The 63476-nt window shown below is 43.3% G+C and overlaps 1 protein-coding gene across 1 annotated transcript; it reads left to right on the plus strand.

The window, feature by feature from the left end:
• Positions 1 to 8241: 8241 nt before the first annotated feature.
• Positions 8242 to 55936, plus strand: DCBLD1 (discoidin, CUB and LCCL domain containing 1; the record flags this gene model as incomplete). Its single annotated transcript, XM_081997428.1, has 15 exons — positions 8242 to 8588; positions 23983 to 24195; positions 35078 to 35215; positions 36377 to 36428; positions 37165 to 37237; positions 38974 to 39107; positions 44017 to 44057; positions 45345 to 45560; positions 46289 to 46419; positions 48277 to 48424; positions 48514 to 48630; positions 50128 to 50218; positions 51233 to 51282; positions 52840 to 52959; positions 55419 to 55936. Exons 1-15 carry the CDS (start codon positions 8345 to 8347, stop codon positions 55934 to 55936), a joined length of 2286 nt encoding a protein of 761 aa, XP_081853554.1. The 5' UTR covers positions 8242 to 8344.
• Positions 55937 to 63476: the final 7540 nt, after the last annotated feature.

Consider the following 63476-nt stretch of genomic DNA (forward strand, 5'->3'; position numbering starts at 1 on the left):
CGGCCCTGGCCCTAATGTCTGCCATCGGTGCAGACAATCAGCCTGCGGGAGGTGAATTCCTGGGCTGAATCCACATAGGCAGTCAGCCCAACCCCGGCACCCTGCACCAAAAACACCACCATGCTCAAGGGAAAGGGGGCAAATCGCATCCGATTTTAGTGGACAAATGTCATAGCGGATATAGAGCAAACAATTAAAATATAGGCTGAGTTTAAGTCTAGGAGGCAGACCTAACTAGGTCTCAATTATATATGTCACATTTTGAAAAAGGCCTTAAGGACCATTTGTGAACCCTGAGGCCAAGAACAACCACCAGTATGCCATGTCTAGCATAACTAAAAATACAGTATCTTTAATGAAAAGAAGTAGACAGAAGGATGCCAAAAGTTCTTACTGTGGGAAGGAATATTTTAGAAATGATACTGTCCACATAAACCTAAGTTTAAGTGATAAAAAGTCCCACTTATTGATCATTCATTACATTATGAGGAATGAATGTTTAAAACTTGAGTGTTCACCAACCTACTACGTCTGCTTTCTGTTATCCAGTTATCTTTGACAAGGAACCTAAGGTAGCATCTAAATTTTTTTATTTCATGCACAAGCACAATAATATATTGAATATTGTAATTAAAATATGAGAAAATATTCAAACTCAAGCTCATATTTTTTTGAAATTATTTTTAAAAGGCACAAAGGTCTTTACAAAGACAGATGACATTTGATGAGTTTTTTACATTTAATAAATAGCCTGACCTTAAAAGCAATTGACAGTGAACCCTTAAACTATATATACAGTTGTAATCCACAGCTGTGACAGTTATGAATTACAAGAATTTGACCTTGTAATTCATTGTGGTAATGCCCCGATGCTATGTGGAAAAGTTGCACAAGAAGCTTTTTCTCTGCACATAATGATTATTACAGATTTATGAGCCATGCTTCCACTGTGCATAACTGGCTTACTTCTGTGGAGCTCCCAAGGAGTGCAGACTTCCATAGAGCCTGAAGGGAGGGGGGAGGGAGCACAGTCCCATACATCACTAATTACTAAATTAATAAGCATGATTCCCATCCCTCTCTCTTCAAAGAAATCAACTGAAGGGAAAGAAGTCCATCTCTGGACTTAATTTTCAACCCCTGAGGCTTTCTTCCTGAGCTCTTATCACACCCTGCAAGAAAACTGCAACATGGCATGAACACTCGAAATTAGGAAGAAGGGCTAGATCTGGTGTAAACTGGATGATTTTGGTTAAATCAGGCAGTCACTCAGCTCACACTTGTATTTGCTTTCAGCTCTCTTAAGCTCTTACTCATGTAGCCAGGGGTATAGTGATCAATAAAACAGTATGTACACTGCCCTCTCCAGTATATGTAAGTGCCACACTCATTATACTAGAAATGGGTAAACCTTGCTTACCTGCATTCACTTTCCATTACTCCACACTTTTTTTTTTGAAGAATATAACTAGACTGATTGCTGTCTTTATTAAAAAGATATGTGATTCAAACATAATTGGTTATTCCTGGAAGTGACCATGGGATTGCTTCATATTTTGCACAAGTAATTTCTTAGCTCCTACTTGGATGCAGCCTCATAAACATGAGTAAATGATTAAGACTACTGCTTTCTCATGGAAAAAATGCAGAGTATGCAAATTCAGCTACGAACTCCCCCTCAAAAAACAAACAAACAAACAAACAAGAAACATTCTACATTACCTATGTATTAAGGGGAAAAAGTTATTTTTTTAAAATGTATGAGGGCTAATACCTTACAGAAACAGGAAAACTCTTTAAAACACCTATAAAAAGCAATGAGAGCTTTGTCACTGACAATTGATCAAGGATGTTGATACGTTATAAAATAGTAGGCTCTGTTTTGACAAAGAGTGTCATGAATCTCTAGATCATAGTATTTTTCAAGGCAACTGTAAAACAATATGTTTAAATGAAAAGGAACATTCTGCCCTGTATTTCTTGACAGAATTTAAGACGGCAGCATGGCACGCCTGGTTGATTGTCTCCAAAATCCAGATGATGAGCAACTTTATTTCATTTGGCTTGAAAATAAGGAAAATGTTGACCTAAGACTACCAAGCAGCTGTGAGAAACTGCAGAATATGTGGCAGTGGGACAAATGATTAGTCTTCAGCTTGATCTCATAATTACATCATAATAGGTGACATGACTGGATAGGTTACAGTAATTAAAGTGATGAAAAGTGCACATTCATCCCCTACGTGGCTCTCATTAGAGTTACGCCCAATTGCTGCCGTTGTAGTGAGTGAGGCTGCATACCCTCTTAGCATCCAATTATCCCATAGGCATCCCCTGCCAGTCTGGTAAGGGCCCTGCTGCCATTCCCACCCAGACAAGACCTATAGTTCTCTGCTGCTGAAAATAAAAGGCAAAAGTCTTGAAGCCTGTTGCAGTTTGATTTTCTCTCCCAGAGATTATTACCCAAATTTATTGCTGGCAATTTCTTCTTCCATGTTCTTAAGGTCTAAGAATATTTATGGTCTCTGCCCCCTGGGGATTTTTGCTAGCAGTGTAATTGCATAATGCCAGTATTACGGTTCCAACTCATCCATACGGGTGTGGGCAGCGACCTGTGCCAGTGTAAGTTGAACTGTTTCTTCTAGCTGATGTTTTTTTCTGTCTGATTTTTGCCTTATGTTTCCCTTAAAGTAATGGAGCATTCAGTCATGATACCCTCTTAGTTACTTGGTCAGAACTACTTGAAAAGAGGAAATGTTATTTTGCTAACTAACTCCTTCACTCCTGTGCATTTTCACACCTGGAGAGGGTTGCTTTCGCTGAGCAAGAATGCAGGTTGCTAATGTGAGCCGCACCAGAAGCAAGGCTGGCTCTGACAAGGAGAGCCCAATCCTGCAGTCTGCTACAAATGGAGATGACCTTTTTTGCAGCAGTAGTTAGGTGAATGTCCAGAAGCCTAGAGCAGTCCTGGAAGTCAGTCCATCTGCAAGCTGGTTTAATGGCGCACAGACCTTAACAGAGGGTGGTGCTGTACAGGCTGAAATGTCTTCGCTGCTCTGTTGGCATGGCCTTAGCCTTCCAACAATACAAACACAGCACAGTATACTGTGTCCGTTAAATACTCTCTATACATATACAGAATAATTCCAGTGTATGTCAAGGAACTTGCTAGACTGTCTAAGCCATGCCACATCCTTGCAGCAACACTGACTTTGCTGTAGCCTCACCATTTTTAACAAGGAGGGCTCCTCACATATCATATACAAATGTTGAATCTAGACACATCTCGGGCTTTTACTTTATATGTTTCATTTTCTGATTTTTTTAGACAACCACCACATACACTTCTGGAAGAACACAGTACCTGAATACACAAAGATCAGCCACCAGAGCATTTTTTCTCAGCTTTTGCGTGTAAATCCATTATACTGTTTGCTTTGCACCAATGAAAATGCAAAACCTGGCCCATGTACAAAGACTGTTAAAAGGCCTCTCAATCTGCAAGCTATCCTTCTGCTAAATCACGAGATTAACATACCTCTCAATGTCTGGAATTGTTCTTGCACTCTGTGATTTGTGACCTCAGGTCCTCTCCACTTCATTGTGCATTACGATACCTCCCTCTTCTTCTACACAGTCAGCAAGCAAAGTGCTTACTTCTGAAGAACAGGAACTTTCCTGTTAGCTGCACAAAACCAAGGCTGCTCCAATAAGATAAAACTTAAACCTCTTCAGATAAATTAGGGTTTTGACTTTTTTTTTCCCCCCCTGCTAGAACAAACGTATGAAACATGATGCTTTTGAAAGAAAGTATGTATACAGTGTCAAGCTTGCAAGATAAGCTTAGGTAAACTCTTCAATGTGTTTTTCCTTCCTTCTCTGCCCCTTTCCCCAGAGAAACTACCGGCTTAACATCACACAAGGCATGCAAGGACTCATTAGATGTTTTAGGTCTGCTTAGAAGCAGCTCTTTCAGTGTGTTATATACAAGTATGTAACAGTATATAATAAGTATAGGTAAGAAGGTAAATCTATGAAGCTGTAGACTGTACAAGTCTGTAAGTGAAACCTGGGCATGTCCCCGCCATACTGACCAACCACCTTATAAAGTGTTCTGAGCTGATTTTGTCCCAAAGTCCTGTCTCGCTGTTCATTCTGAGGTCAGACATCAGTGGAGTAAAACCATAATTTCTCATTTGCAGGTGGCTACACAGTAAAGGTACCCATAGAATGAATACTGGATGAGATACATTATCTAGTTCTAGGTGAGTCAAGGTGACTCAGTTAATACCATTTGCATTAAACACACAAAATACTCCTAACTCATATGCTTGGAAAACTAACTGTAAAGGAAGGGCATGTGCTCATGCTAAAGAGTAGCCTGCCTATGTCCTTGGGTGAATCCTGTCTCTTCCAAATTAAGCCAGTGTTAGTGACCAAAATCAGCTGCATTAAGCTGTTAGAAGTGGTCCGCCAGGGAGTTTTCACGTCATGAAGCTCCCATTGTGTGACATACCCACAAGTTATTAGTCAGGCTTGATGTATGCCTTCTTTCTGAATTCATCTTTTGCTTTGACTTAAAGCCTTTACCTTTAAAACTGTATTTCTTTAAAAGCTGAAGCTGGTTTTAATTATCTTCCTTACAAAGGGAAATTTGGAAAAGTACACATGAACCAATGTAGCAATATGACAGGGGTTACACAAGTCCTTGGATCACAGCTTTGAGAGCTATAGACTACTTCATTCATCTTAATGATTATTTAATCTTGGTAGCTGGCAGTAAGTTCCTTGCCTACAGCATATTGAAAACTGACAGGGAGAGGGCATGATAAAGTAATATGAATTTAATAGCAAAATAAATAATAGAGAAGCTACTGCACTGATTGCGTTATTCATTATCCTACTGAAGTCAATAGGAAACACATGCTTCCAACACCTTCTGGAAGAGGTGAAGTTTCCACCTGAACATTATAGAATTTTGCAAGGGAAAACACGTGGCCTTGTACAAGTAACCAGCTCCTGCTGGGCCCAAGGCAGTGAGAAGATTGAAAAGGCAACCTTCCTGTACAGTAAACTCCTTCACCAATCTCAAAAGGAAAACAAATACCACTCCCAGATATTTTACAGCCCCAGTCTCAAGGGCATAAATTACCGTTTTCCTACAAATCACTGGAATAAAAAGAACTGTGAAGGGAATTATTCTCTATCTATCTGTCCCAGAGGGCATTGACAAACCTCCAACGCCCAGGACAAGGAGAAAGCTTCTTTTCATGGTGTCTTCCAACCCGCTTTCCTCTTTCTCATGAGCCTCCTGAAGGTGTGTGTGACAGGCAAAAATTGTTTTGTCCTTCCAAGGCTGCTAACTTGCCTGTACCAACTACCAACACCCAAGTTCTACTGAGAGCTCAGCACTAGCAACATTATCTGCAAGCACCTTGGCAGAGGTTTTCGCATATGAAATGGCCCAGGACCACCAGACCCAGTTTATTGCAGCATTGTCTCCATAAGGTTGACTTGCAGGACTTTGCTGCCAGTATTTATCATGACCCTCAGCAATGCAACTAAAGCCTGGCCCTATTACTAAAGAATATATTCTAGATCTCAGTTGATGGAATGCAAATCAGTATAATTCCCAGTACCAATGCCTGCATGACTGACTGGTTTTGATTACCCACTGAAACTGACACAAAACAATATGTGCTATTATGTTGTTATGTTGCTTTCAATAACTGCAACTCTTTCAAAAGTGATATATGTTCTGCAACATCTATATTGTCCTACTTATTGCCTCTCTCCTGTGTTTTCATTAGGTGGGGGTCTCATTTGCAGGTTTTAAATCAGTATTTAATACTGGAGAAGCTATTTTCTACGACCACAATATTTTTACCCATTCTGTGTTCTTTTTAAATTCAGTCTTGAGGCTGTTGCACAGATTGACTTTCTTGCCCCTTCCCCTCCATAATCACCCTCATTTGTATGGATTTGTTCCTGACAATCCTGAGACAAATACAGTAACAGGCCATTTTTATTCATGTGGACATACTCCTCTTTAAAAGTCTCTCAGCCTTCACATTCTCGAAGTGAGTGACCCACCACAACCTCCTTCAGCCAGAAGGATCATAGAATCATAGAATAGTTTGTCTTGGAAGGGACTTCTAAAGGTCATCTAGTCCAAGCCCCCTGCAATGAGCAGGGACATATTCAACTAGATCAGGTTGCTCAGAGCCCCATCCAATCTGACCTGGAATGTCTCCAGGGATGGGGCATCTACCACCTCTCTGGGCAACATGTGCCAGTGGTTCACCACCCTCATTGTGAAAAATTTCTTCCTTAGATCTAGTCTAAATCTACCCTCTTTCAGCTTAAAACCATTACCTCTTGTCCTGTTGCTACCAGTCCTGCTAAAAAGTCTGTCTGCGTCTTTCCTATAGGCCCCCTTGAAGTACTGAGAGGCTGCAGTAAGGTCTCCCTGGAGCCTTGTCTTCTGCAGGCTGAACAACCCCAACTCTTTCAGCTTGTCCTTTACTGGAGAGGTGTTCCATCCCTCTGATCATTTTCATGGCCCTCCTCTGGACGCGCTCCAACAGGTCCATGTCTGGCATTTGCTGATGAGGTGCAGCAAGGATTAGCCTGACTGCCAAATTGCTACAGTAATGAATACTCTGCCTTACACCACATCTAACATTTTAGTCTGTATTTCAAACTGTCCTTTGCAAAGAAAGGGTAAGATTGAATGCTAAAAACCTGTGTTAAATACATATATCAAGAATGTAATATACCAGTAACATGGTAAAAAATATGCCTGATCACATACGGTGCCTGAAAAGTTAAAAACCAGACATTAACGCTTACAAAACAGGAGCTCAATTAGACTAAAGGTTTACTAAACTTGACTTTTTCTAAAATACTATAAAATCTATCGATTATCTCTAGGACATGCCAGCTAGTTACATACTTCAGTTTATCATAGCGGCTCAGTGTTTCTGACCTGCCAGCGGTGTGAACCTACCCTCCTCGCAGCAACCCATCCCCAAAAAGGCTGTGCAGAGTCAGAAAGGCTACTTTGAATTCTTCAGTGTACTTTCAGAAGGGGAAGCACTGGGGCAGTCTCCTGCGGCTGCTGTCACTACCACGCACCTGCATCCCTCCCTGTGCCACAGGTCTTCTCCAGGGCTGGGCAGCTCAGGCCATCCTGCCCGGACAGAGAGCTGCCCGCAGCATCCTTTAAAAAGTCCATAATCAATTCAGCCCAGAACTTTTAACACGCAAAAGCTCGGACACGTTGAGGTGCATTTTGCGTCCCTGCCTGGAGATACTGTCCCAGCAGCAGGTTACAGGAGCAGGAAGCCCCAGTATGACCCCCAGCTCTGCTGCAGGGGCCAGCTGAGTGCCTACTGGCCCCACTCATGTTCGCTCCTGCACAGGCACCCCACAGTGTCCCTGCACCCCCCACCGCGCCCCTTCCCGCTGTGGCTGCAGGAGCGTGCCTGGGAATAAGCCTGCAGACAGCAACATGATCCTCTCCGCTTAAAAACGTGTATGTACATACATGTGTGTATATATATACAGATGTATATGGATATATCACAGAATCACAGAATAATTAAGGTCGGAAAAGACCTTTAAGATCATCAAGTCCAACCATCAAACCAACACCACCAAGCCCTCTAAACCATGTCCCCAAGTGCCATGTCTACACATTTTTTGAACACCTCTAGAGATGTTGACTCCACCACCTCCCTGGGCAGCCTGTTCCAATGCTTGACCACTCTCTCAGGAAAGAAATTTTTCCTAATATCCAGTCTAAACCTCCCCTGATGCAACTTGAGGCCATTTCCTCTCGTCCTATAGCTGGTTACTTGGGAGAAGAGGCCAACACCCACCTCACCACAACCCCCCCTCAGGCAGCTGTAGAGAGCGACAAGGTCTCCCCTCAGCCTCCTCCAGACTAAATCACCCCAGTTCCCTGGCTTGCCAACTTCGAGGGCTCGCAGGCGGGGAGGGTTTGGGGTAACCTGCGGGCCCGCAGCGCAGCGGGGAGCCCCCCAACCGTGGGCAGCCCCCCGGCCCTGGTGCAGCACCCCCACAGCAGCGGCGGGTGGGAGAAGCGGTACCGGGGGAGCGGCGGGGCCGAGCCGGCCCCTCGGTCGGCGGCAGGAGGGGAGGAGACGCCCCGCGCCGCAGCCCAATGGAAACGGTGGCGCTTCCCCGTCCCCCGCTTCCTTTCTCCACCCCCGGCCGCGGGCTGGGGAGGCGGGAGGCGGTGGCGCGGCAGCCCGGCCGCCGCGGCCCCGCACGGCCCCTTCGCCGCCCCCGCAGAAACACCTGCGGGAGGGAGGGAGGGATGCCGGGCGGCGGCCGCCCCTTTCCGCCGGAGCCGCCCCGGCGAGGAGGAGGTGAAGGCGGGGAGGAGAAAGAAGAAGAAGAAGAGAAAGGAGCAGGAGGGAAGTGGGGAAGTTGTGCCTGGCCCGCCCCGCCGAGAGCCGGAGCCATGGGCCCGGCCCAGGGGGCGCGGGCCGCCCCCTCGCTGCTGCTCTCGCTGCTGCTCGGAGCCTCGGCCCCGCTCTGGCTGCGGGCCGAGACGCTGGGTGAGTGCGGGAACGGCCGAGGGGGAGCGGGTCCCCACCGGGGGCGAGCGGTGGGGTGCCGGGGAGGGGTCGCGCCGCGCCGCCCTTGCCGCCGTGGCCCCGGGGCCGTGTATAGCTGTACATAGCTGTATATAGCTGACCTGGGTAATCCTTGCCGGGCTTATCCCCGCGTCTGAGTAGCTGCGAGATTAAACTGGTAACCGGCCTTACGGCAAACATATACTATGGCTTTCTTAATCTTCCGTTAACTAGAACTTTTTAATTTTAAAAATATTTTTTTTAAGTCAGATAAGTGGGGAAAACTCTCCGGCGAGTCGCAGGCGGGCGGCAGTGAGCGGCCCCGGCGGGGCGCACGGCCTCGGCCGCGCCTCTCCAGCCCGGGCGGGAGCCCCGGGCGCGGCGGTCGGCGCTCAGCTCCTAGCAGCCCCCACCCCGGCTCCGACCGGGGCCGGCAGCCCCCGCCCGGCCGCGGGGATGGGCTGGTCTGCTCTGCTGCCTGCTTGAGGAAAGGATGTGCCCTTTAGTCGCGCCGGACCGAGGCTTTCTAGGCATCTGGAAGGGGACCTTGCTAGCCCTGTTGTCATGCGGCGGCTTGCTGAGGTTAGGGCCCGGGTGCTCTCCTCTTTCCCCCGCGTTTTTATGGGGCTAATGGTGAAGCTTCCTGCGTCACTTGCAAGTACGGCTGGCGGCTCCTGCCGAGGAGTTGCACCTTTCTGGCTGTGGCATTGCACGGCCTGTTGCATCCGTCTTAGGAGAGTTCACTGACAGCTCCTGGTAAAGTAGCTAACACTGGCAACTAGGCGCGGTAATGAGTTTGACAACGCATTCGGAAAAATTAGTAGTCCCCGTATTAACGTTCCAACTTGGCTGCAAATTCCAGAACCCAGTGCTGTGCATTAGCATTGCATTCAGGCAGTGGTACAAAGTACTCTGCTTGGCTGATTTATACCTGTTTTTCCCCATAACTTCCTATTAAAGGAGATTCCTGATACAGATCCCCACAGAAGGGAGAATTTGGATGACTTGTGTCGCCTTTCCGCTTGTCAGCGTCATGCCAGCTTTGCTGTTCTGTCCTCAACATGTTTCCCCGTTTAGAGACTCTAACTTGATATGCTCCAGGAAGCATACATGCAGCAAAGAAAATATTTTCTCAATCTCCCCTTTTCATCAGTATTTTGGTGATGGGTTTTTTGTTTGTTTCTTTCCTCTTTCAGCAATGTTTGTCTCGCTTGTGATAACATCAAGGAGAAAGTAATTTGGAGAGTCAGTTAGTAAGTTTGCTGGGATTTCTGGGGGTTTTAGTGCATACACTAAGCAGTAAGTATGAATCCTATTCCTTGTCTGTATTCCCAAATTAATTGGTAAAAGCATTTTTGTTGTTTCCATGTTAAAAATGTTTCTATTATCAAACTAGCAGCTTGGAAACACAAGTAATATTTTTGCCTGATTCTCTTTGGACCAAACTTAAATTTATGAGATAGTCTGCCCAGTGTCTAGAAGGCAGGAGAGATTTTTTGACCCCTGTCTTTCCTTTCTCCTCAGGGGGCAGTTGCTCTATTTGTTTGCTTATTGGTATTACCCTATAAATTAGGGTCTAAGTGTTCTAAAGGCGTACCAGTAGGGAAAGGAGATAAGGGTAAGTGGGTACAAACTTCCTGTTTGTAGGAAGCTTCTTGACTTGAGTTAAAAGTTGTAATGGAGCATGAGAAGTGCCAGAGTGAATCAGGCTCGAGTTTCAGCTAATTCTGTATCTTGTCACCACTGGTGTCTCTCACCAGCTGGTTCAAAGAAATATGTGCTGGTTTAAATACATTGATTTAAAAATACTCATTTTTCAAAATAAAGTAATACATTTTTCTGGCTTCTCATGAGCTGGCTGTACAACCTGCTTTTTTTCATGACCAGCTTACCTTCCCCTTCAGTTTTTCCTAAGGGATGCTGTAGAACAAGGATGAAGCTGGCTGTTACAGCTTTGGTTCTCTTAAAGAACTTCTCTTAAATTTAACTTCTAAATTCAGGAAAGTCCCCTTTTTTCACCAGGCTTGGTTACTTTGTAGAACAGCTCGTATCTGAGTGTGACTGTATAGAGAGCCAGGTGTCGGCTCTCTTCCTGCTCTTGAAAATGTTAAATGTCTATGGTGTCCAAGGGCATCTACAAAACATGGAATTTTGTTGTTCATAGAATGATGACAGAAAAGGCTGAGCATTTAGGGAACTGATTTTAATTAAGACATATTTATAAGCTTAGTAGGTCTCACCTGGGGACAAATATCTCACCTATCATTGTGCATGAGTAATAAATAACTTTGGGATATATAATAAAAGGTTCTTCTTTTCCCCTTTATTCTGCTATATGCTGATCTTAACTTCTCTTGTGGTTTCGGCTGCCAGTGCTTTGCTGACAGGCACAAAATATACCTTGTTCTCTGCCTGCCAACCTCACACAGCTGTGCCTGCGCTGGTATCTCTTTACAAAATCTCCTTCCAGTGGTTTGAACCCAAGGCAGAAGGAGAGAAAAGCTGAACATATTATCTTGGCCTTTCACCATTCTCTGATTTTTCCTTCTGGTCCCATTGAGCAAGATCTGGAACCACCATAACTGTGGGTGGCAGATACCTAAATCAGAGTTGAGTTCTGAGTCATCTTCTATTACATTTCTGGCTAGTAGGACTTAAAACTGACCTGAGGGTTGGCTGCTTGTAGGAAGGCATGAGAGAAAGGGGGATTTTACTCTATTAAGAACAAGATTTAAGCCACTGCTTTTGCTGTAAGTCATTTATTTTCACGTTGTGTTTTAGTGCTGCGCTTTACTCGAACTTTGCCTGCCCTATTCCTGTCTCTAACAGTTGTGCCCAGTTGGAAGGGCTGATGGGCAGTTGACTTTGAAGCATTTTGAGGCGAGGCTGTTATTTAATGTGACAACAGCATATGCAGTAATTATGAGAGACTAAGCCTGTTCTCAGGGGCTTGTACAGAACCCGTACTGAGGAATATTGGTGTGATCATGTTAATCCACTTTGCATGCCCATGTCCAGCGGTCTGAAATGCAGATAGAGATGAGTCTTTCTTGTACCCAGCCCCCTCCAGTTTCTGAATATAAGTGATTGGTAAATTTTCAGCTTGTTTGCATTTTGTCTTTATGCCTGCTTCCTTCCTGGGCTCCCTCTGTCTTGCCTTGTGAGTGCTGACTAGAATCTCTGAAGAGGGAGGCAACAGTTTTCCGGTTGCAGTTCATAAGCAATGCCTGTACACACCACATGAAAACTGCAATGTTTTCAGTCACACAGACTTTGCTATAAATATCTCTAAGTCCTTTATATGTACTTCTCTTTAGGTTATCAGGGGACGTATTTCAAACAAAATCAGAGACAGCAAGGCCACTGGGAGTCTCACTGACAAAGGAGGGAGAAAAAGATGCCTTGGGAAAGTTGTTACCTGCATGTAACATGCATGGCTGATGAATCATATTTCATGCAAATTACTTGTTGATTTGCATGTGCAAAAATACATTCACTTATATTTATCAAAACTGTGCCCTCTTTAATCCATTGGAGTTACATATGTAGCACAATATTAAAAAATAGTTTGAAAAACACCGACTTTGAGGATGCTTATGCTACTGTATAGAGATGCTCCAAAGCCATTTCAGGTACCAGACGTGGTATAGTTTTGAAAGCCCACCTGAGCTAACACACTGTGCCAAGAAGTGTGATCCTGAGTGGTGGTGGGCACTGAAGTCCTCAGCAGAGACATCACTGTAGTTTGGGGCTGGCTGTATCATATCAGATGCTCTCCTGTGGTGTGTACTTATCAACACATGGATTTGCACCATCTGCTAAGAATAAAACAAGCCAGACAAAATCAAAATAAAAATCCTTCTGACTGGATTCAGTGGAATGGCGTTGGATCCCAACTATCTGCAATAAAAAAAAAATGTTAATAGCAGTGCCTAAGAATGAGCACACAACTTCCCCAAAAGGTTTAATTAGCCTTACAACTGGGAGTAGGAAACTTCAAACGGGGTCAAACTAATAGTGATGCTTCAATAAAAAAGGATAGTGGTTTGACTAGTTTTAAGAGTATACAGATATCTTCATTTTTGCTTTCAGAATAAACTATGAACTATCTAATTAAACTGATTTTTGTCTGAAAATTGTGAGTGCCACATTTTTGAGGTTGGCTGGATGCTTGCACATAGAGAGGCTGCCAGTAGTTATGGTTAGGATTGTTGATCCTGTATAATTAAGCCTGGTAGCCGAGAGTGTTACAAGGAGGACACATTTTGGCCTTTCATTCCCTCTCTCCCTGTCTCTTCTTGCGCTGGAGCCAGGACTTGCCTCTCAGGAGTTTCCTTCCAAGACCTGAGGGCTTAGTGTAGTGATGGTGGGACTTTCTCATTCTCCCCAAGCAGGATTTCCAGTCCCAGAGCGATTGTACTGGTTATTTCGGTTCCCCTGATGGGACAGGGTTGCTGTCTCGTGGCAGCAGCTCTGTGCTGCTCCTCCGTGTAGGCAGAGGGAAGGACAAGTGCGCCCAGGCTGTGCTGCCTTTGCCAAAGGGCTTCAGTAAAGGTGTTTTCATGCGCCATGAAGAGGGACAAATGGGGAAAGCAGAGCAGGGCAAGGCTAGAAGCCCAGACCCAAGGCTTCCTGCAAGACCAGGATCTTAATTTTGATATTTAGTATCACACAGTTAAGCTCAGGCTGCTACTGTAATTACAATAATCTTCATCAGGCATTTTGTGAAGCTCTAAAATGTTGTTTCTTCCCTCAGCTGCTGCAGAAAACCTCGTTTCCATCACAGTTTTAATCTGTGATGTTCAAGTTTCTGGCACTTGCACCACAAATTGTTCAATCATGTTGGATTTCAGTCTAATGCTTTGACATTAAAGTTGAAGTCATGTTGATGTCATCTTCCAGATGTTCATGTCTACTGGATAAAAATTGTGTTTATTTCAAGTTACAAAAACACATGGGGAATTCTGGATGCGATCCCTCGTGCTATACAAAGGCCCGTGTGTCCTGCTAGAAATCAAACAAAACTTTTCTTCATGATGTAGTAGGAGAGACTTCAAAACACTGGAAAGATAGGTGGATTTCTTTCCCCATCCGAACAGAATGGCTTTGTTACGTGCCTGAGCCTTGTTGTTGCAGCTGTGGTAACTGCGTAGAATGGAGACATGCGGCTTCTGCCTGAAGCTACTTGTGTTTTGCTCTGGTGCCACACCAGTTCTGTGTTGGTGGGTTGCTTTGACTTAGTAGTCAGCTACGCTTCATTTGTAAAATGAGCTCATTTTAAAAAAAAGGTCCATTTTGTCCTCCAGGTATGGAAAAAAACCCAACATTTTGATCTGTAAAATAAATTCAAGGATTCTGGCTTTGTCAGTGAGGTCCATGGCTAATGCTGGAGCTGTTGCCCTCCCTGTTGTCTCCGCTTCTCCCCGAGACCAAGGGTTTGTATCATCCCATGTTTCTTGTGTCAGCATGGTATGAGGGAATTGAAGTTGAAATTCCTGGCAGCCACAGAGCTGAAGGCTTTAAAACAGAGTTTCAATGGGTAAGCTGTAATATGAAGTATTGTGCAACATGCAGTGAGTACTTGAGTGGTCGTAAGTAGTGGTAATTTTCAAACCCAGGAAGGGTTGAAATCAGCACTTGCTGATCTGTGCATATTTTGTCACAGATAGAAGAGGTGTAGTTAAACCTGTGGTCCTTAAAATAGGTATCTGAGATCATACTGATTTTCAACAAGTGCTAATACTTGTGTTTTGAAAATGAATCTGCTAATTTTTTTAGACGAAATTCAGTCCCTGTGAATTTCTCACCTTTCTCTAGGTGGAAAGCAAAATAATATTGTACCAAAATAAATCTCGCAGTTACACTGAGATATTCACTCAAGATGAGTGAAAACTTGTTCAGACCTTTCTGCTGTACCCTCTTTCAAAACTTGAGAATATGACTGTTTGATACTTCTGCTAATCAAAAAATCCAGTCAAATAAAATTATGGCGTTTCAGTACAAGTGGTGTACATTCTCTTCTGTGCTATTTTTCACATCCATTTGCAAATATCTTTTATGCAGTCTGATATTAACATGTCACATAAACACAGAAACGATGCTGTAGATCACATACAGTGCCACAACCAACACTATAGTACTTAAGTAATGGTGTGGCTACTTTCTTTATTTTTTTTTTTAATTTCAGATATATTTCACAGCAACTATATGTAACCACAATGAACCAGAGAGATCACAAAATTTCCTGGTTTATGGAGCCTCTCAGCATACCATTCTGGCTAATACCTTGATGACTGGTATCAGGCAGGCTGGTCACGTGAGAATACTGGAGGGGAAAAAAAAAAAGTTATTTCTTGCTTTTTGGTGCTCTAGGTCAGAAACCTGATGTAGCTCTTTGGCTGTATCTTCATCTCAGCTCAGTTAATTTTTGCTTCCATTTCTACTTAAGTTGTAAGGAACCAGTCGTTGTTAGATTGCAATAACCATGGAGGAAATAGCTAGTTTCCTAGAAGTTGGGTTGACTGAGTCAAAAGGCAAAACAGAAAATTATGTCTTTCTAATAAATGGCAATTATTGTTTCCATCACAAACCAGTTATTTTTCTTTTGAGATATGTGTTAATTTATACCTTGAGGATAATGGGGGGGTTGCATAATTTGCTTTGAGAAAAAGGTGGCATGCTTTCTGTTGTCCTTTCTTACTAACAAATCACGTATTCCACCTAGGCATACGGGCAAGAAAGGTGAATGTGTGATTTTTCAAGTAAGCTGGGACAGATTTGATTTCAAGAAAAAACACCACCCTTCATCATTGATAACTGTCAGTCTTGCTTGACTTGTATCACACTAACAAGGGAATTGCATATTAAAAAAGGGGGGGGGGGTGGCAGCTTCATCCTATCATGTTCAGCCATTTCCTCTTACCCAAATTAAAGCTGTCTTGAATTCTTGCCTTCCCACCTGCTACTGTAACTGGAACAGCTCTGCTTCAGCCTCTTCTTACCCTGGTGCCTCTGAATTTCCTGTCCCTGTGGGTTTGTCAGTCCTTAGCACTGCTGTGAATATTCCTATTCCTGTGCAACCCAATATTCGCATCTGGCCCTGAGCTTGCAGCATATGTTTCCCACACAGTCCAAATTTGGTGCAATATAACTGTAAGTTAATCTCCAGTAAAGCATAGTGAAGAGAAAAACCGGGGGGGGGGGGGACCAGATGGAGAAAGTAGAGCAAACAATTTGCATATATACGATATGTCTCTCAGTGAAGATTAGCGTTTCCTATTTTGCCTGAAAAGCCCTTAATAAAAATCCGACTGCTTGTTTGCCCCAGATCAGCAGCATCGGAGGAGATGCCCTAATGGCACAACGTCCCCCCAGCACGAGGTGGGAGGGGGCTCCATCTCCCTGCTGCATTGCTGGGATGCTGTGGGCAGAGGGACAGGGAATAAACCTCTGTGGGATATTTGTTCCCCATAGCCTTTTTAGCACTGAAGCTTCACAAGGGTCCTGGCTCCATTCTCATATCTGTTTCCAAAAAACACACAGACCAATAAAATGTTGAGGTGGTCGATCACAGCAATCTCCATAAAAGAAAAGCATTGACAAATTTTAAATGCAGCTATGCAGAAAATAAGTAAATAAATTAAAAATTACAAATCTCTTTTGTTGCAGCAGTTAAAAAGGCATGGAAGTTTTCTCACACCCACAAGCTTGAGAGTGCTGTATTTGGAGTGCTGAAAAGCAAATTCCAGTGCTGAAACTCACTTCTTTGGAGGACTACATTTGGGTATGCTGTCTAAGTCCTGGAAGCAGTGACTAAAACATATTTATTTTTGACATGTACTCTGGTACTGTCTGTCTTTCACAGATTGTGATGGAACCAGATAGTGATCCTGAAAAGCAAAGGCAAACCTCGTTTGCTACTATTTGTGTATTTAATAGAAGCAAAGCAAGAAAACTGTATGATGCTATTTACATTTTTGTGTAAACCTTGTCCCTTACGTATTGCAGGATCTTGTTCTTTACAGAATGCAGCAACTGCTTAATCCTGTGTCTTCATAAATAATTCATAGGGAAAGGACTACCAGGCTGTAGCTGCCTTTCTCTTCTTTTCACACTGTGATTTCTACGGTAATCTGAATTGTCTTGTCACTGAGGTCTCTTGCGCCAATGTAGCTTCATCCTGACCCAAGTCCCTAAGATGTATATGCAGACAAGATGGTTGCTCTCCAGAAAGTTATTCTATTAAGCAGGAAAATTAACCAATTCTTTATGGATACAGTGAAACTGGAAGAGTTTTGGTGCGTGAGTTTCTTGTTCACATTTGTGTTAGTTTAAGTAAGATTTACTCCACTGCTTGTTAAGGTTGCAAGCCTGAATACTGAGTGTGAAGTTCCCTCTTCAGTGGAACATGGCTTCCTGTTGATGGAAGAAGTTGCTTATAAAGAGATTACTGTTTTCTTTTTAGCAGCTGAATAAATAAAAGCTCAGATCTCTCTAGGTTTTTGTCTTTGCAAACTTCTGCAAAGGTGAGGAGGTTCTGTGGTAGTAAAGGCTGCCCAGGCTGGTTGTGGCAATCCAGCAAAGTCACTGCTATGTAGGTCAACACAGTATGGCTACTGGCATATGACTGTGCTTGCAACTGCTAAAAAACCTCTTTAACTTTGAAAAATAGTAGCACGGATGTAAGGCACTTTGCTAGATAAGACGTTTAGCATGGTTGTCGGGGATTTTTTTCTATGCTTGATGATGGCGATAAAACTGGTTACTAAAACAGCTTTCTTATATGTTTGAGGCAGAGCACCTCCTGAGGCTGGCTGCGGGGACACCCGGAGGCAAGCCAGCCCCCAGCCGCAGCCCGATCGGCTGGGGGGGGGCAATCGCAGCTGGGTGCGTGGTGGGAATTTGTGATTTATGGAACCACTGTGGAACCAATTGGAGATCATTTGCTGCTTTCTCATTCCTACTTTGAGGGACATTACAGTAAATAATGTCTGTGAAGAGGAGGGAAAAACGCGCTGTGGTTTGTTTGACCTCCTTCTCCTTTTGCATCCCTTTGAAGTTGGTAAGTCAATAATTTGAGCAACGATATCAGCACTCCACAATGTTCCTTTGTTTCTTCTGCTGCTCTGCCTTCCCTTCCTGCTCTCGGCCCTTCTCCCAGCCACTGCTTGGTTAGCTTGGGCAGCAAAATGGGTGTCCCGAGGAACTGCTGCAGCACAGGAGTTAAAATGTTTCCTGGGAACCTAAGGGAGTCATACAAATTAAAATGCAATTCAAAGAAAAAGTTTACATGCTATTCATTTCTCCTTTTGCAGTAGGGCATACTGCAAAGTGGGAGACTTCTTGTCTTGAAAAGATATTAATACTAATTTAAAGGCTATGGAAGATTGCAGTCACTGTTTTTTCAGATGATTATAGACTTGCCTTAATTTTCAGTTGTTTCTTTTTTATTTGAAAATAGCTCTTGCTGCATCCACAAAATATTGTGAAGAATGTAAAGCTGGACTTCTGAAAAAAACCTGCTGTCGATTTATATACTTCTTTAGAGGCAGGGCTCAGCCAGCTGCTCAGCCGGCGTGAATGACATCTGCCCTGAAATTGGTGGCTTGCAAAATCCCCAAATGTGTGGTCACCCTCCCACCGCCCCCTGTGACGCCTGTGGCTGTGGGACCCAGCGCTGCCGGGGAGGAGGATTGGGGGTACTGGCATGCCCAGCGATGCCTCAGGCCTGTGATGTTGCCCTTCATTTTTGTTACCTGCTTGAGCACAGAGGTCTGATAGCTTCATCGTTCTCTGGAGAAGCAATGGATTTAGGTCCCGGTCGCATGGTAGTCTCTCTCTTCCATTATAATGGCGCAGTAAAGAGCTGATGGTCTTGATGCAGGTTTGGCAGTGGAGAGGTTAGAGATGAAGCGCTTAACTCTGGATTTTACTCCGCCGCCTCTGGAAGCAGTGGAGGTACAAACCTGTTCGTGCTCGCAGCGTGCACGGTTCTGTTAGTGACAAGAGGTCAGAGCAGGTGTATGGAAACCTGAAGTGTCGTCAGACCACGCCAGTGGATGTGGATGGCATCTGGTGGAAAAACTTGTTTTTTCCCATGTCTTTCCTCCTATCTCACATGAGCAGGGAGGGCACAGGTTTGACTAGAAAGAATTGATTTCTTTTTTAGATACTTATCTGTTCTTATGCATAACTCAAATCTTCTTTCAAACATGGGTGCAGAACTCCTTCTTGACTCAGTCACTGTTGTATCTTGTAATAAGCTGGCGTTATTACTTCAGGGAAAGCAACATGGAAGACGAGGAATCTCATTTCTCCTCGTGGGGCTTCTCATCAGAGCTCACAAAGCTGTACCCTCAACTCAGTGACGTTTTCTTCACTTTGGCTGTGTCCATTTGCAGCTGTGGCTCTTCAGAAAATGCCGATTTTTGGCTGAATCAAAAATTTAGGTATACAAAATCAATTTTCTGCTCTCTCCTCTCAAGGGAAGGAAGAGAGGAGGGAAGGAAGGAGAGGCCAGCAGTCCCCCACCAGTTCTGTGCCCTGGCCTCCACACAGGGTAGGAGCACCACACCTTGCCCTGAGCACCACCAAGCAGGCGGGCGTGCAAAAGGATGTCAAACTGGGAGTGAAAAGGCAGAGAGGGAAACAAGGTTGCTTTGGGGGTCCTTGTCCCGGTGAGACGAGATTGGCAGCCCAGGGGCAGCAGGTAGTGGGAGTCAGTAGCCAGAGAGGCTGAGGGGGCAATGCTGGTGGCCGATGGAGCTCGTGCAGTGGGGTGGAAGAGGGCAGGGAGCTGCTGGCGTGCGCGTGAGCACGCCTAGGTATAACACGAATTTAGCACTGGAGCGAGTCCAAGTCCTCCGTTATTAATTGCTCAGTAAGGGTGAATCAGAAGGATGAAAAAGGCAGCTGTTTGCTGCCAGGATATTGTAGCAATGCTTCTGAAAATGTGCTTTGGTATTGGGCTATGTAACTGTTCTGTAGTGGGGGGTATAAACATGTTCGAGGGAAAGGTGCGGCACGTGGAAACCCTTTACAGCAGTTACTTGAAAACCCGTAGCCTCTTCCCTAGCTGTGAGGGGGACATGCTGGGTGCTTGGGCGAAGGCGCTGCGCGCGTCCGCTCGCGCACACGAGCGAGGGCCGGAAGAGCCCGGGGCGCGCAGGCCTGAGAGGCCGGGGCTCGGCTTGTGCGCTGACTGGGCTTGGGAGGAGAGCGCCAGCACAGCCGGGTGATTTTGGGTGGCCAGAGGGTACCTCAAGGAACCAGCATCATTTTCAGAGATCTCCCAACTCCACTGCTTTTAGGGACCATCACCATTTTGCTAAAGCCACAGTCCCTGTCAGGGGCTGTGTCTGGGGCAGCTCGTGGCGTGGGGCCAGAGCTTTGTTCTTGGACATCAATTTCATCACCTACATCCTTCCCGGGCAGCTGCAGTCGTGGAGAGGGCCCTCCTGCCCACGAGCCAGCAGCCGCGGTCAGACTCAGACCCAGCCCAGGCGCAGCTGCCTGGAGATACTCCTCCACCTTGTCCCGTGCACATCTGTCATGCATGTGTCTGAGGATGGGAGGTTGTGCTACCCTCCATCCACCTGGTACATCCTCTCACCGTCTCCACAGGGACGTGCACTGGCATCTTCTGGTGGGGTCCCAGGTTTGATTTTACATGGATGCGTTGCCCTCGGTGAGCGCCGTGCAAGAGAGGGCGAGGTGCAAGCGGTGTGCCTCGCTGCTGCGGCAGAAGGTGCTGGCCGTGGCTCTCACTTCTTGGGGAGTTATTTCCATCGTCTGCCACAGGAGACTATTTTTATCTGTGGTAAACAGCCTTAATGCCAGTGCTGTGTGATCTTTGGTACAACGTGAGCGTAGGCCAACGGGCAGGCGCCCGTGATCCAGAGACCGCAATCTTGATCTTGATTCAAATGCCCGTGGGTACTCGGTTTACAAAGCATGTTTGATGTGCTTTTAGTAACTCCTGGTGCTGAGGAGAGATTTTTATTAAATCTAAGCATGTTTAGACTTTCTGGCTGCCGAATACCTTGTGCTTAAATATTTTGCTTTGCTCCCATCCAGTAAGAAGTGATGAAACCTGGATGTCTGAGGCAAGGCTGACAGCTTCTTGCCAAATGGGGTGAGAAAAAGCCGTTCTCGCAAGTAATGCTAAGTGAAAATTTAGTGTTAGCAAGAAATCCTGCATTGAACTGACCGGTTGAACACACACGTTTCCAGCCAGAAGAGCTGTGCCTATAGAAAAGAGTGCGACATCAGGTATTTAAAACATAGTTTTAATAAGGAGAAGCAGCTGTGTTTTAAACTCAATGCATCTGAGGTTCCGTCAATACATTTCTACTAAAAATCAAATTTTCATGTGGAAAATAATGATAAGAACAAAAGTAATGGTAGTATTGTTCACATTTTTCATTTGAAAATGAGAACAGGGATATGTTTTTAACTCCTTACAATTTTCCTCCATTTCTGAGCCTTTGGTATATAGTGGGGGTTATATTTATAAGTGTTTTACTACTTTTAGTCATTAAATCTCTCTTTGAATAAATTACCGCATCCTGAGTTTTACTCTGCATTCTCTCTCTACCTTCAGACTCTGCCCCTTGGGTGCATTTCCCAGCAAATTTCAGTATACGATTTTTCTTTGCTCTTGTAATCTTGCTGAGAAACTCAAAATTTAGAGCTGCAGTCAGGCTTCTCTGTAAGCGATAGTTACTAGGACTTGGTCTGACTTTTTGGATGTCGCTTTGGTGTGGCGAATGAGCTGTTGTTGTAACCTTTTCCCTTGAGGCAGGCAGAACAGAGGCAGCAAGGGACGCTACAGGTACAGGACGATGCTGCACTTGCCGCTCATCAGCTGGAGACTTTGAATGACCATGCTCCACCAGTGAAAAAAGTCAGAAAATAGCATTTATGCTCTCTTAGCTCAAAAGATGTTCTTGTGTTAATACGTTTCAATGCTGACTCAAAGGCAGATTTTAAAATAAGGAGATTCCCTGGGAACAAGACCTCATATAACCTCGGCGGAGGAGGATGGCAGGCTGCGGTCTCTGGTGTACAGTTTTGCCTGTAAACTTTCTGCAGAAATATAATGCTCGCTGATCTGCACAGTTGTCAGGGTCTTACCATGATAGTGATGTCTTTTCAAAACAGGAGAGTTTTTTGCATCACAAAGGATCCTTGGGATTTTACTGAGGTGAGACAGGCCAGAAAGTGGCTCAGCGAGATGAAGGCTATGCAGACTCTAGACTTCTGATTTTAAAGAGTTCGTGCCCATGGCATTTTGTGGTCATCGTGTAATTTTTCCCTTTGGTTTCCCTTTCACCAGTACGGATAAAGTTGCAAACCAAGCTCCAACTGTAGTCACTTTGTTTGCTTTGGCCGGCCTGATGAAAATACAGTTAGAAACACGCAGCCTAAATTAAAGGTCACGGGCAGTTCTTTTTCACTACACAGCAGTCAGCTACACAGGTGGCAAGGTTGTCCTGTGGCCTGCTGGAAGTGATCTGGTTTTATACTGCCTGGACCTCCCTGGACCCCTCTCTGGGTTCAGAAAATTGCCAGCACATGTACGGTGTTGCTCCTTATATTTTTGTTTCTGCTGCAGAAAGTTTCCTTTAAAAAAATGATTTGATCAAGAGGCCAGTTTGCCTTCCATCTTGACCATTTTCCTATGCATTCTGAAATAAATAGAGCTTGGATAAAAAACTTGAACAACAGATGTGTTTTAAAGTGTATGAACAAGGAGATCTGAAAAAACTTATTTAAAATGTTTTATGGTGATACAGTTTTGGATCTATGTCTCTTATTCATCTCTATTCCAAGCATGAACCTGCTATGAAATTAAATAGCAGGCAACAAAGCTAGTAATAATGATAAAGCTTCAAAACAAATGCTGTTGCTTATGAAAAAGCAGTTGAGTGAGTTGGATGAAATGGCAGTGTAATTATACAGTAGCAAGTCAAAGTTTGGTAGCTTGGAGCTTATCTTTGCACAGCATGCCACTTTTCCCCCCCAACCCGTGCTATGGCACGTTTCTTTATTAACGCTTCATTTCTAGGTCTTCACCTTTAAATAATCTTTATCAAATTTTATGTTTGTTCCTCCTAGTGATTATGAAAGGAAATTCAGAAAGTAATTAACAGATCAAATCAAGTTTAACCAAAATATCCCCAAAAGTAAAATTCTGGGTAGTTAAAGTGAACGTTGTGAATACCCAACTCTGCAGGATTCTTTATTTTATTAACACTTCTAGGACTAGTTTCCATTTTGCAGTGATAAAGGGATAAAAGTATACAAGACTCATACGTGAGGAGTACCTATGCCCTAACTGACCTAAAACTAAGGACTGCCTATTATATGTACATATATATGGTACTAGTTCCACTATTACAATAGTTCCCATTATTTGGAAGATTCAGCAGAATTAAATCACTTAAGCTTTTATACAGAAATTCTAATTTACAAGTATACTTTTAACTAGTTCACTAAAAATTGCTTCCTTTAGCAGTCAAGGTCTCTTATCTGATACCTGCTTCCTTCCCCTCTGTGGATGCTTCCTGTTTTCCATGTCAGTCCCCACATCCCCCCATGTATTTCCATCTGCCTTTTCCTGTTGTCATACGTTCTGCTGCAGCTGCTCCTCAGATGCCGTCCACCAAGGAGAGGCTCCAAAGCTGAGCTGGCTCCTGCACAGGGCCATGAAAAAACACTTTGTGGGTGCCCACCCTCACTCCTTGAGCAAGGAGGCAGCAGCACTTACATCTCTGGGCATGCTACCATGAAGTAGCCTGCATATCGTCAACGATGCATGTCCCACTTCTGAAGCGTCTTTGCCTTGTTCCCTGTGCTCTTTGTATTGTGGAGGTGGCACAAGAAAACCGACAGGAAAGTAAGAGGAGTCAGGTCCGTGATAGAGTGTAGTTAAATCATGTCTGTGCTTTCATGTATGATTCAGTTACCTTTTCCCTGGTGGTTCTTTCTATGGAAATAAAATGTGGAATGATAATTGGGAGAAAAGTACTGAAGGAAGGATCCTACCTATTACACGTGGAATTGCACCTTCAGGGTTTCAGTAGGATTTGGCTGTAAAACAGAAAGCCAGAGAGACTCTGTACAGTACAGACTGTCAAACCCATCTGAGTTTGTGAGTGTTTCCAACCCTACTTTCTACTGCTTTACAAGAGAAATATGACTGTATTTTAGTTACCTATGTTCCAAAAGCATAACTGAGGTGGAGTACTACAAAATACTTTTTTAAAAGCTGGAAGTGCATGTGAGACATGATCATGTGGCTGGTATTTTCTTAGGCATTTTTTTTATTGAGGAATAAGTTTTGTTTCTCTTCCTTGTTTCTTCTCTGCCGCAGGGGAAGGATGTGGGCACACAGTGATGTATCAAGACAGCGGGACCCTGGCATCCAAGAACTATCCTGGCACGTACCCAAATTACACTCTTTGCGAAAAGAAAATCCAAGTGCCTCTGGGAAAACGCCTGATCTTAAAAATTGGAGACCTGGATATCGAATCTCAGAAATGCGAATCCAGCTACCTTACCATCCAGAGCTCTTCAACATTGCACGGTACGTGACAGATAAGGCAACGGCTGATGCACAAACTGGTGCAAGTGTGAGTGAAAGCCAGCTCAGCACAATGCCAGACATGTTAGCCTGCGTCCTTTCCTCCTCCTTTTCATATCTAAGTGTGTCGCTCTCGGTATGGGAGGCCATTGCTCCTCAAACTGTGTGTCGTTCTTCCGGGGCTGGGACCGCCGCCATGCTATGCTGCGAAGGGGCCGCCGGGGCCACGGGGGCTTGTGCCCGGCTCTGGCGCAGCCGCCGCGAGGGCTCTGCCCTCAGCCCCACAGAGCTGTACTGTCACAGCTGCAGCACAGCGAGCGCGTGGCTCCGCATCAGCCCTGTACCCTTCCCGGGTAGGTGAAGAACTGGCTTGTCGACCAGACAGAAATGAGATGAGAAATTGGAATCGATAACCTTGCATGTCTCCATTTCCTAGGTAGTTCAGGCCTGGGAGAAGAGATAACCTTTATTATTGCTGGCTTTTAGTCACTGATAACCTTTGCTAACGTACAGGCTTTAATACTTGCAGATATTAAATGCGTGCAGCCAGTCTGCACTCGTGCAAGAGATTTTGCACAGGAAGATAAGTGAGTAAATGTGCTATAGCTGTGCACTTAAGACAATCATAAGGACAACAGGATCCTCCTCAGGGACAACCTGAGGCCTTCCTCAAATTGGTTTTCCCAACCTGTCGCTGCTGAAACTTTGATCTTTTCTAGAAGAGTCAACCGGCTTTTCAAGTCAGTGCACCCTTTTTCAGAAGTCAGTTTTAAATCCAGGCAGAGGCACAGGTCTTGCAGGGACTTCCACAATGCAGAAATAAACATGGGAATCACCAGTTCGTAGAATTTTGCCTGCTGGGAGAGGGCTGTAGCCCTTCAGTCAGCTGAGGCTGAATGTGCCATACAGGATTTTACAGGCAGAATGGATTCAATGGGAAAAGACAATGAGCTACACAGAGCCTCTGCAGGTTTTCCAGGTCATCCAGCTCATTGCTTGGCTCAGTGAAGTGTGTGGTTCTCCTAAGCTCAGGACTCATAAGATGTCTCAGTAGTAAGGAGGGATGATTGCTTTTCATTCATGAGCATGATAGGCCTATCACTCTTCTGGTAAGAGAAGGTCAAGTGAGGTATTAAAGACTTGCTTGCAAACAAAGGTAAAGGTAGTTATTGTTCTGATGAGGGAGGTATTACATTTTGAAACAGCCTTCACCAAGAGTGGGCAGTGACCTGTTGGTATCTAAGCCTTGCACAGAGGTTGATTTGTGGCACAAGGAACGTTTCTGTTTGTGTGCTGGGTTTTTTTTATGGTGTTTATCTCATTTCAGAACTCTAAGTAATGAGTTGTGTTGAGCTGAAGCAGTCTGTACTTGGCGATAAGAGGTGGTTAGTATTTCACTATCATACCTTTGAATAATTTCTATTGATGCTATGTTGACCTTTCTAATCAAAAACTTTTCTAGGAAACAACGATAGATCAATATATAGTTTTCTGAAGTGAAAAGTGAAACTTGGATGTTGATTGAAATTTTGGTTCCTTACACATCAGCCTGAAGACATCTTCACATAGTTCAGTCCTGCAGTTACTCAACCTGTAAACACAGAATACCTGTGTGTTATGCAATCAAATCCATATAATTAATTTCTTTAAACTATTCCCACACCCATTTTCAGACCTGATTGGTAATATATGATGCATGTGGACTATAATTTGCATTCTCAGTAATGAACTGCACAATTAGCAGATTTTGCTTATATCTGATTAAACAAGTTTTGTAGCTTAGGCATACATACTTTCCCACTAGCGTACCTACAGAGTCTGTGCTCTAAACTCAGTTAAGTCCATGCAGAACAGCAGTGTGGAAATCATGCTACATGCATAAATTCACGGTATCGCTTGTGTTTTAAAAGACACAGGGATACATAGATGAGATTAGAATTTATCTAAGTCAGTTGTTTCAATAGTTTTCCTATAGCTCTGGGTTTTAACATGCATTTATGTATGCAAAAGCAGCTCTGTGAGTAAGCACTGCTAAGTCCATTCAGTCTGTTAAGTGTCCTTTTAGGTGGTTCTTTCTGAGCCCAGCTCTCCTCTTCACAACCCTCCTTCATGAACATCTACAGGCAGGTCAACATCTTGCGTTTGGCCAAGAAGATACTGACCTTTGCCATTGAAATTCTTTCATAGGATTATGGAGACTTGAAAAGATTTTGCAGGCATTGAAAACATCTGAGTAATTAAAACCTAATCTTTGCATATTTTCTATATTTGACCTGGGTTTAAAAAGGAGAACCTAAAATGCTAAGTATGTAAGCTGGCACTATGAATGTTACTCATGTTTCAAATTAGCCAAGCAGCCTTTGCTCTTTTTATTTAAGAGGTTTGCAATTGTAAGACAATAAGGTCCAAAGGGAAATATGTTTTAAATACCATGCTGATCTCTTCAACTGTACAGAAAACAAGAGAGTGAATGTCATTATGCATACAAATGTCTTTGAGGAGTGTTTCTGAAGCTTAGAAAATTGGTCAGAGGCAAAACCTAGATTATGTGCATTAATATAAAATCAGAGTAAACAAGTCTTCAGGTGACAAAGTACTGTTTTCCTTTCCTTATCCCACATGTTGTCTTTATATATAACTGTGATTCATTCATTGTTATAACGTTCTGCTGGGATTCATGCAGTACAGCAAGGAGTAACTCAATTCATGTTTGGGTATTTATGTTCCATACAGTAAACGGAAACTGTTACATACAAATGAATGGATTAATTTGATTTATGTTAGCCATAACATTGATTTCTTCACATTTGTAAATTGGTAACTACAGATTAGGCCACTTGCATGCAAGTTTTATTTAAGTTTAGGACATTCCTCAAATTTTGTGGATTGACACAAGTGCTATGAATCCACTTCCTTCCTAGAGAAGCATGTAGCGTTGTTGCGTATGCCAGTCTACTGAAGCATCCCTCTTCAGCTGGGACACAAATGTGGCACTACAGTTCTTCTCAGCTTTGGACCTGTGAAGGCAGCAACTGCATTTAGATTTCTCCAATATTGCCATCAAAAGATGGTCATTAAATAATCTTAATGAAGCTCTAAAGCTGGAGATAGAAAGTAGCTGAACGCTGTATCTATTTTCTTCAGTGTTCACTGGAGCAAAGACAGAGTAGCAAGTCTTTTTCTTTCAAACTCTTGCTTTGTATCCAGACATAGATGTGAAAACATTAATCATCAATCAGCAAAGGTAGTCTAACACCAGTTTTGGTGAAACTGAGTCAGCTTCAGATATTAACAAACCTTTAAATATTAACACAGCTTTGCACGTGTTGTCTCTAGGAGAAATAAATAGATGATAATGTTCCCTTTCAAAGGAATAGCTTTGCACTGGATGAAAATATGGGGAGGTTTGTCCCATAAATGGCATCTAGAAAAAAATTAATATGAAGCGTGATCTCACAGTGTAGACAAGGTGCTTTACTGAAATGCTTTTCTTCTTGAGTTAATTGCATTATCTGAGCATATTAAAAATACTGAGCTCTGAATAAGAGCTTATGATTTTTTAATTAGTTAAAGGGATATATGAAAACAAGATTAACCATGTGGTCCCTGTAGTTTTCAAGAACACGACTCGCACTGCCTATGAAGGTGTAACATATGTTTGAAAAGTTCAAAAGGAACTGTTCTTAGTCAGCTTTTTCATGTCTCTATCAGATTTCTGTGCCTCTTCTGACCCTTTTTTCCCTTCTCTTTCCCCAGCTAATGGCTTAGTCTTTAGGCTTTTTTCCCTTAATTTTGTGAGATGATCATCAGTCTTGACTGGAGAGATAGATTAAAGAGGAGATAAGTGCCTACTTTCTTCTCCATTCACCTGCAGTCAGTAGGAGGCTGATGTGTTCCTCTGGGGCGGATGTCAGATCTGCTGAGTGACTAGTAATAATCTGGAGACTTAGTGCAGTTAACTCATTCTTGCATAATTTACAGCCAGTAACTAGTGTGAAATAGATAGAGAAATTGCCAAAAATGCTTTCTCCTCGCAGCACGCAGTCACTAAGGGTTGTTACACAAATTGAGCGTTTACTGATGTGTGTGTGTGTGTCTGATGGCTGCTGAGAGTGAGTGTGCACGTGTATGGATGCATGTGTGTGTGTGCAGGAGAACTAAGCGCCTTCGGATGCCTCCTACCTGTCATTAGGACTTGAGAGGATTCATCAAACCAGTCTTTCCTTATTGTGTACTGTAAAAAATACCTTGCTTGAATAAAGGGTGTGTTCAGGTTTCTTTTTCGCCCCTCAAAGGAAACTTGTTATTACAGTATTGTTTCTGGTATTTCAGGAAATCCAGTAAAATGCCCAGACAAGTTTTTGCTGAAGATCGAGTCGAGCAGTTTCTTAACAGTCAGAGCTCTTCTAACAGTTGCGTTTCGCCTGAGTGGTTGCAGTATCCTGAGGTTTCAGCTTTGGAAAGATTTATGCAACAAAGAATGTCTGCTTTTCTTTTATCAAATTAACTCTTTTTTTCCTTTCAGCTGCATACAGTGTATTTTGTGTTTTTCTGTGGTTTTTGTTCAACAGCTACAGCTCTTTACTAACAATTCCTAACTGTTGCTGTGCTTCTGTCTTTTGGCTTGGCTAAAACCATGGGCATGTTTGGAGTGGGGGATCTCACCTGAGGTCAAGCAGGCAGACCTACAGCTGGTGCAGGTGGCCCAGACCCTCCCCTTTAAAAATTGTAATTACTTCTCCAGCCTGACTCTACTTGGATGCCCTCTTCTTTCCTTTATCGCAGTCTTTGGCAACCCTTTGGAAAAGCTAACTGAAATTTATACTTGTTTTTTCTAAAACAAGAAATGCTTACTACTCAGTCTGAACCTTCAGACTGTGTTGCACAGGGTTAAATGTTGAAGAACTGGGCTGTCTCATCCTGACTAACAAATGCGACTACTCTGTCAACTCATATCTACCGAGTATTAAACACCACCTTCTCCACGTCCTGCAAAGAAGGGCACAGAGCAGCATTTTTTGCCTTCTGGTGCATCCTTGCAGGGTAATGCTGGTTATCCCTGAGAGTGCGTGGCAGGGTTGGAGTGAAGAAGAGGCCTCTCTTTTCCTCTCTCCACCTTGATAGTGGGAGAGGAAGAGTTACTGCTTATGAAAGTGAAGCATTTGTGTGAACGTGGGATGGAGATGAATTTCAAGAATGCAGATGTTTTCATACAACAGATCCTTGCTGTTTTTGTGAGTTGTTTGTGAAAGACTTGCACTCTGGCTGAGTTTTTAGCTCTGAAGTGAAGGAAGCAATCCATGTTTGTCACATCCTCTGTTCTTCTGTAGCTACTGAGGTACTTCCAAATTGCTTTATTTGAGAAAAGGCCGCTGAATATAAGGATCACAATTTAAAACATTGCTTTCCCCAAACAAACTCCTTAGGAAATGATAATCCTGGAGAGGAAGATCCATGGGATCGTTGCTACACATTGCTTGCCAGCCATGCCTTACTCTGCAAGACTAATGTTAAAGAAAAGGGAGAAGATTCCATGTTGAAGAGGGGACGTTGCGAGTTGGTATCTAAACTGAGTTTCTTAAAGACCGCTGCAGATGTCAAACTCCCGATTTCAAATGAAGTTGAGGAATTTGAAAGCAGAATGAGCGGAATGAACCAGATATGCAATAGCTAAAGAGGGACAGAATTTCTTTTAAAATGAAACAAAAGTCTTACAGACGAGGCAGAAAATATTAAGAACTACTACAGAAACAAATGGCATGTAGGCATTGCCAGCTGGTGTGAGAGAAGAGTCGTCTAGGCACAGCACTTCTTAATGGAAGTAGAAAAAATAAAGGAGCATAATTCAACAAAGCAATTTCAGGAAATATGCCCAGAGCTTGCTTGACAGTAGAAGTAAACTAGACTTCATAAAACCAGACAATGCTGTAAAGATCATCAGATTTGCAAAACAACACTATTATGAAAAGGACAAAAGCAGCAGGCTATTGCTAACATTTAAAAAATAAACAACATGTAAAATAATTTCTTCAGTCTCCAGATGAGCCAGCCAAAGGATATCCATGAGACAATTTACTGTGTATCTTGCAGGATGTTAATACTACTTGGAGACAGTGATTCCAAAATAAAAGTATTTCATTTAAGCTACTTAAACCATACCGACAGATCAGGCGTTCTCGACAAAAGGCATTAAATGTTAGTTTAATTATAGAGAATATTGAATTAGGTACATTTAAAATCCCTAGGCCCATAGTAGCTGTCCTGCAGAATTTTAAAAATATATATACTAAAAAAAAAAAATCTGCAGTGAACAGACGGAACCACAGTTGGGTCAACTCGTTAATGAGACATGTAAAGAAGAAAAGGCCCTGGCATCTAGATGTAATAATACTGAAATATGGAGAACACCTACTCAGTTTCATGACAAATAACACATCTGCTTATTAAATCAAAGTCTTTTCTTTGTTCTTAGTAAACAAACCAAATAATCCTACCTACTTACCCTAGCAGAGCTCCAGCCGAGTCACTTTAACAGGAAACAAGGAGAGAGATCAGCATTCATGAATAGTTTTTGAAGCCGAATATGCAAAACAACCCACCTCACAACTAACATCAGAAGATAAAAACTGATAACATGGTCTGGCAGTTCTCAAAAGGTATCTTAAAAAACATTTGGCTTAGTCCCAGGTTTAGGAATTAAATATTTATCCATTCAAGTCCAAATAGATTCATAAAGTCATGTAAGTTGGAAAAGACCTTTAAGATCACCAAGTCCAACCATTGACCTAGTGCTGCCAAGTCCACCCCTAAACCATGTCCCTAAGCGTCACATCTACACATCTTTTAAATACTTCCAGGGGTTGTGACTCAACCACTTTTCTCGGCAGTCTGTTCTAATACTTGACAACCCTTTTGGTGTGAAGAAATTTTTCCTCATATCCAGTCTAAACCTCCCCAGGTGCAACTTGAGGCCATTTCCTCTTGTCCTATCACTAGTTACTTGGGAGAAGAGACCAACACCCTCATCGCCACAACCCCCTTTCAGGTAGTTGTAGAGAGCGATAAGGTCTCCTCTCAGCCTCTTCTTCTCCAGACTAAACAACCCCAGTTCCCTCAGCCGCTCCTCATAAGACTTGTGCTCCAGACCCCTCACCAGCTTCGTTGCCCTTCTCTGGACATGCGCCAGCACCTCAACGTCCTTCTTGTAGTGAGGGGCCCAACACTGAACACAGGATTCGAGGTGCGGCCTCACCAGTGCCAAGTACAGGGGCACAATCACTTCCCTACTCCTGCTGGCCGCACTAGTTCTGATAACAGTAAATGCTGCAGTAAAAGTTAACAGGGCCCTATAAGCAGGTTTCTCCCTTTCATACCAGATACAAGCCAAGGCTTTCTCCATCATCCCTCCTCTCTGCTATGGTTGTACAGTATCCATATAGACAGCCTGGGGAAATCAGTAACTCCTAGGTGGAATGGACAGAGAAGACAGGGAGCATGTATGAGTTTTAAAAGCAGATGATAAAGTAGTATTTTTGTCATCTCAGTTGCAAGTGGAAAATGCTGACTAGTAAATATAGTTTTCAGATGAAGTCTAAAGTCTACAGATGCTGATTGCTTTTACTCTTCTAATGTCTATAAAATCTTACAATATATGTATCCAAGGTAATAGGTGAGTCACTGGAGAGCAAATCTGTTGGGTGTTATGGTTTATATTAAAAGTACATCTAGTTCAGGCATACCACAAGCTGAAATGTAGGGACCTTGGGAGACTATCCTTTTGCTTCTGGCTTTACAACATCCAGCAAATGGAGGACTGCTGTATGGAAGTTCATAGGAAAGAGTACATGCGATTAAAAACAAATACATTATTCTCCTAAAGAAAATAAGACAACAGATGCAAGCATAAAATTCTCTCATCAGTCAAAACTGAATCCAAAGAAGTATCTTGACCATGAATAAGTTTTATTTTCTAAGCATTACCTGTTGTCCCCCTGGGGAATTTCTTGGAAGACTGTCAATGTAAAATAAATTGATTATGGGGAAAATGAGAATCTGAGGTTAAAAAAGCCACTCTGCAAAAATTGGCAAAATGGAGAGAGGTGCTGCTAAACATAATACAGTATTATTGGGTAAATCGAATCAGAAAGGTACTTACACTCGTCATTTTAAACATAATAAGCACTGAAGAGAGTAGAATAACACTTCTTCCTAAAAACAGACTGTACATGTCTCTAGTTCTTTCAGGGAATAAAGAACCTCTAAGCCAAACCAGTATCTGATCGGTTTCTCTAAGCCCAGCAACAGAGGGGTGAGATAATGCTTATACTTTTTATAAACCATATCTCTCAGTGTGCATTTCTGTATTTGATACCATGGAAATAAGTTCTGCTAGATCTCCAGCAAGTCTGAAGACCTGGCAGTGTAGTGCTGATATGATATTACCTGAATTATTGAGAATATCGAAAACGTTGAAATATTTTGCAAGACTTCCTCAGTTTGCAGTAAAAGAAATTTTTTTTTTCCAACTCTATACAGAAAACTGGTAAACTTTTGGATAACATTAATTCCTCCAGTAGATACCGTTTCTTGCTTCTATATCCTTTAAGGAATTAGTCTTAGGTCCTCTTAGTTTTGGGGATTCCCATGGGAGTCTCTTGGTGCGCCAGAACTGCTCTTGGCAGAAGACAATCATGCCCTAGGAGCTCCTCTTGGATTTATTACTTAACAGTAGAAACTTGTCTTTAGGCATTGCATGCTGATTTCTTAAGCTGATTGTTTCTGAATTTTTGGCTTTCATTTGGTTTATACAACTCTGTGTCTAGACATTTTATTTTATTTTATTTTGGTTTGTTTTATTTTATTTTGTTTTATTTTACTTTATAAAATTTTATTTTACTGTATTTTATTTTGTTGGTTTTGCTTATGACATGTGTGATTTGTTTGTATAATTAACTGGAATGTATGTAGACTTGCTATTGGCAGAGGCATATAGCCCTGATCCAGCCAGCGTGTGGTTGAGTGAATCAGCCATCTAAATTATACCTACAGAATAGATAGGTCACTGCCAATCGCTGCGAGGGAGAAAGCCAAAGAGCACTTGTGAGAAAATATGTAGAGACAGTCCTTGAGAGAAGAAAAGGACTAAAGCTTTTGCAGGTGTTTTATTACGAAGAAATGCAATGCCTTCCTGTCTTCTTCCCCCCTCTCTCTCTTGAAAAAAAAAAAAATCTAAGTTAGCACTTTACTTCTCCCACTGCAATCTGACACAAAAGACCTTCTCAAATAAATCACTCATGCAGTTGTCTGGTATGACACAGTGTCAGATGCTGTCTTTTTGATAAGTTCATTTCCTAAGCAATTTGTTTAACCCTTTTTATAGACATTGTTTTCTCTAAGTCGTGAGTCATTTTCAACACATGAATACTCCAGGGAAATGTCACAGTTGTCGCTTGTTTCTCTGCCTGCCTGGCTTTGCTGTCTGACTTTTCTAAGCAAAAAGACAGAGTTCTTCCTTTGGTCCCATTCTGCTGACAGTTGGCTGTTGTTGGCTCTAATTGGGCTACTCTATAGACTGATCCTGTAATTGTTATAAAGTCAATGAAGTATTTGGGAAAGACACCCCTCTCCCCCCACCCCCAAGAGTCTCAGGCAAAATGAAGAGGCTCTTAGGAAGGGTAACATTCATTAGGAAGGGTAACACTCATCAAATTTGCACTGTGATTTCTTGGATCTTGGAAGTCAGTTCCAAGTTGCCCTACAGTAGCCACCACTAGGAAAAATCAAAATTATCCTTTTTCCTCCCAAGGACTTGCTTTAGGATCCAAAAGCTGTCATTCACCAGAACAGATGGGCTGAGGGCTTGTAAAGGGTCTTGTTTGTTTTTTCTCTTGGGGAGAAAAAAAACCCTGCCATTTTACAAAAATCTCTTCTTAACAGTTTATATTGTAAGCGTTCTCATAAATTCAAAAAAGTGTACCCAAACTGCGTTGGATTTCCTGCCTGAGGGCAGCCAGGGACAAATGTTTGCACCCAGGTGTGGCGACAGAAGGCAAGAGCAAAGACTATGGCAATCTCAAAAGCAAGCTCCCCTTGGGAACTGACTTCTGAAGATGCAACTGTAATCATTAAGAGTCTGGGCACGCCTGCTGTCACAAGAAAGGAGTGTCCCAAAGACTGTTCCAAGATACTGCAGTTGGTAGCTACAAAACCCTTATCTAATTCAACGTAAGCACAAGGCTCTTGTCTCCCTGTCCCATTCTCTTCATCTTCCCCTTTCTCTCCCTCTCTTTTTTGTTTAAAACAGTAGAGGCTTGAACTGTATACTTCAATGGTCAGATGATGTTTTTAAAAGGAAAATACACTAAGAAATTTTCTGAGTAAGGTGGCAGTGCCTTGTAGTACAATTTGTCTTGTGGCACACATGTCCTTGAAAACCAGGTACCCTGTTTGTGACCTTAATCTTTAATGGCTGCTGTGCTACAACAGCATCAGCTGTACGCGCCTGGAGAGTTTATCTAGGGTACCCCATGTAGATCCCTTGGATTGCCTTTGAATGTTCTGTTCTTTTCTCTAATGAGTTACTGCTGGTTGCAAGTGTGCTGTACTTCAAAGGCTGAAGGACATTAATCATTCTCTTAAGGCTTATGTGATGAGAGAATTGGATGCTGGAATTGCTACCATGGAGAGACAACTGGATCCTGGCCACTCCTTGTCAGGGTAACTTTGGAGCTCATACCCATAAAGGACTGAAGCCAAAACCCTTTTGTCAACATTTGGATTGGTACTGAAGGAGAATGAGTGTGTTATGAAACTCTGCTAATCATGAGAATATTCCAGCCTAATTATGTCATCTAAACTTTTGAAATCTTCTTTGTTCTGTCTGTAGGGCCATACTGTGGTAATGTGATGCCTGTCCCCAAAGAAATCATTCTGGATAGCAATGAAGCGACTATTCACTTTGAGAGTGGAGCCCATGTGTCAGGACGAGGCTTTCTGTTGTCCTATGCCAGTAGTGATCATCCAGGTAAAGTGAAATCCACAAGTACTAAAGGATTGTGGCCAGCAGGTCAAGGGAGGTGATTCTGCCCCTCTACTCTGCTCTGATAAGACACCACCTGGAGTCCTGCCTCCAGCTCTGGAGCCCTCAACACAGGAAAGACATGGACCCATTGGAGCGAGTCCAGAGAGAGGGCCACAAAAATGATGTGAGGGATGGAACACTTCTCCTATGAAGAAACGCTGAGAGAGTTGGGATTGTTCAGCCTGGAGAAGAGAAGACTTCAGGGAGAGACCTTATTGCAGCCTTCCCGTACTTCAAGGGGGCCTGTAAGAAAGATGGGGATAGACTTTTTGACCAAGGCCTGTAGCGATAGGACAAGGGGTAATGGTTTTAAACTAAAAGAGGATAGAGGATAGTAAGGATAAGTAAAAGAGGCTAAGTAAGGAATTTTTCACAATGAGGGTGGTGAGACACTGGCACAGGTTACCCAGAGAGGTGGTAGATGCCCCATCCCTGGAAACGTTCAGGGTCAGGTTGGACGGGGCTCTGAGCAACCTGATCTAGTTGCAGATGTCCCTGCACATTGCAGGGGGCTTGGACTAGACGACCTTTAAAGGTCCCTTCCAACCCAAACTATTCTATGATTCTGTGATAGTGGCATAGTCCCCTCTATTTCATTATCTTCTCTACACACACAGACTTTAGCCCAAATGTTTGGTCCTAAATATTTCCATATCAGCATGAACCATGATATTTTTAATAGCACGTGTGGAAGAAGCAGTTGTAACATTAACCAGATATAATAGCTGCTGAAATCTTACCTGGACAATTTGCAATACAGGCCCAGTGAAGGAGAAACTGGGTACTTTCTCACTGAAGTTCCACTGTATTTTGGACTCCATCTACCACTCAGTGATAGGATGAAGGGATAGGAGAGATTAAGACTTGATCCCTACATGTAATATTCTGGAGGTCTGTGCAACTTTGTTGAAGGTGTAAAATGTAAGAAGAGTAGGAGAGGGAGATGAAAAGAATGAAGGAAAACCATAGCTGTTGCTTTCTATCTAAAAAAATTACTTAAGTGTTATACAGAGAGATCTTTACATGTAATTTCATGTGTAGCCAAATATTTGTCTGTATTTCTATGTCCTGCAATGGGGATTGACATTTGTAAACTTTTCACAGATCTAATCACGTGTTTGGAACGAGCAAACCACTACACAAAGGCTGAATACAGGTAAAGGTTTGCAGCTCTCTGCGCTGTGGCTTGCTTTGCTGTAGCTGTCATCTGGTCCAGTTGTTAGAAAATGTCATATAAGGCAGGTACAGTCTTGGGTTTCTGCAGAAGTGATTTTTTTTGAGCTCTGATGCTATAATAGTCCACGGCTCAGTTGTGAGAAGCAGTAGTGCAGAATGGAAGTCTGCAGCCCAGAAAAACGAGGGAATAGAGTTGCGGAGCAAGTCTCATTTGGGCATACATATACATGGCATATGTAAAAAGAGTTTCCGCTTTGAAATTCAAAGTAGCCTCAAATTCCAGTGCTTCTCCTGAGAGCAGATCACGCCCTAGCTGATACAAGATTAGCTGAGGACAAGCTATAATTTCTTGGTTCCTTGAACCTTGTGATAGGATTTGAAATGGTAATAAATTGTGCTCTTCTGGCTGTTGTCTGGATGTGCATGTAGGCTTCTTATCTGGGCTGTGCTGAAAACTTGCGTGGTAGAATTTCTAGAACCCAAGAATTAAACAAAAATGCCCTTGCAAAACTGCTTTTCTGGTTCTTTGTGTGCTGCTGTGTGCAGTCCGCTCATGAACTCAAGGGCCCGTTATTTACCGCCCAGACTCACTAACCATCAGCCAGAACTTGCTGCTGAAATATTTATCGCTTTCAGAGCATTTCTTTTGTACAAGTTTGTTTCTATGTATCATCACTACAGTTCGTTTTAAGCAAGCCTCTCTTCTCTCACTACAGCAGATACTGTCCTGCTGGCTGCAGAGACATAGCAGGTGACATTTCCGGGAATATCGACGAAGGATACAGAGATGTAAGTACACAGGATAATGAGGGGAAGTTTATAAAGACAGAAGAGGGAAGCATAGCACAACTTGGTTTCAACTTTTGCTGCTTGACTTTTGTCAGTAAATCTTCCCGGCTGTGTTAGATACACCTTTTATTATCAGTATATGAGTATGTTATCAGTATATAAGCATACGGAGGCACTTTTCAAACAGACCAATCAATTGTGTGAGAACAAAGTTCACTGATTGTCAAATACACCTACTGACTTGTGGTTTCTGTCTTTCTGGGAAAACCTTGCATAGGGTTTGTCCCTCTTGAGGCAGTGCTCACCCATGTACTAAATATTCCTACAACTTCAGCTTTTACTTGTTTGGAGTCCGTGTGCTTTTCTTTTCTAAAGTTATCTCTTGTAGGAAAAAAACCGGAAACATTTCAGTAACATGCAAATTTTCTTTAAGATTATGCCTGCAGTATCCCAGCAATCTGCTGTTATGAAATAAATATTATACACTGCCTAATCACATCCCACTGATAACTACCAACCTCTTGGGTTGTTTTAACTGATCCTTCTTTGAAGCAAAGACGTTGCCTGAGTGGTTGCATTTATCCAGTTTGTATCACACAGTGCTCTGCCCTCTCTGCCCCTCACACTGGGCTCTCCTCCCATTGTGCCTGTGAAATCTTTACGTCTCTCACGGTGGAGTAAGTTTAACCATACCACTGAAGTAAAATCCCACTCTGTCACAAATACTCAGCAGTTGCTGCGTTTCCAAAAAAGAACACAAAAGTGTTCACGTTTAACCTGTTCATCCGGTTATTCGAGCATGCCACTCCAGAGGAAAGTGGCAGAGCTGAAAAAAACAAAGAAATGCCATGTTACATTCTCATTAGCTGGAGTTATTCCTGCCCTTCGGTTTGGGTGATTAGGAAAGAAAAGCAGCACATGGCATGACTTCACGCAGATTTTATCTGTGCTGAGGAATTTTTGAAAGAAGTTTTTCCTCCACCGCTAAGGGGGATTCAGCTTTTCTGCTGTGAACGACCTACTGGGCTCCCCTGAAGAGCTGCGGCCTTTGTCCCCAGCCCTCCTTCGAGGGGACAGCCCAGCACCCCAGCTTGTTGAGTAGCATAGCCCCAGCTGGCCCAATGTGAATGGGAATGTCTCCTTTGCACCTTTCCGCTGGCCCTTCTCTGCTCCGTCCTAGCCCAGTGGTACGTTATTGCCACCTAGTTGGCACACAAGTTATCCCGCCTGTATTCTTTATACGTGCTTTATCCCACCTGAGACACTGGCAAATGGGCTATACTTACTCAAAACCCCACCGCAGCCAGTCATCACATAGCCAGATTTCCTAATGTACGCCATGACTCAAATCCTAGGGCGCAGTAATAGATGGGTCTGCCTTCAGGCAAGTCCATCAAGTAATTACCATTTTCTCTTTACAAAGAAGAGTTGCCTTGCCTTTGACTTTGTTTTCCCCCAGGAGTGACACAGTACTTACTAGGTTAAAACCTCACAGCACCTTCTCAGAAGCAGATTATTTGCTTTTTCATTTGGGGGAAAAAAAAAAAAAGGTGACTTTTGGAAACATTTTTTTTTCAAAGACTATGTTCTCCTCCTCTCCCCCCTTATTACTCTTGAGCTTTTGCCAGATTTTATGAGCTGTAACACCTGTATAGTAGCAGCTTGGAAGTGAAAGCATTAGCAGTTTGTCAGATTGATGCTCTGAGCTTTGGCTTCTGACGGATTCTGCCTTTCAGACCTCGCTGCTCTGCAAGTCAGCGATCCATGCAGGCGTTATTGCGGATGAGCTGGGTGGTCAGATCAGCGTCACCCAGCAGAAGGGCATCAGCCGCTACGAAGGCATCGTAGCCAACGGCGTCCCCTCACACGAGTGAGTACCGCTGGCGGGGCTGGCTCCGGGAGCAGCCCCCGGGCCACAGTGCCCTGGCCAGATAGCAGAAGCAGGTGGGGATGCTCTTTTGGGGAGGAAAAGATGTTGGTTGTGGCTCTAGGGGGTTTTGGGCTTTGTTTCTGCGGCTTTATTAAAATGGTGTTGGCATCAGATATTGCAAAATGTTCCAAGTTTTCAGTGTCTCTGTACCGTGTACGGCAGTATTATCTTCTTTTTTTTCTTCTTTTACTTCCAAAACATATTTGCAAATTACTTTGTTAGCAGATACATGAAAGTACGATGTTCTGCTCCAAACACCTTTAATCAATGTGCTACTAAATCAAGATAAATTCATGTTAAAGGTTAAAAAAAAGCTAGGAAGAATGAATAAATAAAAAGTGCCGTTGAGCCATAGGGGATTTAGCGAACAACTTCTTAAACGTTGTGCTTTTGACATGTTCAGAGTTTTCTCTCTTTTAGAATATTTATAGTAAGGGTGTTATATTTACCACTGATCTTCTGACTTTTAATTGCATTGTTGTTGAAGTAGAAATAAATCCTCTAATCTCTATCCAACACAGTAAGCCCTTCTAGCAACTGCCTCTGTCATTCCTGTTGGTTTATATTTTTTAATTTTCAAACGTTATCTGGATTTTACATGAGGCTTTTTATTTTTTGTAGGAAGGGAAATCTCCTCAGTCCCATAGGCTACAAGAGCTAAGGGGATATGGTTTTTTTATACTTTTTTCCTGTTTTCCCCATGATTTCCCCACATCATCCTGACAATTTTACAGTCATGGTTTCATTCATGGGGGAAAAAAAACCCCCAACATTCATTTGGTCTGTTGCTGTGCTTAAACTTCAGCACAGATTGAAATGCTTTATATATAATGGCAGTGGAGTATACAAAGGTGGGTAGCATGTAGACCACTAGTGGAAGGCCTGTAAAGCCTAAATATTTTCTATTTTTCTTACACATGTCGCTTTTGAAAGTTAATTGCCTAAGAAAATGAATATAAAGTTGTCTCAAGCAAAGCACAACTGAGAGCTCAGCTCAGGCACCAAACATAAAACAATGCTCCATTTGTTTCCATAAAATAAATAATACAAATTCTTTCCATCACACATGCCAGCTTAGTGAAACCCTAAATTAAATATTTTGTGCCTTAACCAAAGATGTTACAGAACCATTTACATACATTTGTATGTTCGTGATCCTTGAGTCACTAGCTCAGACAGTAGCGCATGAAATGTTCTCATGAAAGGCATTTTTTTCACAGTATGAGAGCTAGTGGGCAACGAATGAAGCGTAGAACACAGCCAATGTAGACGTGCTGGGGAAAAACACTGTTTGCATAATTATCACCTTAACTGCCAAGCATCCTTTTAATGTTGCTATTCACAAAATATCCTATACATTTCACATGGGTAATAGAAGTGCTCAAAGAGATGCAAACTCGTCTCTGTTACATCAAGTAATTGGTCAAGCACTGGAACAGGCTGCCCAGGGAGGTGGTGAAGTTACCATCACTGGAAGTACTCAAAAAACGTGTAGACATGGCACTTTGGAACATGGTTTAGTGGGCATGGTGGTGTTGGGTTGATGGTTGGACTTGGTGATCTTAGATGTCTCTCTCAACCTTAATGATTCTGTGATTCTGAGTGGGAAAACTCCCATTTACTTGGAGGAGAGCTGGAACGTGCGCTTCCAGGCTGAAGCCAGCCTCCAGGGCTTGGGTTTAGCCCATTTAACGTGAGTCCCTTCTGAGAGAACACCCTGCTGAGGAGCGCAGCCCCCTTAGCTCTCCTGCATACTGGGGCAGACAGAGGCACTCGTCGAGCATGATGCACATCTCGAAGGGACAGAAGTGCCCTGAGGAGACAACCGTCACTTTCTACAGATTATACAGGGAGCCGTAGGTAACCCGGCTCCTACTGTGTCGGATGCCTGCAAACTAGATGGCACAGATTTTGAGAAAAATGGGAGTGTGAGCACAGCGCTTCCCGGGATGCTTCTGCTGCTCCTGGCAGCTGGGACAATCCCGGGAGCAGATGAGCTGCTGGTGGGAGCCCATTATCCCAGGAGAGGGAAACTGGAGGATGCAGGGAAATCATTTTATTTCAAAACATAAAAAAGTGTTCCTAGAAATAGTGGGCCTATTTACTAAGAAAACAAACCAATGCATTTCATGCTTTAAAAAGGCTTTTGCAAGAAGCGTTTCCAAAGCTGCATGACATCCCTGTCCTCAGGATGCCTACACGCTGCAAGTAATACCTGCGGAGCAGCCAGTGCTGTCAAGAAAAAAACAGTGCTTAGACAGCACTGCTTTAAGAGCTTTTTAGACTCTCTTAATTAAAAGCTTACTTAAGTTTTAAAAATCTCATTTGTAGTGGATTTCAGTATTAAAAATTTAAATTATTTTGTGACTTGAGCTGAAACTGACCTCATCAAAAGCTGCTGCTGGAGTGCATTGAGCTGTTAAATATCTGTGTCGTGATGTGGTGGTGGAGTTACAACTCACTCGCCCATGAGCCCGCAAAAGCTGACCTTGGCCTCCCTGCCTCCATTTTTCAGTGTGCTTGTTACGCTCCAGCATCTGTGAGGCTTTCGGTTGTCATGATCCATGCATGGACCTGCACCCGCAAATGCTATACTGAAGATCAAGTGGCTGAATTTATTGGGCAGTCCTGATGCCCCAGTACAAATATATGGGGGTTTAACTTGGTAACGCGACCTGGCTTGTGACTGTACATCTGCGCGCGTGACATCATTTGTCTTTGAAAATGGAAGAGACCGCATGCTCATGAATTGTGAAAGATGAGATTTGGGGTTAATTTGCACTGCTTATAAAAAGCTTGCTTGAGACCGACTCTGGAGGGAGGGAAAGGATTTGATACTAACGGAAATTTATTCTGGGAAGCAGCATCCTTTTTTTGCAGAGCTACCAGCACAGGTCTCCCGTGCAGTCCTGCCACCAGTACTGTCGGCAAGGCAGGATCCTGAAGGTTGTCAGGAAAATGAGAAGCCGGGGTGATACCATTCCTTAAAGGACAAAGTGAAATTTGTGTGACAAATGCCACCTGTCACATTAGGAAGCTGATGAATTACCACTTAGTGAATTAGTTTGTCCTCTTCAGTGACTTCCATAGCATAGAGTTATAGCAGAAATATTTCAGCTTGATTTCACAGCTTTATAGACCTTAGAAATGCTAAACTTCTCCCTTTCTTTGCTAAAATTGTAGACCTCTGTTTGAAAGGGATCTCAGTGAGTTTTTTATTACAAAGCATCATCTCATAAATAAGTGTTCAAGCAGCGCTGTGATTTCTGTTTTGTGTAGGCTTTACTGATCACCACAGGGTTTTATTTTCTTCTTTCCTCTTGAAATGGATTGCTTTGTATTCACTAAGAAAGCAAAAACTATTTTGGCTGTAATGTCAAACTGGTTTGCAGCGAGCAGAGCACATCTGATCGCCCTTGAGGATTGCCTGGGGGGAAGATGTGGGAGGTTGCTTTTTTCCTTCTAGCTACTCTACCACCTACATGCCCAAATAAATCGGCTCCCTCCCAGCGCTTTCTGTCATCTCTGAAGGGCTTCGTTTGCCTGCAGTCTTAAGTTTTCCCTCAGTGACAAAAAGCAGCAGTGTTTTTTTTGACCTTGACATGAGACCACTTTCCCGTTCCCTGTTTGCAGCGCTCTCAAAACATACAGCCGTGCCCACCACTGTTAGCACACAGATGGTACCTCGGGGGAAATTTTCCTGGCCAGCAACAAAAGGCAGCCTGGAAGGGAGCTGTCTTGATGCTTAAATGCAGAAGTTGTTTTACTGCTTGGTCACGCTGGCCAAGGCTTTTCAAAAGGGGCAAGTGATGCATGCAGCTAATGAAAGCAATGTTGAAGGGGTCAGATTTTTAAGAAACCCGAACTAATTTCACGTTAAAACCTGGTCTTTTATTTTAATTAGGCAGCCAGAGTCATCAATTCTGGAATGAAACCTCAGGGGTATCTCGATGGGAATCAAAGTGGCTCCATGGGAGGCCAAGGAAAGCTCAGCATTCCCTCACAGTGGTGATTTTATCTTGTCCTACATTGTGCGGGGTTGTATGGAGTGGTCCAAGAAATGGCTTTTCTCCTGAAGCAAAGCAGTCCATGTCAGACGGAGGAAGGAAAGGGGAGCCATAGACGTGGTCCTGTTAATGGAACAAAAAGAACCGTTCCTGGTGGGAGCTGTTGGTCCTGGTTATAACAGAACCGGTTCCCACCCAGATTAAAACAAGGAGTGGTTTTCATTCAGTCTGGCTGTAATAGACCTGTAGCCAAGGCAGGAACAGTCAGAGCTGATGTGGTTTAGTCACCATGACGCGTAACTGTTTCACGGCGCTCAAGGCTGGCTTTTCTTCAAACTAGATGTGGGCTTAGACTAATAGGAAGTAACTGATTTCAGTGAAGTTGCTCTAATTTAAGCTACTGTAGGTGAGCAGGGTCCTGGGCCCGGTGCTGGAGCAGTGCACCACCAGTAGCTCCAGGCTCTGGAGCTTTCCTGTTCCTGGCTCTTTGGAATGCTGTTGTGTTGCTGGTCTGAGGAGCAGAAGGGGAAAGCCTTCCCACAGCAGTACAGGGCCTGTGCAGGGGGGAAAAGCAGAAGCGTGCCGCAAGAGTAACAGGCTGATGGGATGGGGAGGTCCCTTTAAAGCAGAACAAATGCTCAAAACCATTAAAAAACTGACCTGAATTCAGTCACGGTGAGAGACGCCCAAGAGTGCTCTTACAGGGGTCAGCACCCCGCCAGCAAAGTAAGCGCTATGTAGCCAGAGATATTTTGCTAGATAAACAGTGATTCTGAAACTGTATCTCAGCGTTCCCGCGACTGCCTCCTGAAAGGCTGAATTACCTTTTTCTTTTCTTACAGTGGTTCACTGTCAGATAAGCGGTTTATATTTACTTCAAATGGTAAGAATAATGGCTTTATTTTTAGCTATTCAAATTTCACCTTTTTATTTAAGTGTTTTCTGTAGAAGTTTTGAAAAGCAATCAGGAGAATGTCAGGCTGTGTCTAGGAAAGATATTTTAGGACAGCAATTTTTTTAAATCGGCAAGTGGAATAAAAAAATTGAAGGGATCTGAAGTGAGCTAGAGAAAAGTAGACAATAGGAATAGGTCATTCTCACATAAATGAGAAGATGAAATAGTATTCTGCTGTTACTTTTCTGGTGCCAGCATATGAAAAAATGGCAATCAGATAATCCCATTATTATGTACCTTAGGTGACAGAAAACGAAAGCAGGTTTTTTTCAGACATTTATAAATTCCATCTTCGTTATACAAGGAGAGAATGAAAACAGAGAGAGGAATGAAAATATATTTACATTGCACTGATACAGAACGAGTTTTTGTTTATGACTTTCCAAGATGCAAAAGCATCTTTAATCTGTCAAGTTGTTCATTTGCATAAAATGTAGGAAAGAGGGGGGAAAAGTTCGCGCTCGTTCATTTGAATTATATTTCAGTCAACTGAGGTAAAATCATTTACTATTCCACTGAAAACTGTAGAGCATGTATAGGCCTTTGAAACTGCCAGGGAATTATTTTTAACTTCATTGAAACCTTATTCCACTGGCCTGTTTTCTCTGAAGAACCTTGATATGCAGAAATCTTGTGGGTTCTTTGGTGGAGTTTGTAATACTTACCTGCAGCTATTATCTTCATGATATCACCTCTTGGCAGCAGTATCAAGGACCTTCTCTAATGAGTAACTTTCCTAGCCTTAATTACAGGTGAGACTCATGAAATATTTACAGTAATATGTTCCTTTCAGTACAGTGCCTTCATCTGAGAAATGTTTTGTACAGCAAAATTAGTTAATGCCAATCTTGAAACATAAATATTATGTTTCAGAAGGAAAATGTAAAATATAAGAAGTCTTCATATGAATGAGACTAAACTGTGGAGATTAAAAAACAAAATGGCAAGGAAAAAATAGCAGTTGTAGTCAGCAGGTGTCATATATGTAGGAGCTAAATTGGTAAAGGAGAGGGTCCACAGTACTCTGGGACTACATCATCCACTACAGATTGACTGGCAAACACCACAGCTCACGGACAGCATCAGCTAGCATTAGATTAAGCAGCATCTGACTTTGCTGTTGTGGGTGGTCTTCATATGTTGCTAGCCTAATATAAAAATATGCTGTGAAAACACAAAATAACTCCTTCTGTCTGCCTGTCTGGGGACTCCTAGGCTGCAATAGATCTCTCAGTCTGGAAGAGGGATTCCTCTCCAAGAGCCAGATTACTGCATCTTCCTACTGGGAGGAGACCAATGAATTTGGGCAACTATTCCAGTGGTCTCCTGACAAGGCTTGGCTTCAAGTCCCAGGATTGGCTTGGGCCTCTAACCACAGCAGCAATCGTGAATGGTTGGAGATAGACTTGGGAGAGAAGAGGAGAATAACAGGTATGTCACTGTCTGATTATTATAGGCTGGAGTTTCAGCTGGAGAAGAAACTAAGTGCAGTTGAAAAGCTAATAATGCACTAATGCAGTGTTTCTTTCATTAAATGTAATGAAATGTTCTGCATTGAGGAATATTATTTTCATATTCAAGAAATCATGGCTATTTATAAGACTGGTCTTCCTATAGGGATATAGGATTGGACTCAACTGTCATGTATGCCTGATCTGTAAACATGCTGTAGGCTCAGAACAAAGTATTTACACAGGGACCTGTAGTCTGGATGGATGATAAATGACTGCTTATGATCTATGAGTGATGCAGTTCTGGAATCTATAAGAAACATTAAAGTCATAGCCTTTAAAATTATGGCCCAGGTGAAACAAATTCCTGTTTCCAACTCCTGGTTTAGTTGTAAAAATGTAAACTACAGTTGCTGCTAAAGATGTAAAGATTGCTGATACGGACCATAATATCAAAAAGCAATTACCATTTTTGGAGTCGTTAATTTGGGCTCTGTTAAAAATTCCACTGCTCTAAATTCACAATTTAAAACTGATTTCCATTCTTCACTGAACTTTTAAACTCAATTCCAACATAGTTTGAAAAATAAATTAAGACTTTGAAGGCAAAGTTCTCCAAATTGTTTTGGCTTCTGTGTTTGCATTTGAAAATGTAACTTTAAAACAGACACTTAACAAATGAAAATGTATCTTGCATTTTGTTAAAAGGGATTAAGACCACTGGTTCTGGATCCACAACACTGAATTTCAACTTTTACGTGAAGACATTTACAATGAACTACAAAAATAACAACTCGAAATGGAGAACTTACAAGGGGATCCTGAGCAACGAAGAAAAGGTAAGGGAAAGTGGGAGGCGTAGGAAAACACAGAGCAATAATGCGTACACTGCCTTGACGTTGAAGGGCAGGCTTTCACTGTCAAGACAGATTAGGAGTTTCAGACTTGTCTAGACTTGGGTTGTCTTCACCAGTGTAATTTACCGCCATGGAGTAGATAGCGAGCTTGTCGAAACAAGGATGTTATCCAGGGCTTGCTCAAGTTGCGACACACACGCAGGGAGGCATGTGTATGTGTGTATCCTTCTTTAAAATAAAACACGGTGTAATTAAAGCCGTATAACAGGCTGTTCGGGCAAGTCTTTAGCTCAGCTCAGCGCTCGCCCGTGCTAGGAACACTGCACCAGTGCAGAAGCATTGGTCGGTACCGCACCAGCAGAGCTGAGACTCAGCTTCAGATGCACTGGGATGGTCAACCCACCCACCCTCCCAACACACAAGCGAAACAACCGCCTGGGCACAAGCACAGCGCTGCTGGTGAAGCTGTGCCTGCGGAGCCAGCTCCTGCTCGGCTACCTTGTGGTCAGCAGGGACTGCACCGCTCCCCGCCCCTCGCTGGCCAGACTCTTCTGACACAAGTGGGCACAGCCCCCGTCTGTTAGGAACTGATGTAACCGAACATAAAATAAATGCTCGTACACCCAAACGCCTGTCCACGCAGCAGCTTTCACAGGCCCTGAGTGACTTCAACGATGAACAGATACAAGCAGTGCGGCTAGCTCCTGCACACAAACGATGTGCTGCACAGGTTTGTCTGATAACATTTTCCCCTGAAAACCTCATACATCCTTTCAAACAAACAAAAAAACGCCAAAGCAAAAGCTCCCCTCCCTGCACCCACAGCATTCAAAGTCAGACCTTCACTCATCGTTTCTGAGGGAGCTCAGCTTGCCTCAGGATAAGGCTCTACCTGGTCCTCAGTCCTGACAGGCAATTTTTAAAAACTTGGTAGAGCTGTAAAGAGATTTCTTGCTAGCTCTGATTTTCTTAGCTTGTATGGAAAGGAATGTCACTGTGCATCATTAACTGGTTTAAGATTTTTTTAAATGCTAAACTTACGAGGTGTTGACCCAAAAAGTGAAAAAGCAACTTAGTAGTGGCTGAGCTGTGAAGGCTAGCTATTTAAAATCTGCTGGTTTGCAGTTTTCCACAATGACTTGTTATTTACAAATAATCTTATGAAAGTATTATATATGATCTTAGTTTCAGTTAAGGTGTGTGACAAAACCTGTCCATCAGAACCCCATGTGGCCTGGCATTTTATCTAAGATATGCGAAGCTCACTTCCCTATCTCATCAGGCTTTTAATTTCTCCTAGATCATGCCAAAGCATCTCTAAGAACTAATTTTGCAAGGACGACTGTTCTGTACATGGGCTGAACTGATTCTGGGAAATACTGTAGAAGTGCAGGGAAAAGGAGATGCAACCATGTAGTTAATAGTCACTCTTCAAGCTGGATACAGAAAGCTGACCATTTTACTAAAATGTCTAGAAATATTTCACTTCAGTTTTTTCTTTCTACATTTTTATCTCCTGTTGCCCAAGTAAGGGTGCTGCAGTGCTATTAAATAAAAAATGACAGCATTACACCAGCATACATTAACTAGAAATTACACAGAATTGAAACAGAATGATAGTCTTTCTTCTCAGAGCTAACAGCAAAATGTGATCATCTGTCAGAACTAAAAAGACTATTTCTTTCCAGCGGTCTCAATTCAGAAAATCTTGTGGTTGCATCCCAAATTAACAATATATTTTAGTTTTAGGATCATGAAAATGCTTGAAGTTGGATGTCAGGAGCACTAAGAAAGAGACTTTTAAAACGGAGCAAACAACGTGCTTACATTTCATTGCAGGTATTCCAGGGCAACTCCAACTCTGGTGACATAGTACGCAATAACTTCATCCCTCCGATAGTGGCCCGTTATGTGCGAATTATCCCTCAAACTTGGAACCAAAGAATAGCATTGAAGCTTGAGCTGATGGGTTGTCGAATAATGCAAGGTATGGGGTAAGCAGCACCCCCCAGGCACGGTGCCTCCAAAGCCCCTTGTGCTACCACATTACCACTGATGCCCCCTTCTCTTTTGCAGCTAATAGTTCATTTACTCATTCAATGTGGCAGAAACCAAGTCAGAGCACAGAAACCTCCCTTGGAAAAGAAGACAGGACTGTTACGGAGCCTATCCCATCGGAAGAAAATAACTTGGGTAACGCTACCTAGTGCTGCATTTTCTCTAGGATGCATCATGGCTTCAACCCAGCCTGGGTGAACTTTAGACTTTCTCACAAACCAAAACTTTTATTTTCCCATCAGATTTTATTAAAGGTTAACAACAGAGAGAAGAGGGAGGAGCATAGGTTCTTTTTGTTTTAAGGCACAGAAGGAGATTGAAAGCCTTAATTTTCCTTGATGTGTGAAACATCAGGCTTTGGTTTCCCTGTCATTATTGGTTTATTTGCCACGCTCAGTAGCTGGCTCAGGGAACTATACTTAGCACTCATCAGCGTTTTTTGGAGGGACTCTTCCTCACACTCTTCCTATATTTTGTAATTTTTGTAATATGTGAGGCAGTGGTCTCACAAAAATGTTACCTTCTCTCTACGCAACCATGCCTCCTCCCAGAGCAGGTCCCCACGCACGGCTGCGTAATTAAATGGTTTTCCGTAACGTCTGTGTTCATGAGGGCTCAGACAACCTTAATTTGCACGCTTCTCCCTGAATTTGCAGTCTTCATCCTTTAATGTTGTGGCACTAAATTCTTAGAGCTTAAAAAGCACACAAACAAAATTTGTTGCTTATACTGACTGCTTGGTGGACCCATAGCCAGGCAGAAATTACCAGACCCACTACACAAAACACTGCTACCCATTAAGTAGGAATTGTTAGTTGTAGGAATGTCTCTGTAAAAAAAACCAAACTGGTTGTAAGAGGCAATCACTGTAAGAAAAAAAACTCTTCCGAAACTGCATCCATCTTTGCCAAGAGCAAGCTCAGTTCATCTGTGCAGCGGTACGGGTAAATTGTATCCATGTTCACTGAAAAAGAAATCTACTGAGATTTCATCTGCTAAATTGTAAATACCCTGTGGACGCCTGTACTACCTTATTCTCACAGCCTGGTAAGCGTATGTAGGAATAGCGACTGGTGCACTCAATGACACAAGAGCCACCCCACTGCTAATTTTCAAGTCCCTGCTCTGAACCATGTTGTGTTAGAATTTAACAGGGGCTAAACAGTTTTTTTCTTAGCTCCACTCCTGGAAATCTTTGAACTATTTTGACTGAAATATTTCAACCAGTTCAGCATGAGCCAGATACTCGGCGTGTAAAACTGCAGCCTCATTTTGCAGTTTTATAAGCAACTGAAAACTGAGTGTAAGTGGCTTTTTAAAAGTTACCTAGTGTGTAATAAGAAAGAACTGCTCTTTGTAAGGATGCATATAGATGTTAAGCCAAGTGTCAGCCTTGAGAAAGCCTGTTTAACTCTTTTGTCTCAGCACTGTTCCACATAAGTACATGGCAACCAAGGATGGCCAAGGAGTGGTCTTGCAGTTTCATAGTTTTACACTTTCATGCTCTCTTGCAAGGAGCATTCCTGCAAGATTATCTGCCTTTTGCTGTATTCTCTGTAGTAAAAGTTACCAGCTTCAGAGTAATTTGCCTTTTAAACTTTTATCCTTTTTTTTTTTCCCCCCCTCATGCAGGCCTAAAGCTTACAGCTATAATTGTCCCCATCCTCATCGTGCTGTGTCTGTTCCTGTTCTCCGGAATTTGTATCTCTGCAGCCCTACGCAAGTAAGATACTGGCTTTTGTCACAGGAGGCATTTGTGGCTACCCAGCTAACACATCCGACCACACGCTCCCTTTCCAGAGCCTCTTTACCAGGGAGCTGGAAACTGATCCTGTTCATCAGTCTTCCTTTTAAGTAGAACTCGTGTCTGTAAATTGTATTCTTTTTGTACGTCTCCCCTAGCTGGACAAAAACAAAGGTAAAGCAGGTCAGAACTGCACCCCCCAATTTCCAGTGCAATGTAACCGGCTGTTCTCTTCAGCTTACATGTACCCACAACTACTAAGGTGTAAAGCAGTTGAAGATGGAATAGTTTCCACACCAAAGCCAAGTAAAAATTCAGTGAAGGGAGGATTTGAGCTATCTATCTGGATCATGTTCTTTCATTTCCATCTTGTCATGTTTCTGCTTCCCAGTCCCTTAAGTTAGAGCACTTAAGCTGGCGGGCTGAAAGCAGAGCCCAGCTGTAAGGAGCTGAAACTAAGCCACCTCATTTCACAAGTCAGAGGACTGGAAGAAGCACTGCTAACCGTGGTTCCTGCTAGATGTCCATTCACATGAACCTGCAGTTGCATGTAGAGCAAGGGAAATGCTTCTGTCAGCAGATGGGGATTTTGGAAGTACAAGCAACGCTCTGGTGATGTTGCTTCATCACTAGCAGTACCCAGCTCTGTCCTGGATTCCCAGTAAATCTGTAAACTAGCCAAAGAATTCAGAAGAGCAGACCCAAAACATAACCTGTAGTGACACATATGGACAGGGACACATCAAATCGATGAGTGCTGGACACAAGAAATTTGAACACTGGTACTCACAACTTGCATATGGATGGGGAAAAACAAACTGTCAAAACCCTGGTTTGCATGCCTTACGTCCTAGTAAACACTGGCCTCCACAAACCAAAAGTGAAGCGTTGCCTTCAGCTGCTAAACAGAAAGGCTCTCTTCTGCTGGAGCTAAGGCATGAAGCTGAAATGCTGTGAGTGCAGATGTTTCTAAATTCTTTCCTCTCCTCGCAGGCGAGAAGCCAAAGGACTTTCTTACGGATTATCCGGTGCTCAAAAATCAGGTTGGTGTAGAAACATGCACTTTGTCCTGTCCATTGGGCCAAGGGGAAGGGGCTTATGCAACTAAGCATGCAGCGCTTTTGAAACAGCATCCACGTTTCCTCTTTCAAATTCTCTACTTCATATAAGGGAAATGGCAAACAATAGTCCCATTTGTGTCATCCTAAGCACAGTGCCCTGAGAAACAATATAATTTGGTTTCTATGACAGAAAGGCAATTAGTAAAAGATCTATTATACAAAGTGCATAAATTAGCATGTAAGAGTGCTCCCAGGTGCCCTCCCTTTCCTTCCCTCCTCCCCTATTTTGCAGAAAATTGCTGCTTGCTTTCCCCACTCCCCCAGCAGAGGGGTTTGCCTTTCTGCAGGAGAGCAAGGGCTAATAATTTTTTATGGCTTTAATATTTCCATCTCACTGCCCTCCCTGGTTGGGACTGTACTTACAAAGCCTGACAATAGTGAATTGTACTTCATGTGTAAAACCTGAATAGGGGATAGGCTAGAGGACTTTGCTTTAGGAGATGCCTGCAAAACCCCGGTGAATTGACAGTCTCTGTCTTGCTTGGTAACGCTTTCCAGAGTGGGGTCTCCCATCAGCTTGGAAGCTGGGGTTTAGCTGGTGTTCCTGGCCTGCCATCTCTATAGAAGAATATTCTTCTCAATCTTAGCTTTCCCTAAAAAAAGAAACCACTAAGCAATCCACATGTCTCTTGACAAGTGCCTTGCAATACCTCAGCTCCAAAATTTCATCCCTCAGCAGGTGCTGACGTCAGTGGAAGGAATGCTGTTACCCACTGCAGCTCGCCCTCATTAGAAAATTAATTTGTACTTAACATCATATTTGCTAATATGATTTTTCAAGGTCACATCATAATCCTTTCTCACTTGCTAATGAGGACAAATCCCAAGAAATTGGAGATAGCCTCTTACACAGTCAGCTCATTTGTAGTGTGTGTGCTTTATAAAGCAAGCTCCTAAGCCCTTGTGAACCAGGCTGGGGACTTAGAAACCTGGGAGCCAAACCCACCTCTCTGCAGACCTCCTGTCGCAGGCTCCAGGCAAGCACCTGACACAGTGGATTTTTTCTTTTCTGTCTCACAAGGATGTTGTGAGAACAAATTAATTGATACATGTCAGTGCTCAGAGATCAAGGAAATGGAAGCCATACTAGTCTACTGGAAAAAAAGACATTTTAAGCATTATTTTTGCCACATAAGCAATGGCAAAACATGTAACTGATTTGAAGCTGGTATTTTACTGATATACTTTGTTAAGACATCAGTGCAGGAACCTACGGTGTTCGAGACCTTCTTGCCACGAAAATCCTTTATAAAGTTTTGTTTCACTTGGAAATCCCAGTCGATGATTCACTTTTTCCTTTCACCCTCCAAATTTAGGGGCGCTTTTTTTTTTTCAAACAGCCCAATTTAATTTTGCTTTTTAGCTACTTTAATATATTGACAGCAATGAGTACACCAAAACCTAAACTTTCTGATAAGTCTTCTTATTCTAAGTATTTAACTTGCTGATAAGCCTTCTATTTTTGCTTCTTTATCACAGGTTGTTGGAAACAAATCAAACAGCCCTTCACCAGACATCAGTCAACTGAATTTACCATCAGCTATAACAATGAAAAGGAGACACCACAAAAACTGGATCTGGTCACCAGTGACATGGCAGGTAACAATATCTTCCACTGCGATGCCTTCATTTTGCTCCGCATGCAGCGTAGGTAACAAACAGGGAGAGGGACAGGCCAGCAGTGTTAGGAGCTCCAGCTCTCATGCAACCTGATGCCCAGGAATACATTTATCTGTGTTCATCCCAGACGTATAGTGAAGCAGCTAAATATATTAGGGGCAAAGACACCATTGTTTTGGAAATTTTTTTTCTTGGAATTGTTGGGAGAGATTTCCTGACTCTGAAATCGTTATAGCCGAAGGTAACAGTGGAAGGCATTCAGGCGTGGATGCAGTGCAAGAATGTGCCTAGGACAGGAGAGTTCACCTTTGCTGACTAATTTTTGTGTTTTGATTTAAACATAACTGTATCTGGAAATGGAACAAAATATAATGCCCCCTGCTGCTGAGCAAATAGAAAAATTACTTAGTTGGTTTGTGGTGGGAATTCATGCCCAGCTGGAAGTCGTGCTGAGGTCCCTGTGCAGCTTTCCCGGTGCCTGAACTCTTTTAGAGACAAGGCCACAGTGCTTCCCTCCTGTGCTACCTTGGCTCCAGGTCACTATTTGGATAGAGCAAATCCCTGCATCAATACTATTTGCATCCCAAAGGGCTATTTTTTTTAATTCATCCTCTTTAGAATATCTTATCCCTGCCTAGTTGAGTCTGCCTGGAGAGTCTTAGCGAGACCAGCCATTTCATGGGATCAGTGATCAGCAATCTTCCAGAAAGATTAATTTGCTGTTTCCAGGCTCCAGATCTTAGAAATTCCTTAGAATTTCTCCATTACAGTTGTTAGAGAAATACATTTAAAAAACAAATGGATGGTTACCGTAATTCCATAGGGTGCTACCCTGGATATCTTTCAAAGATGGTTTCAACCCTTTACAGCAACTTTCAATATAAATATGCAGAGACCTAGAAAGCAGTTTTATTTCATGAAGGAAAGGGGATGAATAAAGGTTGCTCACAAGACATGGTCATCTGGCTCCCCGGGCAGTGTCTGAGAGCCTCTGCTCTCTCCATCCTCCCTCCTGCCGTATGTAGGAAGTCAACTCTCAATCTGGCCAGGCAGCTCCCCAGCCTGAGCGTTTCACCTACAGTCTCCTTAAAAATAAGAAACTTGAAATAGAAACGTGAACGCAGCCCAGAAATGTGCCATTTAATAACTTAATCGCAGAGGCCGTGCAACGTGCATAGAGGTTAACGTGCTACACGACATGCCCCGCCGTCGCATCCCCGGCTGCCCGCCGCTTCTCAAAGGCAGCCAGGAGCGAGTCCAGACGCTTCATGCTGGGCGAGGGAGATTGCTGGGGATGGCAGCAGCGACACCGGGGAGAGCTGCACCACTCACTCAGCGAGATATCATCACACCCTCACCCTACATACTGAAGTTTGGGACGTAGCCAGGAACTGCCAAAAAGATTCACAGGACATATGGGATCAAATTCGACGCTCATGTCAGATGAGCCACGATGCCAGAACAGAAACTGAGCTAACTTCTTCACGCCTGCGTCAAAACATGATACTTTAGCAGTGCCATTCACTGGAGCTGTTCAGGCCACCGTATGTATCCATAAGAGATTGTCACTAGCACCAAAGCGAGAAATTCAGAATGTTGCATTTTCTCTTAATAGTTTTACTGGATTTTTTGAGAACCCTTTTAGTCCAGATCTCCTTCTTACACAGCAGCCTGGCAGCCTCCCTGACTAGAGGTGCAAACACATGCTTCTTGAAGGCTGCATTTCCTCCATCTCGCTCCTTGCTCCTACTTGGGCCATTTGCCCAGCCCCAGCTCTATCCCTCCTGCCTCCCTTGTTCCTCCGGCAGCGCCAGTCCCGCATCTCCTCTCATGGCTCGTCCCCCCTCGCCTGCCCGCAGCAGTGCCAAGCTGGCTTAGCACCTTTCACGCTTCCCTTGACTCTCTCAGCTGCTATTCCGCCTAACTTCATCCTTCTTGTCAGTCAGCTACTGCGAGATGTCTCTTAAATAAAGCCGGCGCTTGGTCGGGCTTCTTAAGAATCGTCCGGGCATTTTAATTATTCCAGAAGTGGAACACTTGTTTTGGAGAACTTCTCATTTGTGCATTTTCATGCGATTTCCTTTGTCTGGTTTGTTGCTAATGTTTTGTTGACTTCTCTTTTTTTTTAATGTTTTTGAGTGCACTCCAAAAATTATGTTAATTTATTTGGGCGGGTAGGTGGGGAGGGGGAGGGAGGAAAAGAGGTAGTGGATTGGAGCTCCTCTGTTGAAGAGCTTCTGCCATGTTCTGCAACACTTGCTTGCTGAAGGAGGTTACAGGACCAGCGTTGGGGAAAGGTTTCCTCACATCCCTGATTACCATGTGTTTGATACAATAACCAAGTCATTTTTCGACATAAAATACCTAGCTATGCCTAAGTATTATATACATAAAATAACCAATCCATGCCTTATTGAGCAGTTCATGCTTCCTTTTAGATTATCAGCAGCCTCTCATGATTGGGACTGGGACGGTAACACGGAAAGGATCTACTTTTCGACCCATGGACACCAAAGACGAGGGAAGAAGGGGGAGTTCAGAGTTTGAAAATCACTATCACTGTCCGCACAGAGCTAACCGGCACGAATATGCTCTGCCCCTGACCAGCCAAGAGCCCGAATACGCCACCCCCATCATAGAGCGGCACATAGCAAGAGAAAATAATTTCCCCTCTGAAAATGGCTACAACGTACCTGTCGTCTCATCTCAAAAACACTCCCTTTCTGCTGGCAGCTTCTCTGGTTCCTCTAAGACCGATACCAGGAATGGAGACTACCAGACACCCCAGAGTGTCATAAACTACGACAAACCCAAAGTTAACGGTGTTTTGACCTCTGTGAGCTACAGCACAGACTACCAGAAACCTCAGCCCAATCCCCTTGGGAGCGAGGGTTACTCGACGCCCAGAGACTGCCTAAAACCAATAAGCCAGACAGCAATGACAGCTCTCTTGTGATCTGCTGAGCAGGAGACGTGGTGCGCAGGAACGTCGCTGCATAGCTTTCTGAAGCGAAAACAGAGTTTGGAGGGACTCTGCTGCAGAAGGCAGAAGGCAAACAAGCCCTGTGTACATAATATTGCAGTCTTGCTGGGTTCTGACATCTGAAGAAAGCATATGCTGTTTATCACTGTTTATAGCAAGAGAGATGTTATCAGTGAAGACTGTACATCTTATTTTCTGTAACTGATCTCAGTGCTCCATTTGCAATGTGTGCAATTTGTACATAGCTTTTATTTAAGGAGAATTTCTTAAGTTTCCTTTTCACCTGGGGGATTGAAAGGATTGCAGAAAAGCCTATTTAAGAAAAACAGGCCTCCTTCTCCATCTTTATTTTACCTGCTGTTGTACTGGCAGCTGTAAATGGTGTATCTTACGGTTGTAGTAGTTCATCTCCTTTCCTATAATAACTGAGGATAGGGCAGCTGTGTAGTTCTTACTGGGAGGGTAGAAGAAGTAAAACTACTTGAAGTGTAAAAGTGCACACGAGAAGGCCACTGAGCATTTAAATACTGTGCTCAAACCCACCTTTCCAGCTGCTTTTTGAGCAGAAATCCTTACATGCTTGAATTTGATCTAGCATATGAGCTGAGCCTGTCTAACTTGCTCTTCATGTTAACAACAGGTAGAAAGGCTGAAGTCAGTTTTGGGTTCAAGCCATGGTGATCACCCTGCAATAGAAAAAAAACCAAACAAGCCCAACACCTGTCAATCTGTTGGGGTTTTTTTTTTCAGGAAGTGTGTGTGAAACCAAAATGTGAATTTACAGCTGAGAATTAAATCCTGTTCAAGCCCTAGCTGATGCTTTTGCTGCTAACCTACAAGGAAATTTGTTCCTTGACACACAAAAAAACATACTTCCCGAACTCTTCATTGCTTCACTAGGTATTTTTCTGTCTTACAAATTTAGTGTAACATTTCAATTTGAAATATTTCAAATAAGGAAAACACAGTGTGTGTATGGCTTACTGTTGCAGTTAAATTTGCAAGACAGCACATCAGCACAGTTGTTCTCAAATAGTTTTTATTTTTCAGCAAATGTTATCTTTAATTCTGGTTTTGGACAAACTTGAAAAAGCGTGGGGATGGGTGCCATGTGTTACACAGTAGCTGGCTCCTCTTTCAGCAGAGGCGTTGTTGAAGTGAAACAGCTTCTGGTAGCGACCGGGACCATCCGCTGCCCTTCCATCCGCAGTGCTTGGAGCATCACTTTGAATTTGAAAGTGTGTCCTAAAACTTCAAGAAGTGATATAGTTCTGGGAAGGAAGAATGGTGCTATATTTAAGGCACAAGGTTGGGAAACAAGACCACTAAAACCTGAGTTCTGGGAAACTTGCTATCTGAAGGCCCTCTGTTTCCTTCTGTGTAAACTGGGGATAATTTGCAAAGGATGCCGCAAAGATTCTCGGTTTGTTCACTAAGTGCTTTCAGGTCCTTGGACAGGAAGTGCTGTCAGAGCACAGACTAGTTGCAGCGATACCACTCACAAATACTGCTAACTCCAGCCATATCCGTCCTTAAGGCGAGCTCTTAGTTCCTTCTTTGCATATTCTCGTTTTGTGGCCTCAGTGGTACCTTTCCTTCACGTTGCCGCACCGCTCATGCGATTCCCATGCAAAGAAAAAAGAGTCAAGGTAACCTTGTAGCCTTCCTGTGTTTGCTGTCAATACGATTTCTGTGAAATGTCTTAAACACCTCAGGTCCTGAAGTGAAACAGCAGCAGCCTGTTTGTTAGACTGAGCTGGGCGGTGTTGTTTACCTTCTGTTGTTTACATGTCTGTGTAAATAAAGAACACTGGTATTTGTAAATCTCTCACACAGGCCTGCCACTTAACTCGGTGACTTGATCATCGCTGCACACCCACTCTCCCCACATATCCCGCGGGGTGAGAAAGCAGCGTTGCCTACGCCCTGTGCAAGCGCCAGCTGCGCTGCTGCAGTTCGTGGCCCCAGTGCGGCAGGCTAAGAAAAGATCCTCTCCCTGCCCCCCTTAGCCTGGCGTTTCTGTCCATAAGCTCTGAGAGAGGAAGCGCCCACAGCCAAACTCCTGCGCCCAGCCCCGCTGCTGGATGCGTACAACGGGAAGGGATGAGGATGCCCTCCTGATGGGCCTGACACCAATACTCCACCCGCACAGCTAAAGAGCTTGGCTTGTCCCTTTACAAACAAGCAGTGTTCAGTAATCGGGGCTACTCCCCTCCTAACGAGGCACCTAGATAATGCAGCAGTGCAACGGGGGGACCAGGCAGCGGATGACACTGCCTGTATTATATTCGCCTTTTCGTATGCCTCCGCCACGTGCTTTGTGCATCTGCAGCTTGCTACAGGTGCCAAAGGGGTTGCAGTAGTACATGTCCATTTCTGCTGCCAATCAAACCCATCTTAACACAGCTGTTTTAGCCTGATGAAAAGTTGGGTCTCAACTTGCACCTTGCCTTCATCCCCACCCCTCCTCAAAAAAAGCCTGCAAAACTGCAATAAGATGGCTTAAAATAAATCCTCAAACATCTCCAGCCTCCCTGTGTCACAGTGGCTTGGTGCTAACAGGGACGGAGGCAGCATGGCAGCTCTGTAGCCGCTCACAGCTCCTGGTCACTGCTGAGGTCCTTCACGGTTCACGTCTGAGTGACTGCGGAGGGCGGTTAACATAAAAAGCCTTGGGCTTCTCCACCTCGGCCCCAGGAAATAGGAAGTTTTTAGTGACCCTAGCAGCAGATATGCAAGGGAACTTCCTACCTGTGTAGTCTCTCCATCCTGATGGTGGTGGCGATACTAAATCCTGGTGTAGGAAGGAAAGGAGACTACCTGAATCTTCCCAGTGATAGTGGCTCATCCTCTTTTTCATGCTCTGAATGGCTTCTCACATACTGGTACATCAAACTCCAGCTTGTCTACATCAGCCTGTTCTCACCATCAAAACCAGTTGCCAGGTATAACACAGGCAGCCTTGTCAAACATTTAAAAATCTTCCTTCCACAATGAAGATTAGAGTATGCACCATCTTGAGACATCTACACACTTGGAAGGGCTGTGTTGGCTCTGGGTCTCTCTCCAACATCTCTAGAGATTGTGTGAGAGCAGAGTCTGACCTTCCGGTCAATGGAGACCTTCAATAGCATTTCCATACCAAACTTCTTTCCTGAGCAGACACTCCCAGTAGGCTGGAACAGTAAAACCAAGCCAGAGTTCACAAGAAGGTTAAATATTAACTGATCATAGCACTAGGAGCCTGTCTGTCCCAGCTGCCGTTGACAGCAGGGCTCTGACTTTGCCAGGAACAAGGTCACGCACTGTAACTGCGCATGTCTCTGACCAAGGGAATTGAAGAAGGCGACTCTTCAGGTAAGAAAGTATAAAAGATGATGTACAATACCTACAACCGAAAACCAAAAATGACAGCTTAGGATGCATTATATTTAAAAAACAAACAAAAAACCCACAAAAAACAACTACAACAAAAGTTCTCAAAACACCACAGCAAAAATAGAAATGTTCTTTGTTCTCATCTCCTTAGACTGGGAAATAGATTGCGAATTCTTATTTCTTCTGTCAAGTACCTTCCCAATGCTCAATAGAAAAGCTTTATTTCCCTATCAAGTATAATTATAAAGAGTATTTCCCAATTTATTTTAGTTGCTAGAGTTTTAACATCAGATATTAAACCCAACCTTAGTACCTACCCAAATCTTTATAACCAACAGGCAATAGATTAAAATTAGCCCTTGACTTGCAGACTGGAACTAGGATTTCCCCAGCTCAACAGATGTCCTACTTGCTCACTTACAGTATCACCTGCTCTCTTTTACAGTCTTTCTCTGGATTGAGCACTTGGCCTCACCTCCCTCTCCAGACACCATCCACAGGATGAGCTCAACCCGCTCAGTAGCCCACTGGCTACAGCAGTCTCTGCACAGATGGGGGATGGCAGGAAAAGCACCAAGGCCAACCTGCACACCCTGCGTCTGATGAGTATTGTAACCACTGAGCTAACGTGGCAGCGGTCATGGCAGTGTCTCTTACATCTGTGTGTTTTTAAATGAGGGATCCCTGCTTCATTATTTAAAAAAAAAAACCACAAACGATGAGGTTGGGTTCCAACCATTAAAAGCAGGCTGTGAATCCCGTGGCTTGTCTGCATTACTGGCGTGGCTAAACCCCAGAAAGACTGAGTTTGTAATACAGATTTTCTTCAGATTTTTCCCACTGACTGCCATTTGGCAGTTCTCCACTCCATGGGCAGATTTTAGTGGAGCCCCATCTGAGGCACAAAATATTCCCTACACAGTGTGGCAATGCCAGGCTGTAGGTCCCTTTACAGGAGCAGACACCTGACTGTGCTTACCTGTTTGGTGGATCACTATCATTAAAACATATATGATTTGTTTTTCCATGGTGCTGGAGACTCCTAGCCCATGCAGACATATGGCAAGGGTTGCTGCACCCTCCTCAATGCTGCTCCATCCTTGCCAGACTCTCTGGACATGTTACCAGAAGCTGAGCTGCTCCAGGACTCATCTCCATTGCACTGGAGGAAAATGATCTTGTGGCCATGCAGAAAATTGCAGAAGGCACCAGAGGCCTTTCAGGTGGTCTAACCTGCATCTGCAACACAGAGCAAACCAGTCACTGGCATCAGTCGCTGGCAGAGCCTGTGCCTCTGACCTACACCCACCGCTGAACGGGAGGAGCCTTAAGGGAAACCCCCAGGTCAACTCTGTTGCGACAACCCCAGTAAGCCCCAAATCACCACAGCAAGGAAGCGCTAAAGCCATAACAAATTACACTGTTTACACTAAGTTACACTAACGTCCTTTGACCTTAAAACAGTAGTGTTGCATTTCAGCAACACCTTCAAAAATACGCATATAGATTCACTACTGAGGTAGTTAATAAAAAACTAAATGAACTGCAATTATTTGTCTGTGTCCTGGCTTTTGCCAAAGGGAAGGCAAGCCAGTATTTCTCCTCCAGGGGGTTCTAACTCAGTTCAGGAGGGCAAGTAAAAAAAAAAAAAAAATAAAAAAGGGGGCAAAAATATGGAACAGCGTTTTCTGACATCTAAGAAAGGAGTCAGTGGTCTCACAGCAGTCCTGCAGGGTCAGGCACCCACTGAAAAATAACCTCATAAAAATCCATCAGTATTCTTCTGTTCACCCTCTCTCCAAAACCAGGTTAGGTTTGCTTAGTGAGTGGGTGTCTGAAGGGCTCCCCTAGGCTCTAATCAATCCGGACCCAAGGAATGACAAGGTTATGTTGTTGCATTCATTTTTTCCTTATTATTTTCCATAATAAAAATTCCATACTGCCCTTTTCTTTCCAATGTCAGGTATGATGTAAGCTTGTACTGATCTCCAACCTCCGCTGCAATAGCACAGCATGGGGTAAATGAAAGCAGAATTTATCGTTTCATTTGAAACTCATCAGCGTTGTTGATACCCATACTGAAAATTACCCTGCCATAGCTGTGTGGGGTTAACAAGACTAACAAGGTTATGAAGAAGCAGCAGCACTGCCTATGAATTATTGAAGACTGAATAAGTTTCAAGGAACATGCTTATTTAAGGAGAAGGTGCCATTTCTGCACAATCACTTTCAAACTCAAAATAGAAGCCTCTCCTGAGGGCTTCTTTTTTTGAAGCCCCCCGGTATAGTCCTACCATCCATAAAGGACATGCGAGAAGGGGTCAGATAATGTATTTCTAAACTAGATAAAGACAAGAGGGAAGACATCCTTAGCTGGGGAAAACTCATGTTATCCACGATAAGGAGGACGCCTAACATCTCACTTTCTGTGCTATCTCATTGTATAGTCTGGACATGAGAATTTGGAGGCTTTTTCATTCAAACGTCACCATACTTGTTTAGGCTTGGCCTCACATTATGTGTCAGCAAGTCATGGAAAACATTTGCCATCCACAGTATGCAGAGGTTATTCAGTAACGCCTTGTCCTGCCCTGAGTTAATTCATTATTCATTCAGACACTCTCAACACAGCTACTGTGACATCCAAGAGATTATCATCCCATTTATTTTTATACAGTCACAGGTGTTAAAAAAGAGAAATCCAGGAAGGAGACAACTTGATTATGTTAAAGCACAACATCACTTTTCACCATAGCAAATAATACAAGCCAACATATATGACATAGTACTGTTACTAAAGCTTTTGTGTCTTGATTAACCACCCTGCACTGACCTCAGGAATCCATAATTTTGGCTAGACGCAAAATTTTTAACAGACCTTACTAGAAAAGCTCCCTTAATGATCTGCATTATCTGCTCACCTGAAGAGGAACGATATCCCTGAATACCCAGCATTTCCTCCTTTGTGTCTGAGCTACTAAAAGGAGTAAGAAAACTTACAACATAGCAAATTATTCAAAATCTGTGACGTTCTCTCAGCCAGATCAGATGACCATAGACAATCATAGACTTTAAAAACACATGTATGTTGCCTACTAGAAGGTAGACAAAAAAGTAATGCCAAAATTCTCATCTTAAAAGAAATACCAGGAACAATTTCATACAAACGATACAGAAACATACAGCAATGGCTGAAGCCTGACCTGCAACAGGGAGCTCCATGGGAAGTGGCAGATAGCAGGGAAGATGGTGATGCTTGCCATAAAAGAAGGGGAGAAAAGACTGCAGAGAGACAGTAAGTTACATTAGCTGCTACCAAGCTTCTGGTCTGAACATCTTGAGCATGTACTAGAAACTTCAGCATTTACAAATGTATTTTACACGTCTTAATTTCTGTGGCCCAGACAACCATTTTGCAGATGGGCAAACTGAGACCGATAGATATGCTGCTACTTGTCCAGAGCTGTAGCAACAAATCAAGCCCATACAAAAATGTAAATGCCTTTGAAAACACCAATTTCAAACCTGCAAAAAGTCCCCTGTCATGCAGGGAGAGAAGACAGGGGTAATAAAGACTAAGACATGCTTGCAGACCTCACTTAAGGAGGCAGCTTTCCTTCACATCTATAGCTAAGCTTTTTATCCTTAAGTGACACCATCTGTTCTGACAGACAGTTTTATAAAATTTGAATAAGGTGACCTGGATAAAGCATGCCTGTTTTATGGAAATGCAGAGTCATACATGGACAGGGAAAGGTTGTGGACAGCTCATGCAACTTCTCTTCCACAGATATCCGAGCACTTTCAGCATCTCGTCGTAACAGGCAGCACAAGTCTTTTTTGACATGCCACACCACAGTGAGCCACGCTTTTGGTAACAATGCTGCAATAGCTTTTCTACCATCTTACAAATGCTTGGCAGATGGCATTCATAAAAGATACCCTTTTGGGTATGTATTTCATTTAGATAGGTAACATTTTGACATATGAAGTCACACTCCACACACACACACCCCCATTTATAGTGCAATCACATCACTGTGTAAGGGCCAGCATCAAGGACATCATAAAATATTTTATGCCACAGAGCATTTGGCTGACAAGTTCCCTGATCACCTGGTTGAACAAGGTTTGG

The sequence above is a fragment of the Phaethon aethereus genome, assembly GCF_964289735.1.
Source record: "Phaethon aethereus genome assembly, chromosome: 3".
Classification (NCBI taxonomy): Eukaryota; Metazoa; Chordata; class Aves; order Phaethontiformes; family Phaethontidae; genus Phaethon; species Phaethon aethereus.